At 39.6% G+C, this 72089-nt stretch overlaps 1 protein-coding gene across 1 annotated transcript; it reads right to left on the bottom strand.

Moving 5' to 3' along the window:
• Positions 1-22849: 22849 nt before the first annotated feature.
• ANXA5 (annexin A5) lies at positions 22850-56963 on the bottom strand. Its single transcript, XM_049885402.1, has 13 exons — positions 56829-56963; positions 56524-56567; positions 42833-42917; positions 41238-41332; positions 39262-39375; positions 37616-37706; positions 35502-35581; positions 35010-35066; positions 29060-29153; positions 28071-28166; positions 25554-25612; positions 25211-25333; positions 22850-23372 (listed from the first exon to the last, which is right to left on the bottom strand). Exons 2-13 carry the CDS (start codon positions 56530-56532, stop codon positions 23310-23312), a joined length of 966 nt encoding a protein of 321 aa, XP_049741359.1. The 5' UTR covers positions 56533-56567; positions 56829-56963; the 3' UTR covers positions 22850-23309.
• Positions 56964-72089: the final 15126 nt, after the last annotated feature.

Genomic DNA, 72089 nt, shown 5'->3' with positions numbered 1-72089 from the left:
GTTTAAATACAGAGTCAGGGTTTAGCAAGGTCTTGAAAACTAGAATGGATTATCTTAGAAGAGCTGAGGGGGAGGCATTCAGGCAACAGAACTGATGAGAACAAAGTACGGAAACATAGGCAGAGGTTCAGGGCTATGGAGTGAAATTTAACTGGAGTGGATGATCTATGTAGAGAGAAAAGTAGGACCTAGACTGGAAAGAGAGTTGGAGGCAAAATATGAAGAGCTTTAAACTACAGCCCAAGAAGTTTGGGCTCTATGAAGTTGACCATAAGGAGTTATGGAAGGTTTCTAAGCAATGGGAGACATTGCAAAAATGGTGCTTGGAAAGCAAAGTAGCAAGGATTATAGCAGTGTTTCCCAAGCTTTTTTTTATTATTGCTCTCCCTAAAGAGCCTGAATATACTTTTTTTTTCTAATTTCCACCCATTATGAAATTTTAAAACCACAGATATATTGTGTATATGTTTATGTGCTGTATGTATATCTATGCCTTATACATTAAAAAATAAGCTATTTTCTACTCCCTCCAAAAAAATCTTCACCCTCTTAGGACTGATATGGTCCCCATTGAGAATGCATAGATTGTAGGATATATAGAATTGAAGGGTGGTATGTCAAAAGATGGCAAAACTACATCTTACATACTTTGGGCATGTTATCAGGAGGGATCGGTCCCTGAAAAAGAGCATCATGCTTGGTAAAGTACAGGGTCAGTGAAGAAGAGGAGGACCCTCAACGAGATGGATTGACACAGTATCTGCAACAATGGGCTCAAGCATAACGACTATTGTGAGCATGGTGCAGGATTGGGCAGTGTTTCATTCTGTAGCACATAGGGTCACTATGAGTCAGAACAGACTCAACAGCACCTAACAACAACATGTCAAAAGATGGGGTACAAAGTATTTCTGTGTTCCTTGTAGCAGTATAAGCAAGCAAGGAAGTAGAAGAAGCTGGGGTCTAACAAAAGACAGTAACTTACTTCAGATTGGAGACAGAGTGAACTAACAGAAGGAAGGTCAACCAGGAAGATAAGTGTTCTAAAAACGTTCCACCTCAGGATAGACACAGGCAACAGTTGGCACCTGCATTTCCAGGAGAAGATGATGAGGTCTCAATCAGGTAGACAGCACACAGCAGCAAGGAATCTGAGATGGTGTTTCACAGGCAATGGGCATGCTAGCGGTCATTATCTTAGAGATGTGCTACATGGAGGCAGAACCACAAGACAGAATGACAGGCAAGGGAAAAGGCTGACACAAGTAAGACGGAGTTGCTAGAAATTGGAATGCAGCAGAAGTGAAATCCTGAGCATCTAGAGCACAAGGAGCAGGAGAAACTATAACTTGAAGACTAATCTGGGACTCAAAGATCAGCACTAAAATACCTGGCTGTCTCAGTTGTCTAGTGTTGCCAGACAAAATATACCACGAGTGGTTGACTTGAAAGAACAGTGTCATGGATTGAATTATGTCTGCCCAAAAATCTGTGTATCAACTTGGTTATGCCATGTGTGGTTGTCCTCCATTTTGTGATTATAATTTTATATTGAGAGTATTAAGGTGGGATTGTAACACACCCTTACCCAGGTCACCTCCCTGATCCAAGGTAAAGGGAGTTTCCCTGGGCTGTGGTCTGCACCACCTTTTATCTCTCAAGAGACAAAAGGAAAGGGAAGAAAACAGAGAGTTGGGGACCTCATATCACCAAGAAAGCAGCACCAGGAGCAGAGCGTGTCCTTTGGACACAGGGTCCCTGCACCTGAGGAGCTCCTTGATCAGGGGAAGATTGAAGACAAGGACTTTCCTCCAGAGCCAACAGAGAGAGAAAGCCTTCCCTGGAGCCAGCACCCTGAATTTGGACTTGTAACCTACTGAACTGTGAGAGAATAAATTTCTCTTTGTTAAAGCCATCCACTTGTGGTATTTCTGTTATAGCAGTGCTGGATGACTAAGACAAAGAAAAGTTTATTTTTTTTCACAATCCAGGAGGCTGGAAGTCTAAATTCAGTGTGTGTCTCTTGGGGAGGTCCTTTCTTGTCTATTTCAGCTTTCAGTAGCTGCCAACAACCCTTGGTGTTCCTGGGCTTGTAGATGCATCTGCCTCCATAGTCTGTCTCTCTCCTCCCTCTGTGTGTATGTGTCTGTGTTTATTCCACTCTTTTCATAACTTAGAAGTCATTGGGTTTAGGACCTATCTTACCTAGTTAACATAACAAAAGAAAACACCTATTTACAGGATCATATTTACCGGTACAGGGATTAGGATTTCCACACATATTTTGTGGGGGACACAATTCAATCTATAATAACACTGGCCCAGGAGGATGATTCAATCATTCTCTATGAGGGAGCTACAGAGGTGGTTTAAATACAACTACCTTGTATGTCATACTGTGGCGGCTTGCATGTTGCCATGATGCCAGAAGCTATGTTGCCAGTATTTCAAATACCAGCAGGGTCACCTATGGTGAATAGATTTTAGGAGAACTTTCAGACTAAAACACTAGAGAGAAAGGTCTGGTGTTCTACTTCCAGAAATTAGTCAATGAAAACCCTATGGATCACAACAGAGTGTTGTCTAATATAGTGCAGGAAGATGAGCCCACTAGAGTGGAAGGCACCATACAGTGGCTGCAACAAAGGACTCAAACATTCAAACATAACAGTAATCATAAGTATGGCCCAATGATTCATTCTGTTGTACATGGGATCACCTTGAGTTGAAGTCTACTTGACAGCTGGAACACCGCTTTGCTTATGTCAAGCTGAATTCAGACAGTAAGAGGAACAAGGCTGAGTCTTCAGGGGATTACGTGAGGCTGGTAGAGCAGGAAAAGAGTCTATAAGCAGAATGAGCACTAAGAAATCATTTCAGGACATCTAGCTAATGATGGCAGTCTAAGCACAAGAATTTATAAGCTCTGAACTCCACTAAAAATTAGAATAAAGGCATTAAAAAAAAAACCTCACAATAAAGAGAATACAAGGGAAGCACAGGAGAGAGGTCATCAAATTTCTGGGAAATGGGAAGCTAAAAAAGCTGTGGTTCTGGCTAAGGAAGCTCTAACCGAAAATCCACAGAAAGGAGGCTGCAGATAAGAGAAAGACAGTCTGTTCTGCGGCATACCAAAAAGGCTTGGGACTCACAGATACCAGAGAGCATGGAGAGTGAGAATGACACGCCAGGCCCAAAACAGAAAAATTGATTGAAAAATCTCTATATAAAACAGTGCATGTATACGTTCAATACTCTGGAGCTCAAACATCCCACCTCTAATACCAAGAGAAAAAATAAGAAGTTAAGAGACTTGAAAAAATAAAATAAATTGAATGCCCTGTCTGAGGAGAGCTAGGTTGTTAGTATGGGTGTGATGGCCCTGAGAGCAAAGCTACATGCAGGCATTTAGAGGCCTCCTTTGTGATGCCTGAGCAGCAGGCCCAGAGAGAACTGTCCAATCAAGGGATGGGGCCTCCAGGAAGGAAATCCCAAAAGAAAATGTTGGGGTGGGAAAGGTACCATAGACTTCACACAATACTGGGCTGCTACCATGACGTAAGAAAACAATGAAGGCAGTTATCATGAAGAAGGGCACTACACAAGAAAGGAAACGAAATCATAGAACGCAGCTAGGTTACATTGTTGTTTTTGTTGTTGTTAGGTGCCATAGAGTCTGTTCCGACTCACAGCGACGCTATGTACAACAGAACAAAACACTGCACAGTTCTGCGCCATCCTCACAATCATTGTTATGTTTGAGCCCATTGTTGCAGCTGCTGTCTCAATCCATCTCATTGAGGGCCTCCCTCTTTTTCACTGGCACTCTACTTTACCAAGCTTGATGTCCTTCTCCAGGTAATGGTCCCTCCTGATAACATGTCCAAAGTAAATGAGATGAAGTCTCACCTTCCTCACTTCTAAGGAGCATTCTGGCTGTACTTTTTCCAAGGCAGATTTGTTTATTCTACTAAAAAGTCCATGGCATATTCAACAGTCTTTGCCAACACCATAACTCAAAGGCATCAATTCTTCTTTGATCTTCCTTATTCATTGTCCAGCTTTTGCACGCATATGAGGTGACAGAAAATACCTTGGCTTGGGTCAGGCACACCTTAGTCCTCAAAATGACATCTTTGCTTTTTAACACTTTAAAGAGGTCTTTTGCAGCAGATTTTTCCAATACAATGTGTCATTTGATTTCTCAATTGCAGCTTCCATGGGTGTTGATTGTGGATCCAAGTGAAATGAAATCCTTGACAGCTTCAGTATTTTCTCCATTTATTATGATGTTGTTTATTTGTTCAGTTGTGAGGATTTTTGTTTTCTTTATCTTGAAGAGTAATCCATACTGAAGGCTGTGGTCTTTGATCTTCATCGGTAAGTGCTTCAAGTCCTCTTCACTTTCAGCAAGCAAAGTAGTGTCATCTGCATATAGTAGATTGTTAATGAGTCTTCCTCCAATCCTGATACCCCAACCTTCTTCATATAGTACAGTTTCTCGGATTATTTGCTCAGCATACAGATTGAATAAGTATGGTGAAAGGATACATCCCTGACACACTTTTCCTGATTTTAAGCCATGCAGTATCCTCTTGTTCTGTTTGAACGACTGCCTCTTTGTCTATGTACAGGTTCCTCATGAGCACAATTAAGTGCTCTGGAATTCCCATTCTTTACAATGTTTTCCATAATTTGTTATGATGCCCACAATCAAATGCCTTTGCACAGTCAATAAAATGCAGGTAAACATCTTTCTGCTATTCTCTACTTTCAGCCAAGATCTGACATCAACAATGATATATATCCCTTGTTCCAAGTCCTCTTCTGAATCTGGCTTGAATCTCTGGCAGTTCCTTCTCCATGTACTGCTGCAACTGCTTCTGAATTATCTTCAGCAAAATTGTACCTGTGTGTGATATTAATGACGTTATTCAATAATTTCTGCATTCTGTTGGATCACCTTTCTTTGGAATAGGCATATATATGGATCTCTTCCAGTTAGTTGGCCAGGTAGCCGTCTTCCAAATTTCTTGGCATAGACAAGTGACCACTTCCAGCATTGCATCTGTTTGTTGAAACATCATAATTGGTATTTCATCAATTTCTGGAGCCTTGTTTTTCGTCAATGAATTCAGTGCAACTTGGACCTCTTCAATACTTTAAGTTCTTGATCATGTGTTACCTCCTGAAATAGCTGAACATCAATCACTTCTTTTTGGTACAGTGACTCTGAGTATTCCTTCCATCTCCTTTTGATGCTTCCTGCATCATTCAATATTTTGCTCAGGAAATCCTTCAATACTGCAACTCGAAGCATGAGCATTTTCTTTACTTCTATTAGTTTGAGAAATGCTGAATGTGTTCTTCTCTTTGGGTTTTTTAACTCTGGGTCTTTGCACATTTCATTATAATATTTTACTTTGTCTTCTTGAGCTGCACTTTGATATGTTCTGTTCAGCTCTTCATCATTTTTTCCATTGTCTTTAGCTACTCAACATTCAAGAGCAAGTTTCAGAGTCTCTTCTCACATCCATTTTGGTCTTTTCTTTCTTTTCTGTCTTTTTAATGATCTTTTGGTTTCTTCATGTATGATGTCCCTCCACAACTTGTCTGGTCTTGGGTCATTGGTGTTCAATTTGTCAAAATCTATTCTTAAGATGGTCTCTAAATTCAGGTGGAATATAGTCAAGGTCAAACTTTGGCTCTCGTGGACTAGTTTTAATTTTCTTCAACTTCAACTTGCGTTATCAGCAATTGACGGTCAGTTCCACAGTTGGTGCCTGGCCTTGTTCTGACTGACAATATTGAGCTTCTCCATATTCTCTTTCCACAGATGATTTGATTCCTGTGTATTCCATCAGGTGAGATCTGCATGTATAGTCTCCATTTATGTTACTGAAAAAAGATATTTCCAAAGAATAAGTCATTTGTCTTGCAAAATTCTATCGTGCAATCTCTGGCATCATTTCTATCACCAAGGCCATCTTTTCCAACTACCAATCCTTCTTTGTTTCCAAATTTGCATTCCAATCTCAAGCAATTATACCACAACTCACCTGTCAGTTTGTTGTACTGTGGTGGCTTGTGTGTTGCTGTGATGCTGGAAGCTATGTCACCAGAATTTCAAATACCAGTAAGGTCACCCATGGTGGACAATTTTCAGAGAGCTTTCAGACTAAGACAGGCTAGTAGACCTGGTGGTCTACTTCTGAAAAAATTGACCAGTGAAAGCCTTATGAATGGCAACGGAACATTGATATAGTGCCAGTAGATTAGCCCCTCAGGTTGGAAGGCATCAAAATATCACTAGGGAAGAGCTACTCCTCAAAGTAGAGTTGACCTTAATGATGTAGAAGGAGTCAAGCTTTTGGGACCTTCATTTACTGATGTGGCACAACTCAAAATGAGAAAAAGCAGCTGCAAACATCCATTAATAATCAGAATGTGGACTGTACAAATTATAGAATCAAGGAAAATTGGAAGTCATCAAAAATGAAATGGAATATATAAAGATGGATATCCTAGGCATTAGTGAGCTGAAATGGACTGGTATTGGCCATTTTGAATTAGGCAGTCCAGGAATGATAATTGAAGAGGAATGGCATTGCATTCATCTTCAAAAAGAATGTTTCAAGATCTATCCTGACGTACAATGCTGTCAATGATAGGATAATATCCATATGCCTACAAGGAAGACAAGTTAATACAACTATTATTCAAATTTATGCACCATGCCAAAGATGAAGAAATTGAAGATTTTTACCAACTTCTGCAGTCTGAAATTGATCAAACATACAATCAAGATGGGTTGATAATTATCCTATACCATGGAATAGAACTGTCCCATAGGGTTTCCAAGGAGTGGCTGGTAGATTTGAACCGCTGGCCTTTTGGTTAGCAGCCAAGCTCTTAACAACTGCGCCACCAGAGCGCCATTACTGGTGATAGGTTAAATTATTGGTCAATAATCTAACCTTTCTCTTGCTTTACAAATTGTAGAATCAATATACAAGATGCAGAAGAATTAATTGGGTTCATAGAACAAATTGTAAATAGAATCACTCCTGACAACTTAAAAGAAAAATTATAGTGAACAAGAGTTGGAATATGAAAAGGGAAGAGGTAGATGAAGGGTCGCATCTCTAGTACCCTCATCTTTCAAAATGAGGAGTCCAGAGATTCTTTCCATAGTTGTTTGAATAAGAAATGATAATATAAATATATTATTTAAAGTTACATAGGTGACCATGAGAGTAAGAAGAGTAACATAAATATGTGACGAGGAGGTTGAAAGAGATGAAAGGTAAATGGAGTAAATGAGCGAAATCACCATGTATCATAGTAGAATTCAACTGAAAAAATTAAATTGATGAATAGGGAAATAACAGTTTAGGCATATCATTTAGAAATATAAATGTAACTACCTGAAAAGAAAAAAATTAAAATGGAAACTGATAAAAATATTAAAAGTTTTTTACCCCCTCCCCAATAGGGAATAGATAAGGATGGGGAAGTGAAAGGATAAGGACTTCTGCTTTTCCTGATAAGCTTTCTTTTGTACTATTTGACTTTTAAATGTTTATTTACTGTTTGATAAAAACAAAGATGATTTTCATTTAATAAAAATTTATGTATATAGTCCAAATAAAGTAATTGTTTCCAGAAAGAGGGTAGCAGCAGGAATGAAATGAGTTGGCAGACATCATAGACATGATGAAGGGAGAATTGTCTAGACTCGATAATTAACATGAATGACAAAAGAAAGGGAAGATATAAAAATATACCCCAAGTTTTGAGACTGAATGAGTGGAAGGAGTCCAGAGTCACTACCAAAAACAGGGCATTTGAGAGGGTAACCTTGTATTTTGTTTTTATCTATCAGCAGTCTTATTTCAATCTTAGGTTCCCCATTTTCTTTTGTACTGATTTTCTGCCCCTTCCTGCCTTCTCATCTTTGCTTTTGCACAAATATTGCCCTTTTGATCTCATGTAATTGATCTAAGGTGCACGTTTCTCTCAGGTGTTATTTTATCAGCCTGTCTGTGGTTTGCCTTAAATGTTTTTTTCTGTTGTTTGCCTTAAATGTAGTCTCCAGGGATAGCTTCAGTTCCAGTTCAGAAGGGTATCTATGACCATAGTCTCTGGGGTTCCTCCAGTCTCTGTCAGACCAGTAAGTCTGGTCTTTTGTGTGAGTTTGATTTTTTATTGTATAATTTTTCTCCTGCTCTGTCTAGGACCCTTTGTTTTGATCCCAGCCGGAGCAAACGGTAGTGGGCACCTAGTTCTTCTGGCACTGGGGTCATATAGGCTGTAGTTCATGTGGTCCATTAGTCCTTTGAACTAACTGCTCCCTTGAGTCTTTGGTTTTTGTCACTCTCCTTTGGTCCAGATGGTAAGGGAACAATAGTTGTATCTTAGATGGCTACTTCTGACCTTTAAGATCCCGGACACTATTCACCAAAGTAGGATACAGAACTTTGTCTTTATGAACTATGTTGTGCCAATTGATGTAAATGTCCCCTGAATCTACGGTCCTTTACCTTCACAAGCTTGTATTTTGAAGATATGATAAGTGTAGTTCTTGACATTTGTATATGAGGAGATAACAGGAGAAATAAGTAATTTAAAATTTTAAAAGCATTCCTTCATTTTAAATATCAAAACCTAGTAGGCAAATTCCATCTGCAAAAGGTGTTCCTTTTCCCTATGTGAGCCTCTGGGTATATATTTAATAGTTGACAAAGAATAAAATTGGAGAGAAATGTGTATCATCCATAGGAAGTACCCAAACATTCTACAAAAGAGGGAGACCTGCTCCATGCTCCAGTGAAAGGATGAGAGCTGGAGAGAGGTGGGACTCAGACTACTGAATATCATGGGTAAAAAGATAAACCTGTGCTATAGAAGACAAACTGAATGTCCTAAACCCAGGGATATAGGGTAAGTCTTACCTACTAAGCGACAAATGAGTAACCAAGTAGAAGATCAAAATTTAGATTTACTTTTTGTCTGAATGTTGGGGTGAAGAAGATTGTGTGATGATGAAAAATAAAAAAGTTCAGTGTTGATAGAAGTGTGGTTTGAATTTGGAAAGGTTATGGAAAGAAGTTTATATCAATAACACCACCAACTGGGCAAAAGATAGACTGCAGCAGACTTGTAAGAGGAGGTTCTTCAGAACTCAACAGAGAAAGAGAAAGCATTAGAGGAGAGGGAGAAGGAGAAGGAGAAAGAAAAAAAGTGCCAGGTATTTTTAATAATTAAAATTAGGTGTAAGTACAAAATCAAGTAATGAAATGTTTTTCCCCGTTTTTGTCAGCTAAACTAATTAACAAAACCATATTATTTGAAGGTTCCCCCCATCCTCCCCCAGAGCTCAGAATGCGGGATATAGAAAGCTGGAAAAACTGTCGCTCCTACACTAACAAGAGGAAATTCTGAATATGCTACAAAGTCACCATTTTTCTTGAAACCATCTGTGGTAGGCGGAACAATGGTCCCAAACAAATGTTTAGAGAACTGAAGAAAAAATTCAAGCCTTGAGTTGCAGTACTGAAGGATTCTATGGGGAAAACATTAAACAATGCAGGAAGCATCAAAAGAAGATGGAAGGAATACACAGAGTCATTATGCCAAAGAGAATTGGTCAACACTCAAGCATTTCAGGAGGTAACATATGATGAGGAGCCAATGGTACTGAAGGAAGGAGTCCAAGCTTCACTGAAGGCATTGGTGGAAAAAGGAGGACAGAATGCCAATTGAGATGTTTCAAAAAACAGATGCAGTGCTAGAAGTGCTCACTCATCTATGCCAAGAAATTTGGAAGAGAGCTACCTGGATGACCAACTGGAAGAGACTCATATTTATGCCTATTCCCAAGAAAGGTGATTCAACCGAATGTGGAAATTATTGAACAATATCATTAATATCATACACAAGCAAAATTTTGCTGAAGATCATTCAAAAGCTGATACATGGCTGCAGCAGTATATCGACAGAGAACTGCCAGAAATTCAAGCCAGACTTAGAAGAGGACGTGGAATGAGGGATATCATTTCTGATGTCAGATGAATCCTGGCTGAAAGCAGAGAATACCAGAAAGATGTTTACCTGTGTTTTATTGACTGTGCTAAGGCATTCAGCTGTGTGGATCATAGCAAATCATGGATAACATTGCAAAGAATGGGAATTCCAGAGCACTTAACTGTACTCATGAGGAACCTGTACAAGGATCAAGAGGCAGTAGTCCAAACAGATCAAAGGCTATTGCATGGCTTAAAGTCAGAAAAGGTGTGTGTCAGAGTTGTATTCTTTCACCATACCTATCAATCTGTATGCTGAGCAAATAATCCAAGAAGCTGGACTCTATGAAAAAGAACGGGGCATCAGGATTGGAGGTAGACTCACTAACAAACTGTGTTATGCAGATAACACAACCTTGCTCGCAGAAAGTGAAGAGGACTTGAAGCACTTACTGATGAAGACCAAAGACCACAGCCTTCAGTATGGATTGCACCTCAACATAAAGAAAACAAAAATCCTCACAACTGGACCTATAAGCAACATCATGAGAAACGGAGAAAAGATTGAGGTTATCAAGGATTTCATTTTACTTGGATCCACAATCAACACCTATGGAAGCAGCAGTCAAGAAATCAAAAGACGCATTGCATTGTACAAATTGGCCGCAAAAGACCTCTTTAAAGTGTTGAAAAGCAAAGATATCACCTTGAGGACTAAGGTGTGCCTGACCTAAGCCATGGTGTTTTCAATCACCTCATATGTATGCAAAAGCTGGACAATGAATAAGGAAGACCGAAGAAGAACTGATGCCTTTGAGTTGTGGTGTTGGCCAAGCATATTGAATATACTGTAGACGGCCAAAAGAACGAACAAATCTGTCTTGCAAGAATTACAGCCAGAATGCTCCCTTTAGAAGCAAGGACAGCTAGACTGCGTCTTACATACTTTGGACATGTTATCAGGAGGGATCAGTCCCTGGAGAAGGACATCATGCTTGTTAAAATAAAGAATCAGTGAAAAAGAGAAAGACTCTCAAGGAAATGGATTGACACAGCAGCTGCAACAACAGGCTTGTGAGGATGGCGCAGGACCGGGCAGTGTTTCATTCTGTTGTGCATAGGGTCCCTGTGAGTCAGAACCGATTCCATGTCAGCACCACCACCACCACCAACAACAACCACAAAACATTGATAATAGAAAATAAAGTCATAGAGACATACTTTGCGTTTGTCTTAGTTACCTAGTGCTGCCGTAACAAAAAATATCACAAGTATTTTTAGAACTCTAAAGAACAGAAATTGATTTTCTCACAGTTCAGGAGGCCAGAAGTCTGAATTCAGGGCATGGAGGTACAGGGGTGTCCTTCTTTGTCTATTGCAGCTTCTAGTAGCCAGCAATCATTGGCGTTCCCGAGCCTGTAGATGCATCCGCCATGGAAGTATCTCTCCTTATTGGCATCTTTCCCCTGTATGTCTCTACTTCTCTCTTTTCATAACTCAGACGTTATTAGGTTTAGGAATTCTCCCTACTCTGGTATGACCTCATTAACATGTACGATTCTATTTACATGACATTCTAAAAACTGGAAAACTATAAGAACAGAAGTCAAATTACTAGTTTCCTGGGATTTGGAATGAATAGAAAGAATTGACCACAAAGGAGTTCAAGAAAACTTTTTGGGATAATGGAAATGTCCTTTTTCTTAAGTGTGGTGATAGTTTCACAATTATATGCGTTTGTCAAAATTCAAAGAATTGAACACCTAAAAAGGGTGAATTTTACTGTGTGTAAACTTTATCTCAATACCTATGTCTCAATTTTTTTTTTTTAAGGCATACCAACAACAGTTTCAAGATATTTTGAGACCCCACATGTGCTGAGTAGAACAGCTCCATAAGGTTTTCAGGAGCCCTGACAGCACAGTATTTAAGAGCTTAGCTGCTAATCAAAAGGTCAGCAGTTCAAATCCACTAGCCGCTCCTTGGAAACCCTAGGGGGCAGTTCTACCTATCCTACAGGGTCAATTATGTGTTGGAATCAACTCAATGGCAACAGTTACAGGGTTTTCAAGGCCGTGACCTTTCAGAAGCAGATCGACAGATCTGTCTTCCAAGGCACCTCTGAGAGGGTTCAAACAGCCAAACTTTCAGCGAAAATAGTCACGTGCCTAACCATTTGCACTACCCAGGCCTGGCAATTTATTAATTTCAGAATTTCCCTGAATTGGCAATATCTGCAGATGTTTTTCTTTTAAATGTTTATTCTGGCTTTGGCCATCATACATTTTAAATTTATATTTCTTAAAGCTTAAGTTTTATTTAGTTCAATTTATCGGTCTTTTTCCTTTGTGACTTCACAGATTTTGTAGCTACTAGGAAGTCCTTCTCTAATGAAATATTAGAGATTCTTTTACTATTTGTTTGATTTTTTTTTTTTTTTTTTAACTTCAAGTTGCTGATCATGGTGAGATGGGAGCTATGGATCCAGTTTGTTTTTTCCATATGGCTACTCAGAAGTCCCAGGGCCATTTATTGAATGATTTATCTTTTCTCCACTAACTTGAAATGATGCTTTTATCTTATACTAAGTCCCCATATCTATTTGAGCCTACTTCTGTTATTCTTATTCTATTTAAATGATCTGCTAACAGTTAATGTGCTTAGCTGCTAACCGAAAGCTGGAGGTTCGAGTTCACCCAGAGATGTCTCAGGAGAAAATCCTGGTGATCCACTACTGAAAAGTCAGCCATTAAAACCCCTATGGACCACAGGTCTACGCTGACATACGTGGGGCCACCATGAGTCAGAATCAACTCATTGGCAACTGGTAGTGATAATTTTAAAATATGCTTTACTATCTAATAAGCCTAGTCCTTTAATGACCCATTTAAAAAATGATAATTTGCCTATTTGTTTTGGTTTGGTATTTTTCCCTTTTAACTGTCAAACTTTTTCTATGGGAATTTTTTGGGATCACGTGAAATGTATAGATGAATTTAGGTAGAACTGACAACTTTGTAATGTTGAAACATCTTATTCAATAATATGGTATGACTTTTCTTTGTTCAAGTACCTTTTTTCTGCCCCCTGAGCTTTTTCATATACTTACCACATATTTCTTGTGAATTTTACTCCTATGTGTAGTATTTGCTGATATTCTAAATACGATCTTTTCTTCCATTACATCTTCTGTGTATATATAAGGATACTGTTTTCTTCACATTAATTTTGTACCCACCAATCTTACCAAGTCTTGGTATTGTTTTTAAGAGTTTTTCAGGAGATATCTTAGGTTTTCCAGGCATATGATTATGTAACGATATTTTAACTGCTCCTTTCCAATTTTTTTTAAATATCTAATTTCATTATTTTTTGTTTGTTTGTTTGCATTGCTCGGTACCTCAAGAAAAAAATGTTAATAGTAGTCTTGTTCCCAACTTTAATAGAAATACTTTTAGGGTTTGCCCATTAAGCACGGTATTAGCTTTGAGTTTAAAATATGTATTTTTATTATGTAAATGAAAAATAAAAAGTTTTTTAAGAAAGGATGTTGAACTTTATCAAATAAATTTTTATAATCTATAGAGATCATTAGATGATTTTTTATCTACGAATGTAATTAATTGAAAGACTTCCTACTGAATTATCCTTGCATTACTGAAGAAAATCCCACTGGTAATGGGTACTAGTCTTTTAATGCCCAGCTATGTTCTGTTTGCTAATACTTATATAATAGGCTTTTGGCATCTATAATCATAAGTAAAACTGGTCTTCAGTTTTCTTCTTCAGGGTGTTCCTGAGTTTTCGTATCAATGTTTTGCTTGCTTGAGAAGAATTTAGCTTTCCTTTTTTTTCTGCCTATGCACTATAAGAGTTTAATAGCTTTTGAGTTATTTGCTTTTCCAAGGTCTGGTACAATATTCTCATCCTTTGGGATGATTCTTCAACAATTTTCTCTACTTTTTTCCATTGAAATTTATGTAGATTTTTTAGCGTATCTTTTGGGATCATATTTGATGATTTACATTTTTCTAGAAAAATAAACCCACTTCATCAAGTCCCCAAATTTGTTTGCATAGAATCGAGCATAGTATTTGCATTATTTAAGAATTTTTCTCTGCATCTCTAATTATCACTTGTTTTTGTTTTCTTCTGCTTTTTTTCTTGATTTTATAAAGTAAGGTTTATCTATTTTATTATTTTCTTCTTAAGAACCAGGTTTTTCTACAGTCTTCCTGTTTTCTAACTTACTTCTGTTTTAATCTATGACTTCCTTATTACTGCTAGCATTCATTTTTGTTCATTCTGCCAGCTCTTTATGCTTACTTCATTTATTGTCATTCTGCCTTGATTATTAATAGAAATATTTAAGACCATGCATTTTTCTCAGGAGACCATTTTAGAGTTACCCCTAAAGAATTTTAGTGTTTTCACAATTTCTATTTTTTAGATACTTGATAGTTTTATTTTTATTTCCTCTATTTCCTGTTTAACTTAAAGGACATTTAAAAAGTGTTATTTTTTATTTCAAAATATTAAGGATTTTTGTATATTCATTTTTGGTAAAGCTAATGAATTGTTTTTTGGCACTGTGATCAGGGAATATTGTCTCTATTGTTTCTCAATTTTGGAATTTTTGGAAACTGTCTCTACGGATACTTAATACTAATATGATTCTTTTTTCTCCTTGTGTCCATTGTAGTTTTTACTTAAAAAATTTTGAAGCCTTGTTTTATGGTAATCAGTCTTCACTATGAGTTGCACATTTTATCATTTAAAAATGACTTTGTCTTTTAATATATTTTTTCTCAATTCAACCATGTCTGAGTTCTTTTGCTGTATTTTTTTCACTAGTCCACTAGTTCACCTTCTACCACTTTCTTAAGGAAGGTCTTATGGAAACAATATTGAGTTACCGCATGTTCAAATGTTTTTTGCCTTCATACTTTAAAAGTCTGCCCGGTTATTAGTTTTTGGGGCCACAATTTTTCCTTAAGAATTTAGAAATGCTGCCTTACCATATTAGCTTTGGATGTTACCGTGGCCAAGTCTGAGGCTAACCTGAATCTTCCCCTTAGTTAATTTTCTGGGCCTCATTGCCTAAAAGAATCTTGCTTTATCTTTGCTGTTTGACAGTAACTCTCAATGCTGACTATTCTATGCCAGTGTTTCCTGGAACCTGATTTGTCCTATCAAATTACAGATTAAATTCTGTCATTTCTGAAAACTTTTATTGAATTATATAAAATTATTTATTTTATATATGTTAAATTGTTTTTATTTCCATGTTCTCCTTTTTTTCAATTATGCTTATGCTGGTTTTTATTTTTGTTTTAGCTATAATTCTTGAATCTTTTAACTTGTTTAAATTACCCATTTCTTTTCTCATGTTTTTTATACATGTCTTTTATATCTCTTATACATGTGTTTTCAACAGTGACTTTTCTCCCTTTCACCATCCTTGAACTCACCCTCATTTTTGTGATGGTTTTATTTCTATTTTTTTCACATTTCATTTGCCATTTTTTCATTTTCTCTTCCCTAAGCTTTTGTACCTCTTCTTTGTGCTGTTATTCTATATAGGTAAATGTTTATTTATGGCTAAATATTTGGTCACAATTTTCTCTGTGTTCCTGGCTAGCACAAACTTTCCTTATGACCCACATTTTTTTTGTTTTTAATTTTTATTGAGCTTCAAGTGAACGTTTACAAATCAAGTCAGTCTGTCACATACAAGTTTATATACACTTTACTCCATACTCTCACTTGCTCTCCCCCTAATGCGTCAGCCCTTCCAGTCTCTCCTTTCGTGACAATTTTGCCAGCTTCCAACCCTCTCTACCCTCCCATCCCCTCTCCAGACAGGAGATGCCAACACTCTCAAGTGTCCACCTGATACAAGTTAGCTCACTCTTCATCAGCATCTCTCTCCTACCCACTGTCCAGTCCCTTCCATGTCTGATGAGTTGTCTTCAGGAATGGTTCCTGTCCTGGGCCAACAGTAGGTTTGGGGACCATGACCGCCGGGATTCCTCTAGTCTCAGTCAGACCATTAAGTTTGGTCTTTTTATGAGAATTTGGGGTCTGCATCCCACTGATCTCCTGCTCCCTCAGGGGTTCTCTGTTGTGCTCCCTGTCAGGGTAGTCATTGGTTGTGGCCGGGCACCAACTAGTTCTTCTGGTCTCAGGATGATGTAAGTCTCTGGTTCATGTGGCCCTTTCTGTCTCTTGGGCTCATAGTTATCGTGTGACCTTGGTGTTCTTCATTCTCCTTTGATCCAGGTGGGTTGAGACCAATTGATGCATCTTAGATGGCTGCTTGTTAGCATTTACGACCCCAGACGCCACACATTTCAAAGTGGGATGCAGAATATTTTCATAATAGAATTATTTTGCCAATTGACCTAGAAGTCCCCTTAAACCATAGTCCCTAAACCCCCACCCTTGCTCCGCTACCTTTGAAGCATTCAGTTTATCCCGGAAACTTCTTTGCTTTTGGTCCAGTCCAGTTGAGCTGACCTTCCATGTATTGAGTATTGTCCTTCCCTTCACCTAAAAAGTAGTTCTTATCTACTAACTAATCAGTAAAAAACCCTCTCCCACCCTCCCTCCCTCCCCACCTCGTAACCACAAAAGTATGTGTTCTTCTCAGTTTATACTATTTTTCAAGATCTTATACTAGTGGTCTTATACAATATTTGTCCTTTTGCCTCTAATTTCACTCAGCATAATGGCTTCCAGGTTCCTCCATGTTATGAAATGTTTCACAGATTCGTCACTGTTCTTTATCGATGCGTAGTATTCCATTGTGTGAATATACCACAATTTATTTAACCATTCATCCATTGATGGACACCTTGGTTGCTTCCAGCTTTTTGCTATTGTAAACAGAGCTGCAATAAACATGGGTGTACACATATCTGTTCGTGTGAAGGCTCTTATTTCTCTAGGGTATGTTCCGAGGAGTGGGATTTCTGGGTTGTATGGTAGTTCTATTTCTAACTGTTTAAGATAACGCCAGATAGATTTCCAAAGTGGCTGTACCATTTTACATTCCCAACAGCAGTGTATAAGAGTTCTAATCTCTCTGCAGCCTCTCCAACATTTATTATTTTGTGTTTTTTGGATTAATGCCAGCCTTGTTGGAGGTTTTTTTTTGTTGGAGTGAGATGGAATCTCATCGTAGTTTTAATTTGCATTTCTCTAATGGCTAATGATCGAGAGCATTTTCTCATGTATCTGTTAGCTGCCTGAATATTTTCTTTAGTGAAGTGCGTGTTCATATCCTTTGCCCACTTCTTGACTGGGTTGTCTTTTTGTGGTTGAGTTTTGACAGAATCATATAGATTTTAGAGATCAGGTGCTGGTCGGAGATGTCATAGCTGAAAATTCTTTCCCAGTCTGTAGGTGGTCTTTTTACTCTTTTGGTGAAGTCTTTAGATGAGCATAGGTGTTTGATTTTCAGGAGCTCCCAGTTATCTGGTTTCTCTTCGTCATTTTTGGTAATGTTTTGTATTCTGTTTATGCCTTGTATTAGGGCTCCTAACGTTGTCCCTATTTTTCCTTCCATGATCTTTATCGTTTTAGTCTTTATGTTAGGTCTTTGATCCACTTGGAGTTAGTTTTTGTGCATGGTGTGAGGTATGATGACCCACATTTTTTAAATGAGTTATTTTGAGTATTACTTTTCCAAGTCAGTGAAGACAGGCTGCTTACAATGTAAGTTTCTCTCTAGCCAGCCACCACCATTACCACCAACTCAGTGGTCGCCACCACCATTCTGCAAATACAGCTTGTCTGTGTGATTCCTTGTCAACCTTTTCTTTGCTTCTCAGATCCAAACCACATCCAGTGAAGCAGAGGTACCCATCAAAGTCTCTGCCCTCTCTTCTCATAGCAGACAAAGGATTTGAGGCTGCCCCTTTTCTAAGTGAGACACTTACCTTAGAGACCTGCACGCTGCCATCTCTCTCTGAGACCTGCAATTACAGGCATATTCTCTGCTTTCTTCCAGTTTGGTGTTTGATACTTTCGGCAACTCTTTCCTATTAATTTATGATTCAGGGCTTCAGATCCATTGTTTCTCATTCTCTTTATTATTTTAGATAATTTACAAGTTGACTTTAACATACCAACTTTCAAACCAGAAGTTTTCCCTTTGCATTTAGATCTTATTCCTGCTGGGAATGTAAAACCAAGCCACGTATGCAATCATTGCCTACCTTTTGAGCCCCTGGCAGAAACGGCTTTTTTTTTTTTTTCTATTCCCCATTCCCCATTGAGATCAGACATGCCTCAGTATCCTACCCTATGCAACATTAGACAATGACTACCAGATAATTTAGTGTGAGCATGCAAACTGAAACTTATATTTGTCATCTTTGGGTGAAAAATTCTCTGTGGAGAGGCTTAGCTCAAGCCCCAGCTCTTCTTTCTACGCGTTGTATTAAATTGGAAAATCAAAACTTCTCTCTTTGGTTTTTTCATACGTAAATACATGAAATTTGGAGCAAATAATTTTGAAAGTCTATAAAATGGTGGGTAGTACATCAGAACCTTACTTCAAAGGGGATGATGCGAATCAAGATCAGCCTAAGGCTGATTCCCATGAGGTGAAGGTCAGACATACCTCCATTCTGCAACCTTTCCACCAATTCTGACACCAGCTGTCCCTCTCACGGCACTACTTCTCTACTGGGTTCAATAATCCGTTGCGATGGCCACACAGAATCCAGGTATCATACTGACAGTTAATGGTTTAATAAGCAAGCAACAGGGTTCAACTAGGGATCAGGATTAACAGGCAACACTTGGGATCAGGAACAGGAAGCATGTAAGCAAAGTCTGGAAGGCTCCCCTGAAGAGGTGAGCACATCCCTCCATTTTTAGTGCAGGACAGCTCTCTCAGCACCTCAGCTATGCAAGCAAGCAGGTCCTTCTGTCTGCTGTGCACACCCTCTCTCAGTCATGGCCCTGCCATCTGTCACCAGCAATCTTGCCGCAGGGCCCCTTCTGGGCCTGTCGCTGCTAGCCTTGCTGCTGGGCCCCTTCAGGCCCTGCTGCTGTCTTCAGAGTTATAGCCCTTGACTACTCTACATGTCCACTCGTCTACTCAGCATCTCTCCTTGGATATCTAATAGGCCTTTCAAACTTAGCATGTCATGATTTTCCCCTAGCCTCCAAACCTATTTCTCCCTCAGTCTCCACTCTAAATATATGGCTCTATTATTCACCCAACTGCACAGGACATAAACGTAGACATTATCTTTAAGCCTCTCTTTCCCTTAGGCTCTACCCAAATGTTTCATCATCAAGTTTTATTGATTTGATCACCAAAACATATTTTTAACCTATTCATTTCCCTTTACTTCCACAACTATCAACCTACTCCAAATCACCTTCGTCTTCCATTTACATTACGATAGGGCCAAAGATGAGCCCTGGTAGTGCAGTGGTTAAGAACCCAGCTGCTAATCAAAAAAGTCAGCAGTTGGAATTCACCAGCTGCTCCTTGGAAACCTTCTGGAGCATTTCTGCTCTGTCCAATTGGGTCACTATGAGTCAGAACTAACTCGACAGCAACAGCTTTGGTTTTGGTTTTTTTGAGGGCCAAACAGATCTCCTTCTACTTTTGCCCTAATAACCCATTCTCTACACACAAGTCAGGTTGCCCTTCCTAAAATACAAATCAGGTGGGGCTTCAAAAAATATGTTCTATACTGGAGAATGTTCCATATGCATTGAAGAATGCGTATCGTGTTGCTGTTGGGTGATGTTTTCTATACATGTCTGTTAGGTTGAGTTGGTTAATAGTGTTATTCAGGTCTTCTATATCTTTGTTGACTTTCTTTGCAGTTGTTCAATTATTGAAAATGACATATTAAAATCTACTATTACCATACTAAAAAGAACTGGTCAATGTTCAACTATTTCAGGAGGCAGCACATGATCAAGAACTATTGGTATTGAAGGAAGAAGTCCAAACTGCACTGAAGGCACTGGCATAAAACAGGGCTCCAGGAACTGACCCAATACTAGCTGAGATGTTTCAACAAACGGATGTAATGCTGGGAGCCAACCAACTGGAAAAGATCCATATCTGTGCCTACTCCAAAGAAAGGCAACCCAACGGAATATGGAAATTATCAAACAATATCATTAATATCACATGCAGGTAAAATTATGCTGAAGGTAATTAAAAAACAAAAACAAAAAAACAGTTGCAACAGTACATAGAGAGGGAACTGCCAGAGATTCAAGCCAGATTCAGAAGAGGATGTGGAATGAGAGATATCATTGCTGATGTCTGATGGGTCTTGGCTGAAAGCAGAGAATACCAGAAGGATGTTTACCCGTGTTTTATGGACTACACAGAGGCATTTGACTACATGGATAATGAAAAATTATGGATAACACTGCAAAGAATGAGAATTGCAGAACACTTAATTGTGATCATGCAGAACTTGTACACAGATCAAGGGGCGGTCTGTCTTAGTCACCTAGTGTTGCTCTAACAGAAATACCACAAGTGGATGGCTTTAACAAAGAGACACTTATTTCCTCACAGTAAAGAAGGCTAAAAGTCCAAATTCAGGGCCTTCTCATCACTCTTCCCCCAGACTAGAAGCTTCTCTGTGTAGGGACTCTGGCTCCAAAGGACGTGCTCTGCTCCCAGCACTGCTTTCTTGGTGGTATGAGGCCCCCCTGTCTCTCTGCTGGATTCTTTTATATCTCAAGAGGTTGCCTCAAGACACAATCCACTCTTGTTGATGGAGTCCTGCCTAACACAACTGCTGCCCATCCTCCCTCATTAACATCACAGATGCAGCATTTACAACATGTAGGAAAGTCACACAATACCGAGAATCATGGCCCAGCCAAATTGATACACATATTTTTGGGGGTGCCATAATTCAATCCATGACACTCATCAAACAGAACAAGGGTATACTGCACGGTTTAAAATCATGAAAGGTGTGCATCAGGATTGTATCCTTTCACCATACTTATTCAATCTGTATGCTAAGCAAATAATCCAAGAAGATGGACTATATGAAGAACATGGAATTGGGATTGGAGGAAGACTCATAAACAACCTATGATATGCAGAGGATATAACCTTGCTTCCTGAATGTGAAGAGAACTTGAAGCACCTACTGATGAAAATCAAAGGCCACAGCCTTCAGTATGGATTACACCTCAACATAAAGAAAACAAAACTCCTCACAACTGGACCATCAAGATAAATGAAGAAAATATTGAAGCTGTCAAGGATTTCATTTTACTTGGATCCACAATCAACACCCATGGAAGCAGCAGTCAAGAAATCAAACAAGGTATTGCACTGGACAAATTTGCTGCAAAAGGCCTTTTTAAAGTGTTAAAAAGCAAAGATGTCACTTTGAGAAGTAAGGTAAGCCTGACCCAAGCCATAGAACTTTCAGTCACCTAACATGCATGCAAAAGTGGGACAATTAATAAAGAAGATCCAAGAAAAACACGCAACTATGGTGCTGATGAGTATTGAATATACCAGGGACTACCAGAAGAACGAACACATCTGTCTTGGAAGAAGCACAACCAGAATGCTCCTTAGAAGCGAGGATGGTCAGACTTTCTGTCCCTTACTTTGGATATGTTATCAGGAGGGACCAGTCCCCAGAGAAGGACATCATGCTTGGTAAAAAAGAGGGTCAGAAAGGAAGACCCTCAACGAGATGGACTGACAACAATGGTCACAAAAATGGGCTCAAACATAGCAATAATTGTAAGGATGGCGCAGACTGGGCAGTGTTTCGTTCTGTTGTACATAGGGTTGCTATGAGTCGGAACAGACGCTATGGCACCTAACAACAACGTTCTTTTTCACATAAAATTTAGAATCAGCTTCTCCAGTTCCAAAAAGAAAGAAAAACTTACAGGTATCAAAATAAATTCTTATCAAGAGTTAAGCAAAGGGTCACAAACTGTTTAAATATGGCAGAGTTTAATGCTTACTAGTTCATTTCTTTTAAAGAGAGACAAATAAATAAGCCAGGGCTTATATATTTTTTTTTTTTTATATTTAAGCTGGTGAACTATTAAAAAAAAAGAGAGAAGGAAAACTTTTTGAAACATACTAAGATCTTTCCCACAAAAGGTAATTGATTCTCAACCTGGCTGTGCATCAGAATTTCCTACAGACCTTTTGAAAAAATCTGATGTCACAGGAACACAATTTTTAAGGTTTCCCTGGATATTCTGATGAGTGGCCCACTCTGTGAAAGAACATTATCATATTTTAAAGTTTTTAAAGGGAGAAGAGTACTTTTTATTAAAATGCTTTCTTGTCAAGGGCAATCACTGTACCACATTCATTTTAAAAAATGTGTCTATAAGGGTGTAAGTATTATTACACCAAATGAAGAGGCAATTTGAAAGCAGAAGGAAACGAAGATTAATATTAGAAGAGATAAAGAAATCGCTCCTTTCTAAAAGCTACTGCCTGCTTTTTTATCTCAAAGAAGGTAGCAGATGATGAGTAGGAAAAACAAGGGGAAGGTAGTGCTCCAAATTTCTCAGCTTTAAAATTAATGTTTCTATCAAGCAACTAGCACCACGAGCATCACCTTAACTGATGCCCGAGTAAAAGTGCTGCAGATAAATCCGACTTCCCCTTCAACCTCATTGCACTCTGCGGAGCAGAGAAAGGCATTTCAAGCCTATCACCCCAAAAGCTAACTGTAAATTCAGTTCTCAGCTAGCACCACTGTCAACTGCTGGGTTTGAAAAAAAGATAATATGATGATAAAAGTTAAATAAATACTCTAAACACACACACATAATTCAGGGGAGAGGAAATGTTTATTTTCATTAATCTTTTGAATGCAACTACCATAATTTTGCAGGCTTAATTTCGTAGCAAAGTTGATTAATAACACTTCCGAGAGTTTACAGTTTCAAGGCTAAGGTTCCGGTTAAGGTAATACAGTTATCGATTTCATATAAATGAAGTTTATATGAAAAGGCTAAAAGCAGTCTGATCTTTAAAAGTAAAATATAAACGACCCAGACTCTAGACTTAGTGACGTCACGCACACTTCAGTACTGTAACAGTCAAAGAGACAGATCTTACTTGAAGATCAAAAAGCAGCAGAGGTATGTACTCCTACAGCATGTACGTTTTGGTCATTAGCATCTTAGCATGAATAAGGCAATATGTCAAGCACTAGCATACAAAAGAAGTGCGGCTAGATGTGCTGGAGACGGTGGCAGGCACAGAGCAGGGTCTCACCAGGAGGCACGTTAGTCATCTTCTCCTCCACAGAGCAGCAGGAGGGCTTTCTTATAGTCCCCAGATGTATCGCTCTGAAATCCAAATGTACTCGGTTAACCTCCAGGAATCACAGAAAACAATAAACTAAGAAATCTACAGGAACAAATTTTATTCATATGATTTTTTTTCCTTCCAAGTGGGTAATCTCTGTGTGTGTGACTTTCACATCAGGAATGTCATCTAGGGAGTTTCCTATCAATGTGACTTAAGTCTAACTTTCTAACTCAAAGGCACAGCTCTCTCAAAGACAGTGAAGTATGTTCTTCCCTCTAGTAACAAAGAGGAAAGGGAAAAGGACCTTTGCCCTCGCTTTTAACAACTATATTAAATTCAAAATTTCTAAATAACCTCTAAATTTTGAATACACTGTAATAATCTGGCTAAGGGGGGAAGGAGGGGCAAATGAAGGCCAGGTGGTGCAGTGGTTAAGTGCTTGTCTGCCATTTCAAGCCTACCAGCCACTCTGAGGAAGATGTGCCAGTCTGCTTCTGTAAAGACTACAGCCTTGGAAACCCTTTGGGATAGTTCTACTCTGTCCTAGAGTGTTGCTGTGAGTTGGAACTGACTTGACAGTAGTGGGTTTTTTTTTTTTTTTTGGAAGGGGGACAATGCTGGGGCTGCCTGACTGTGATGGCTTTGCCTCAAAGAACGGGCCTCGACTTGCCTCACAGACAGATATGCGTGATAAATTACTGTTGGGAGCTACGAGTGAATGGGGAACTCTCTAGCATGTTTCAGCCCAGCCACACCACCACACTAAGTTAAAGGCTTGCTTAATTGAGATTCTGCTTTTGCATATGGACCACATTACCCTTTGAGAAAAAAAAGCTAAAAGACCTTAAGCCAAACTTAATTATAGGCCCTTGCTTCTAAAAGGACAAAAAAGACAGTGATATGTATGGTCTTTAATTACTGCAGGAATGACCTGCTGGGTTCTTTCCTGATCTAGGAACAAATGCCAGAGGTAAGGTGAGAATAGACAAAAAAAAATTAAAAACTGATATGCAGGAAAGGAGGAACTAACAAAGACAGCTGGAACTGACAAGAGAGAGAGAACAAACACGTCACCATCATAAGCAAGGGGCTGGGTCTGCTGAGTCACTCCCACCAAAACACCAAACCCATGGCCGTCCAGTCAATTCCAACTCATAGCAACCCCACAGGACAGAGCAGAACTGCCCCATGGGGTTTCCAAGGACTGGCTGGTGGATTCAAATTGCCAACCTTTTGGTTAGCTGCCTAGCTCTTAACCAGAATTCACAATTTCAAGGCTAAGGTTCTGATTTAGGTAATGTGGTTATCAATTTAATATAAATGAGGTTTTACAAAAAGGCTAAAAGCAGTCCGACCTCTTAAAGGAAATATAAATGCCCCAGACTCTAGACTTAGTAATGTAAATAAAATTCAAAATTATTTAACAGGAAAACAACTACCATCACATATTCTATTACATCACAGATCCTCTTCTTCTAAACCAAATACCACTACTAAATCATGCTTTTAAGATCACTGAGAGTCTAGGGAGCCATCATCCCGACTTCAGGAAACAGAATCCAAGCTTTATAACACGTAGCTCTAAAATTTTAAACTTAACACAAGAATTGGGTTCTTCCACCTATGTCTTGCTTTGTTATATACTGATCTGCTTCAGACAGGAGTCCCTGGGTAGTGCACACAGTTAATGTGCTTGGCTGCTAACTGAAAGGTTGGCAGTTGGAGTCTACCCCAAAGCACCTCAGAAAAAAGGCCTGGCAATCTCCTGAAAAATCAGCCACTGAAAACCCTGTGGAGCACAGTTCTACTACGACACACACGGAGTCACCAGGAGCTGGGATCAATTGGACAGCAACTGTTTTGTTTTTCCTATTACCTTAATCATGGAATAAAGGGAGGTGGCAAAATTCTTCCTAAACTCCTTTCTTATGTTAAACAGGTCAATCTCACTCCTGGAAACCACAACTCTGATGAGGGTATGGTCATCTGTCCCAGCTCCCTTTACACAAGAAAAAGAAAAAGACACATTGTTTAAAAACTTCAATTATAGCATCAAACTCCCCTGAGTTGGGGTAAATCAATAAAGTAAAACAATTCAGTAGAATTGAGCTACATGTTTTAAATTAAAAAAAAAAAAAAAATCCCAAAAGCTATCATCTGAAACATGATCAAATAATTAGATCAGAAAAGAATAATAACTACTCAAGGTATCCACTTACCTTCATAGCATAATAGAGGGTTTCTGCAAGGTAGGCAGGTATACTTCGAATAGATTTTACTAAGAAAATAAATAATACAATGGTCTGATGTTATTCTGACATGAAAAACCAAACCCAAAAGCCAAACCCACTGCCGCTGAGTCAACCCTGACTCACAGTGACCCCATAGGGCTTCCAAGACTATAAATCTCTACAGAAGCAGGCTGCCACATCTTTCTCCCACAGAGCCAATGGTGGTTTCAGACCTCACACCTTCAGATTAGCAGTCCATCGCTTTAACCACTGTGCCACCACGGATCAAGGATTAAGTAATTGAAAGTAAATAGCACCTAAAGCCTACAGCTCTACTTCTATAAAAGTAACAAAGGAAGGCACTGCTCATTTGCACGCTAATCTGATCTCACTCACCAAGTTATTATCATCTTAGATACTGGTTTGAGCTTTCCTTGGAGTTTTGAGTTACATAGAACGGTATGTAGGACAAAGGGTCCAAAATTTTTCTGTGCCTCTTTGTTCGATGGGTACTTCTTTTAAATAGCAGTTTGGGCATCCTGGGGTTGTTATCATGCCACATCTCATTGGTCCCCAATATATTATACAAACATCTTGGAGGTTTTCATTTCAAGAATCTCAAGCAAATGATACAAGATTACTACTCTATCTTTTCTTTTTTTTAATAATAGTTTAATGTGTTTTAGGTGAAAGTTTACACAGCAAATTTGATTCTCATTTAACAATTTTTATATAAGTTGTTCTGTGACATTGGTTACAGGTTTCACAATGTGCCAGCATTCTCATTGTTTTTATTGTTGGTTCTCTTTGCATTAATCTAGCTTTCCTGCCCCTCCTTACATTCTCACCTTTGCTTTAGGGTAAATGTTGACCATTTGGTTCATATACTTGATTATGTAAGGAAGCACAGTACTCACAGGTGATACTGTTTATTTTATAACCCAATCTATTATTTGGATGAAAAGAGACCTCCAGGAGCAGCTTCAGTTCCAAGTTCAAAGCGTATCATAGGGTAACAGCGTAGGGAGTTCCTCTCGTCTCCATCAGTCCAATAAGACTGGCCGTTTTCAGGAATCTGAGTTTTGTTCTACATTTTTCTCCCATTCTATCCGGGACCTTCTTGTGTCCCTGGTCAGAATGGTCAGTAGTGGTAGCTACACACCATCCAGTTCTTCTGGTCTCAGGCCAGATGAAGTTGTTCTGTCTAATCTTTGACAAATCTTGGACTATCTTCCTATAATCTTAATCTAGTTACTCTTTAATATCCACGATTCACAGAGCAGCATGAGATTTATTCATGTCAGTAGACAAACTAATACATGAAAAGCTTATCTTCTCTGAACATACATACGCCTAATACAGACTTAAAAAAAAAAAAAACCCCAAACCTGTTGCCATCGAGTCAATTCTGACTCACAGAGACCCTATAGGACAGAGTAGAACTGCCCCATAGAGTTTCCAAGGAGCGCCGGGGGTTTCAAACTGCCGACCTTTTGGTTAGCAGCCGTAGCACTTGACCACTATGTCACCAGAGTAGACTAGGGTTACTTAAACCTCAGTCGGCTTAGCTTCAGAAAACCTAACACATGAAAATTCTTTAATATACAAAAATAACAATCCTTGAATTGCAGGAATTTGATTTCCCATTTTCTGATGCTTAAGAAAAACATCCGCCAGTAACTAAAAATGTGATAATTTTGATGTGTATTCTAATTACAAAAAGGTGGTCCAAAAGTTTTCTAGTAAAAGTTCATTAACTGCAGACACAAGTGGAAAGGTCTTTCAGTGTTGATTCATGCCCATCTATGGACTTTCTCCAGAGACAGAAAACACAAAAACTTTAGCCTACCACCAATACTCTGAACAAACGTTTTCATACGACAGAGGTTCACTCCAGATCCATATGAAAACTAGGACCACTGGAAACTCGAACTAGATTCTCCCTGGATGTGGAGAGTATGTACTACTACAACCAACTGCACAAACTCCATTCTCCAATTTCTCCAGATTATTCTGAATACTCAGCTAAAATAAAATTCCAGATTATTTAATATGAAAACTACTATCTTCATATATTCAGTTACATCAAAGATGCTCTTTTTCTAAACCAAATACCAATTTCTTAGTCTCGAAGTTGAGAGGCTATTATTCAAAACAATTCTAAATTTCCACGGGTATCAGGAATAACATTTACAAGCCTCTAAGATAATGTCCGTAACTTTTCAGGTTATAATGAAATAATAATTTCGGTGCAGCTTTAAGATAAACTTAAAATAATTCTGTTAGTATTTCCATAGCATTAGATGAGCTAAACAGATTATTATGAACTTCTAGTATCAAAGCAGACATTCGGTTAGAAATTTAGGAGTTTGCTTCACCCAAATATCCTGTCAAGCTCTCCTTTTAATTAAGAAATAGGTGATTATTTTTAGATACAGCCTCAACTGAATAAAATACTTTAGCTCTTATCACCACAAATATTACATACATTGTAAAATTACCTACCAACGGCAAGAAGTAGTTGCTCCAAATTACCGCAAGTCTCCCGGTCAATGGTTTCTTCAATTTGAAATCCTGATATAGTCATGTATTTGTCAAACACTAAAAAAAATGAAGGTGATTTCTTAACCACATAAAGACCGCTCTTTCCTGAAAGAAGATATTTACTCTGACCAGGTGTTGTCCTACCCAACACAAATCTCTCCTTCTTCCTTGTTAACAGAACCCTCGCTGTGTTCTGAGCCTCAGCGTGTCATGCCCCAAGCAATAGATCATGAAAGTTCTACATTCACTGATTTTCCTGGCTAGTATAGCCACTGAGAGCCAGAGGGAAATCTGCTAGAGGAGATTCTGAGAACTACTTCTCTTTCTCGATAAAAAGCGATAGATGGACATGACTAGTTAACTGCTTCCTTTTCTCCTGCTGTGAAAATATCTGATGTGTTTGGGGCTACAGCAGCCATATTGTGATGACGACATAATGAGCATAAGGAAGAATCAAAATACTAAGGACAACGGAGCAGAAAAACAGAAAGAGCCCAGGACCTAACAAACCAGACATGAAATCCTAGGGAGAGAAATAAACCCTAATTTTTAAAGTCACTCTTAGTAGGACTTTCTGTCACTTGTCTCTGAATTCATTCCCAACTAACAGCACAAGTACTGTTGGAAATCCAGAGATGAGGTCTTGGATACCACTGTCTGGAAAAAAATACTTGCAGTGAGCTACTACCCAGTGGATTGTGACTATAAAAGAAACAATCTAGAGGTCTGACTGCCTTCACTACCCTCTGACAGTGAGAGGTAGACAGAGGACTTCTAGTTTCATAAAACCTACAAGAGCAGCAAAGAGAATTATAAGGAGATTTCTCAAGGTGGCTACAAGAAAGAAAGAAAGAAAAAAATCACTCATTCAGTAAGTACCTGCTATGTAACTATTCCGGCATAGTGGTTCATGTACCTTCATCTATTCTATACACCTTTTTTTCACTCACCCCTTCTCAAATGAGACACACTTCGTGTTCCAAAGATCGTGATAAATTTTTCTTCATCTGTCCCCCATTTGAGTTCTCCAGCTTGAAACAAAGCCTGTGAAAATTTCAGCCTCAATTAGTAAAAGGTTCCTCCACCTCATTCCCAAGTGCTTAGCCACACTTTTTTTATTTATTAAATATTAGTTCACTGATTCATCATCTTATACTTTGCCATTTCCAATATTTCATACTCTAAAACTCAGATCACTAAATCTGGAGCTACCTGGGAGCTTGCTTTGGGTCAAAGCAATAATGTAGAACAATAGTGCAAGGTTAAATGTTCCCAAAATATCTACCCTAAGTGACAATCTTTCAGGAGCAAGGACACAGGCTGGGGGAAACTTCTGATGGCCTCACTGTTGACAGCTCAGTTTGCAGACTGGGGAAGAAGTTACCTGGGAGCTAAGGCGTGTATTTTGTTTCGCCTGTACTGTGTCAAAAAGCACACATAAAAAGCAAACTCCCTATTTTCTCTTTACAACTGAGATCTGATCAAAGTTAGGTACAAAACATTTTTACATTTCTAAAAGATCACAACAAATTGTTAAAAGGTTGTGAATGCAGCACAGAGTCTGGCACATAGCAGGCACTTAACACTTGCTAAATAGTTTGAGCGCCCACATTTACTTGTGACGTATCTTCCAGTGTTCATGTAATTGCCAAAAAAATAAAATAAAATTATACACAAACATTGTCATTAAATCTCTAAGTTCACTTGCTGAGAGGTGATGAACTTACTAAAATTCAGAATCAATCTTTAAAATATTATACATACTACCCTTTTAATTTTTCATTTCAAGATAAATATACCTATTAACCAAGATAAATGCAATTTGCTACGGCTGCTATTCAGAGCTGTTCTTACACCCATAAGTAGTAAACCAAATAGAAAAGAAGATGATAATAGCCATGTGTTTGGACTTAGAAGTCCTGACTGCAGTACTAAGAAGAAAATATATGACAGTATAGATCTATTTTATATTGTATTTTCAGAGAATAAAGAAAAGGTAGGACTTACATCCTTACACTCAATTTTCAAATTAATGATAAAAATAGCACATGTTCATTGAGAACAGTTGTAAAACAGAGAAAAAAAAAGCAAATAATAAAAAGTAGCATTAATGGAAAAATCCTGAGGGTGCTGGTTACTGCTCCTAGTATGTTTTCTCCACACAGATAAGATATACACACACAGGAACACTTGGAAGGGGGAAGGCTTATCCTGCTCAACCTTGCACGCACTGCTGAAGCATTCATTTTTATTGACTATTCCATGTTTCTGGGAATTTTCTCTAGTAGTTATATCAGTAAAGGTTGTTTTATGGGCATAATAGATGAAGTGGCAGCTATTTTTTTACTATAATGTAATATTCTTGGGATATTATGTTTGGGGTCAATATCTATTCTAAAACAATTACTAAGTAAATCCTACATGATAGTAATAATGGCATCTTTGTATAATGGTATTTAAGAGTTTTGTTTTAACCTAACGATCCTTTCTTCTAAATGAGGATGTCCAATATATCCATGGAAATGTTCTAGATGAGGGACCCTCTGCACTTCCTCACCCTCCCCCGTTCCTACCAAAACCCACTGCCGCTGAGTCAATCCTGACTCATGATGACCCCATGTGTTTCGGAATAGAACTGAGCTTCATAGGGTTTTCAAGGCTGTGACCTTTCAGAAGATCACTAGGCCTTTCCTCTGAGGCACCTCTGGGTGGGTTCGAACTGCCAACCTTTAGGTTAGTAGCCCAGCACTTAACCTTTCATGTCACTCAGGGCACCCCCTTCCTCATCTTCCTACAGAGAGGGCTTATAGTTCAGTCCAAGTACAGTTTGATAACTGCTGGCTCAGTTAAGTACAGAGACAAGAAAATCTGGTCCTTTGTGACTAGCCAGTGAGATTTTGGATGAGTTACTTAATTTTTTACTTGAGCCTCAGCGTCCTCACTTTAAGTGGGAGTAATAGTACGTATTTCCATAGAGCTGTTGTTTGTTGTCAGGTGGCACAGAGTCACCCCTGACTCATCGCCAATCCACGCACAGCAGAACAAAATGCTGCTCAGTCCTGCACTAGCCCCAGAATCAACTGCAGGTCGGACGGTTGTGATCCCGAGCATTTTCACTGGCTGATTTTCAGATGGAGATCACCAGGCTTTCTTCCTAGTCTGTCTTAGTCCGGAAGCTCCACTGAAACCTGTTCGGCATCACAGTAACACACAAGCCTCCACGGACAAACAGGTGGTGGCTGGGCATGAGGTGCACTGGTCGGAAATCAAACCTGAGTTTTTGAATGGAAGGTGCGAATTCTACCATAGAATCACCACTGCCCTCAGTACATACAGCTGTTAACGGAGATCGTATAACGTATGTAATGCACTCAACGGCACTACGTAATCAACAGCTGGTGCTCAATAAACATTGATTCCTTTCTCTTTCCCCCTCTTGCCATAAGAATTCAACTTTCTTTCCAGAGAAGGCATAAAACAAGGATTTGGGGGGGGGGGGATAAAACCCATTTTAACACATTAAAAAAATGTTAAAATGTAATGTGGATTATCTACAAAATGTTCAATTCCCCAGTGAATGACTCACAGTAGCTTATCAAACCTCTGAAATGATAAGAATCCACCTAGTGCCAAGAATCAGCAGAGAGAACAATTCAAAAGCTTATGAAAGGGCTCTTCAGATGTCTCAGCTTACTCTCATTAAAAAAAATTTTAAAAATCTTCAATTCCTAATCATGGTAACAATCCAGCTGCCATTGCTACAATGTATAAATGGGTGTATTTCTTTTCATAATGAAAGAATATTTTCAACAGGTTGTTTGTATTAGTTAAAAACACTACATCTTAAAGAATCAAAGACTAACACGCAGCATAGCATGTTCTGTGTTGCTCCTGGTTGCTGGAAGGGCAGGGAAAGCCTGGGTCCTATCCAAGGGGTGCTTCAAAGTAACTCCATAAGGCAGTTTTCGGATGTACAAAGTTTCCCTTTCAGGGTTCTCAGTAGTCACGTCCTCTGCAGGACCCAGAAGTGACACCTATAGGGCATATGGAGCCCCTAAGTGGTACAGTCAAGTACTTGGCTACTAACGCAAGATTGGCTGTTTGAACCCACCCAGAGGCACCTCAGAAGAAAGATCTGCTCCTGAAAGGTCACGACCATGAACCTTTATAAATTGCAGTTCTACTCTGCAACCATGGAGTCTCCATGAGTGGAAAACGACTTGACAACAACTAGAATACAGCATTTGATTCTCAAAGTGTGGCCCCAGCATCTGCATCACCTGAGAGCCTATTATAATCTCAGGGCCCACCCCAGACCTACAGAATCAGAATCTACAGTCTAACAAGATCCCCAGGTGATTCAAAGGCACATTAAAGTTTGAGGAGCACCGCTCTATGGTGAGTGCTCTGTGGAGAAAAATCAATGAAAACTAAGTCATGCTGTACTGTTTTTCCACTCTTTGGCCTCACACTGCAGCAATGCTCTTGTTACATTACCGACGGTGCTGGGAAATCTGCCCACTGCTTTCTAATGCAGACCTCCCCGCAGTTACCTGAGACGACTAGAGTTGGTTTTGTTACTGTGACCGTGGAAAAGCATCCAGAGCTCCAACTCTGAAGAGAAGGGATGCAAGACTCAGCTCCATCTTGTACTGAAGCCCACAAACAATGTTTGGTAAGCAATAAAGTCAGCTGGGAGTGTAAGTTTGTAGGGCTGTTCTAGTCCTTTTCCCCTCAAAAAGGCAGAGTTAAGCTGGATCTGTGTTTCCAACGTAAATTTAATAAATCCTTTATGTGGCAGAGGAAACCAAAGGGAAGTACTACTGGCCAAGAACACTGGGACTATTGTTTAGTGAAAGAGAAGGCTTTGGAGTCAGTCAGGACCGGGTGAGAATCCCAGCTCCATCGCTTACTTGGAGAGTGAGTGAGGGGGCATGGGCTCATTTCTCAAATCCCTGACCCTCAGTTCCCTTAACTATAGAAGGGAAAGTTTCCCCCCACTTTAGAGTTATGCACGAATTCACTCATCAGCTATTTTCTGAAGGCCTTCTAGGTGCTAGGAGCTGAGGACACAAATTGAGCCAACAGAGCTCAAAGTGCCCTGGGCAAAGCAGTTTGTAGCAAGGGCTGTGACAGGAAGCTTGCAGTGCTAGAGTCCTTCCTGTAAAAGGCAGCCGGCTCAGGCTTGGAAGTCAGTCAGGGTTACCTGAAAAGCGTCTAAGCTGAGGACTGACCTGTGAAGAGGAAGCAGCCAGGTGAATGAGCGGAATGAAGGCGAAAGAGAGAGCATGTGAGAGAGAGGCTGGAGGTAGAAGCAAGCAAGGGGCAGATAATGAAGGGGTTTATAAGCCACACTTAGGGGCTTGGATTTTATCCTGAGGACAACGGGAGCAAGTAAAGAGTTTTAAAGTTTTAAACAGGGATGTGACATAATGGGTTTGCATTTTATAAAGTGGTAGTGAGGCAAAAAAAAAAAAAAAATTTTTTTTTTTTTTTTTAGTGAGGCAAAGGGGACATTGGTGGTTCAGTGGCAGAATTCTCGCCTACCACGTGGGAGAATTCTCTGCCAACACTTCTCATGCACAGCCATCATGCTATGATGCTGAAGAGGTTTCCGTGGATCTTCCAGACTAAGAAGGAAGGCCTAGCAATCTACTTCTGAAAATCAGCCAATGAAAACATTATGGATCACAAGTTCCATGGAGCATGGGGTCACCATGAATTGGGGACTGATAACCGCAGTGCGGCAAGAGTCAGAAAATGCACAGACAGCCCTCAGTAACGACCAATTCCTTTCTTTATTCACCTGGGCAAAAATACAACAGCATTCTGAAGCCATTATAAAGTCAAACTACCCAAAAGGAAAATAATGTGCTCCTTTTTCCCTATTAGAAAGTCAGATCACACATCTGTAGGTTGTATATCACAGAAATTAGGCTGGAGGCACAAATATGGCTCTTCCTTTTCAATGGTGCATGACTAAAAGCCAAGAATTGTGTTATTAAATGAAACATGTGGCCAGACAAACGGGGCTGTGATATGTGATTCTGGGAACCCAAGTAATTCCTTTTTTTATCAATTTCCAGTTTTCAAACAATTCTCACATTTCAAATTTCCTAACACTTGTTTCCTACGTTTCATTACTTTATAAACCACACTAAGCCCACACTGGGATTTAAAAGCCACTTAAGTGAAAAATTTCACTTGGGAGTTACTAAAAAGCCACTGACAAAAATGCAAACCTACTTAGAATTCTATTAAAGTAAATAACGAGAAAATTCCTAATACTAAAATAACTTGTCATCTGAAAAAAAAAAACCAAACCCACTGCCATCAAGTCAATTCCAACTCGTTGCTACCCTACAGGACAGAGTAAAGCTGCCCCACAGGGTTTCCAAGGAGCAGCTGGTGGATTCAAACTGCTGACTTTTTTGGCTTAGCAGCCAAACTCTTAACCACTGAGCCACCAGGGCTCCAACTTGTCATCTACTAAGTAATAAAACACCCTTTACCACTGAAATGTTTTATTCTTTCTTCTCAATCCTTTCCTGCGTCATTGGCAGTGGAATCAATGACTCCTGTTTGTAAAATTCTCTATTTTGTGAATGTTTTGTAATCACATAAATTTATCATATATAGGAAGAATTCGTATGCACGTCATTTTGTTTTATTCCAGCTTTAGGCTAAAGTAAATACTTTGATGGCCAGTTCAAAATGAGAGAAATTTATTTCTGTTGATTTTATACTTTGTACAGGACCTATAAGCTTAACCAGTGCACTACCAGGACTCCTATAAATAAGATTATTTTTAGAGGTTATTATAATATACATTGATTTTTTATAACCATTCTTTTTTCATTTCTACATCATAATAAATTTATCATGTTAGGCCTCACTCACCTGAGCATCCAGTTCTACTTGAGCTTCATCAATTCGAGCATCAGGGTCTCGGTTAGCCTGTAAGAGGTAATATGTCACAGTATCGAATTATATAATCAGTTTCATTCTAAAGGACAAATGGTTCCACCTGATTGTTATGCACATGAAGGCTTCTCTCTTAGGAATAATATGCAATATTTGCTTTTTCCAAGGTGGTCTCAATCTTGCAATATTTCACACTATCACACAGCACTGTCGAAAACCAACTTGATCTGCTTGATTTTAAATTCTATAGATAAAAAACGATACTGCTATCTAAAACACTCTATGAGTTAGCCATTAAAAAGTTTAGGTCAGACATTCTGAAACACAGACACAGGCCTCATACAGCCAGAAACATCACTGGTTGCAGTAAGAATCAGCACGCACCAAAAATTATTAAAAGATTCAGGCCAGTCCAGCTGCAGATTTTTTAACCAATCAATCAATCTATAAATAGTCCCCACCCAATACCTGAAGGAGAACCACCAACATCCTCTGGTAGTACCCTGAAGTGTCTCCCACCACGTCATCTTCCAGGCTTGAGCCGTATTCTGCAACAGAATAATTTCATACTTATTTTCAGCTTCTTTCAGCTAGATTAGGCAGATAATCCAATGGAAGATACATGAAGAAATATTATATTTGATTAAGAAATTCTTCGTCTCTGAGCACTCTAAAGACTAAAGGCAAATGCTTGAAGTGGGAAGCTGGATGAAAATAAATCATGGACTCAGCCATTTGAAAACACTCTCAACCAAAGTAGTTATTAATTTGTAGACACACCATGGTACTGGAAAGCCTCTTAAATACAATCAATCATAATTTTAAACTCTTGTTTTGTTTTTTTCAATTGTTTTTCATGATTAGTTTCCAAACGTTTTCCACTCTCTAGTATTCTGACTTTTCTGTGTTCATGACCCTTCCTACCCCCTGAAAGATATTTTTCCTCTTCAGCAAATTAACTCTAAGACACAGCAGTGATATTTCAAAGTATGCCCCTGCCCCATCTCTATTTCCAGCTATTCAACATATAGTAGCAGTACTGGTTGTCTTCGATTCTGACTCACAGCGACCGCATGTGTTTCAGCATAGAACTGCCCTCCATAAGGTTCTCATGGCTGTGACCTTTCAGAAACAGACCACCAGGGTTTTCTTCCGAGGCACCTCTGGGCGGGTTCAAACCACCAGCCTTTTGGTTAGTAGCCCAGTTCTTAACTGTTTGCACCACCTGAAGACTTTCCTGTTCAACATACAGACCATAGAAAGGGAGAGAACTGGGATCTCCAAAAGGCAATGAGCCATTTTCACTAACTCACAAACAGCTGGCATTAAAGGAAAGGAAGTATTGCACCAAGGCACTTAAATATTTAATCATTATTTGAAAGCAGGCAAGCTTTAAGAGCCTGAAATTTCTATTTTAAAAGGCCCAAGGAGTTCCACGTTTATTTCAACCAGTTACCCAAATATAAAACTTTGAATGACTCTGATTCCTTCCTCTACTCCAACACCTATATATAATCAAACATCAATTTCTACCAAATTATTTCTCCTCTCTCCAATTTAGCCTCTTCACATCTTTCAACACCCTAAATTGCGCCATAATTACTAAATGCCTAGCTTATCTCCCCACACAGTAGCTGCCCAGCCAGCCTGTTGATTCAAATCTCCTTCCTCCCTCTACTGTTTCTTCAGCATTTCATCACTGCCCATTCAGGAACTTGCACTGCCTTTGAAACAAGTTCAAACTCCTAATCCAGTCACGCAAAGCCATATGTAACCTAGCCTAACCTCACTTTTTCAAATTCTCTCCCACAGTGAAAATATACATATCTTCCTCTGCAACCAAGTTCTGTCCCTAACCAACAAACCAACCCATTGCCAGTGAGTCGATTTTGAATCATAGGGACCCTAAAGGACAGAGTAGAACTGCTCCATAGGGTTTCCTAGGAGTGCCTGGCAGACTCAAATGGCCAACCTTTTGGTTAGCAGCTGTACCTCTTAACCACTGCACCACCAGGGTTTCCAAAACTGCTGCCATGGAATCCTATAGTGACCTTATAGGACAGACCAGAACTGCCCTATAGGGTTTCCAAGAAGCGCCTGGTGAATCTGAACTGCCAACCTTTTGGTTAGCAGCAGAACTCTTAACCACAATGCCACATGGGTTTCCTCTCTGTCCCTGGGTGGCACAAATGGTTGAGCGCTTGACTACTAGCCAAAAGGTTGGTGATCTGAACACACTCAGAGGTCCCTTGGAAGACAGGCCTGGTGATCTACTTCTGAAAGGTCATAGGCTTGAAAACCCTATGGAGCAGTTCTACATTGCACACATGGGTTGACCATGAGTCTGAATCGAGTCCACAGCAACTAACAACAACTGTTCCTTCTGGCAAACCACTAAAATCAGTGAAAAAAAAAAAAAAGCAGTCTTTACTGAAGAAGAAAAATGGCTTAAATTGTAGCTCCTTCATTCATTCATTCAACAATCATATACTGCATGCCTCCTGTATCATCCTATGAGTCCCTTAGAGAAATGAAAGGAGTGATCATGGTAATGAAGCAGAAATACCATTTTAAACATTTACCTTCTTCATAAACTTGTTTTACGGCTCTCAGTTCTTCAGGTGTCCTTGAAGCAATAATTTCTGTCAGTACTTTTTCATTTGTCCCAGCTCCCTATTTGAGATTTAATGTCAACAGAGAAAACATATGACAGTAAGATCAAGAAGAAACTTATTTCTTAGAATAGATTTTATCCAAATAACTACACAAATATTACCCAGCATGGGCTTCTTTTGTATACGAGCTCTATTAGTTAAAGAAATAAGAAATTTTTAATTAATTTGCACTCCAAAGACTATTTTATTTTTTTAATTAATAATAAGCAATGTTCACTGCATCTATGTGTATAAACATACGATATATGATAAATTATATAAATTTATTATTTCATCAGTTTAATTTTAAATAATATAAAAGTAAAGCATTTTAATGAGACATAAAATAGTTTTTTAAAAAGGCTTAAATAGTAAAAACGAAAGCTCTACATAATTTACCTGAAGTAGCCCCGGTACTTAAACCATCTGTGACTCACAAACCAACCAGTGGCCCCCTGTTAAATTCTCAGTAGAGCCACTGAGAAATCCAGCACCAAAAGTTACAACAAGTACAGCTCTGCTCTGTTATATTCCAGGATCAGTAACAAGGAATTGGGACTTACCTTCTAGATTTCTGAAAAATAATCTTAGTTGGTTTTCCTTTTTCTGATTATAACATCTACACTGCTAAACTAGAAGCTACCAACAACTATACAGCTGAAGGCAGTGAAAAAGATATGGTAGTTCAGCCTTATTTTATTGGTACTTCTGTTTCTTTACCAAATATCAAGCACTGAAAAACCGAGGTCCAGGCTCTGACCAAATTTTAGAGCTACATATCAGGTGCTGCTAACATTTCAGAAGCACTCTGCAAAAATGCCCCTTTTTCAATAACACAAACTTTTATTCATTCCAAAAGAATCATTTTAGAAAAATGAAGAGATTAAGTATACAAAGGCTCCTAAATTTTGATACGCCCTTTCCTCCATCCACTCCATAAACAAGAATCCGTGAGTTACGCTATCTCTCTTTTATAAAATCTCAACTTGTCTATTCAAAATCTAACTGTTAAAAATTGAACTACTTCCTGTCAAGGGAACACACATTTAGTTATCTGTCACAACCGAAAGTATGGCAAGTTTGCCAGCTACGTCATTTTAAATGAATACATGGTATCTAGCATTCAGAAATACAGGAAAGAAGAAAAGGACATTAGAAAATCTTATTTTGAAAATTCTCTCTCAAGCTTCTTTTTACCTAAAATAATGAATGCTATTGTTCCCTAATCATCCAAGTTTCTATTTAAAAAGATAAAACACTTAATTTTGTAACACTTTTATAACACATCTCAAAATCTGAAAACAAGTATGAAAATAAAATATAAAAAGCTACAAAAAACACCAGATTCTTAAAGAAGCCAACATAATTGAGTTAATGATACAAAAAAATTAAATAACATGCTTGTCATTTTTCTCCGTCCTTTTCTTCTTATTGCCTCCCATATATTTTTGTCTTCTAAGAAACCCTCACTGAAATAATTCAAATAAATTTTTTTTAAACATAAGATAAAGCAATTACATAACAAAATTATATATTTCTCACGGCAGAAATTTTCCTTTCATTTATCCTTTCACCTTAAGAGCGTGCTTCAGTTCATAGGCGTCATAAAGCTGAGAGGGTTTCATCAGAGCCACAATTAATTTTTCAAATTTTCCAGTCAGTTCCGATTTCAGGTCATCCAGAAGATCCTAACACACACACACACACACACACACACACATTTGTTAACAAGGCAGAAATTTAAAGTAGATTCTTCCTGAATATAAATGACTGCCCTTTGCTATAATGAATTCTTCTTTATATTTTAAAATAGGAGTTAGGAAGGCATGAAAAATGATTTTAGAGGATTCCTAACTTGCTCACTTTTACAACAAACTATTGCCGTCTCCAACTAGTACCTGGAAGGCACATCAGCTCAACGAAAACCCTGTAGTCCTGAATAATGTGCTTCTGATATCTGACCTAAAGCTAAAGCAAAGCTATGTGTATATGCATTAAAGTATTAACTTTTAAAAAGATGCTTTTCTTTACCTTAAGAGTTAAAATAATAATAATAATGAATACCTTAAAAAGTAAGTCAAAAATATTTTACTTCTATAAATCTATTTTAAGAAACGTGTACCATAAGAAAAATTTTTCCCAAAAGACATATAAAGGTATTCTACAGATAACAAAGTCTGGCATATATTTCTAAACACACCAATTTTCTGTTTTTTCTCAATATTTATTAATATTGTGATCCATAACAGATTATGCTCATTATTATGCTCCTGATTACTGGACAGCTGCTACTATGTGGAAACTTAGTAAATAATAATGAAAAGAAATGCAGCATTACCTGTTTCCGCATGTCAGGCAACTAGAAATGATGGTTACAATACTCCATTTTTTGTTTTTGTTTCTCAATGGAATGACTAACACAAATTTCAGAAAAACAAGAATATATTTGTAATTTTCATAAATGTGCTAATTTGTTTAATACCAAACCCCTATAAAATACTGTATATACCTATGACAAAGTTTAATTTATAAATTGGGCACCTACCAACTACCGGTTGCAGTCGAGCCATTTCTGACTTATACAAACGCTATAGGACAGAGTAGAACTGCCACACAGGTTTTCCAAGGAGTGGCTGGTGGATTCGAACTGCTGACTTTTTGGTTAGCAGCCAAGCTGATAACCACTGTGCCACCAGGGCTCAAGAGGTTAATAACAATAACTAAAAAACAGAACAATTATAACAATATGCTGCAGTAAAAGTTATGTGACTGTGGTCTCTGTTTCTCTCTCTGAAAATACCTTATTGTACTAAGTGACTAATGGGAGGGTAGCATACAATGTGTATTCACTGGACAAAGGGACGATTCACATTCCAGGCAGGACGGAGTGGGATGGTGCAAGACTTTATCATGCTGTTCAGAATGGCATGCAACTTAAAACTCATGAATTGTTTATTTCTAGAATTTTCCATTGAATATTTTCGGACCGTAGTTGACCATGCGTAACTGGAACCGTGGAAAGAGAAACAACAGATAAGGAAGGACTACTGCTGTAGTTTAATTCTTTCCTTGAATTGGTAGTCAAATAAGGACATTTTAATGAAGTGGAAAGTCATTTATGAAAACCACTGCAAAAGGAATCAAGACTGTGATTACAGTATGTGTCATTGTACAACATACTGTACAATGTGTTACTGTGTTACAGTATGTGTCATTGTACAACATACTGTAACACAGGTTTACACCTACAAAACAGATAATAAAATAATCCTGGGTGGGAGGCACAGAAGAGAAGCGATGGGCAGTTATCACCATGAGATCGCTGGGACTCTACAGCATCAAGCAAGGAACACAATTAAGTGAGGGTAAGTTGGGTGAACATTGTATACTAATAGCTAATAATTAAGAGGAAAGTGAAAAATAAACAAAGTGTAGAGAAGTCAGAATCACAAAATCAACGACGTTTACAAAAAAGTATTATTACATTTCAAACGACCCTTAAATTTATAGCTGCTCTCACATTCTACCCGGGGATGAAGTGGACTCTTACCCTGCCAAACAGAGTTTTAAAAGCAGCAATGATTTCCTGGCGCTGAGCATTGCTTCGGGATGTCAACAGAGTCAGGATGGTCTCCTCGTCGGTACCTGCAATTTATGTTTAAACAGTTACATCTAGTCTCTGACGTGCCACTCTCCCAATAACCTTCACAACCAGCTCCCCAGTTGCTTTATTTTCTTATCTACATGAAAATATAAAACATTCATAAATACATACATTTCTAGGATATATAAATTTATAATATATAAAATGCTCTATCTATTTCTAACACATACCATTTGACATACTGTGAAATAGGTGGAAAAATATTCCTGACTTTTTAAAATCTGAGTGCCCAGAGCTTTCCATACAACAAATAGTTACTCAAATAACCACTATTCACGAGGCACAACCTGCTGGGTGTTACAGAGGATTCAGAGAGAAGGAATATATAGACCTTGGCTTCAAGTTACAGTTTAGCATGAAAAATATAAAAACACACAAATAAGTGTGACTTTTTTTTTTTAAGGGAGAATGTGACAAGTGCCTCAGGAGAGGTCCACGTATTAAATGGGGTTCAAAGATGTTTCTTATAACTGATAGGGAGATGGAAGGCAGTTTTGGGAAAGGTTTCAAACCAAAACGATCTTAAAGGATGATACACATTCGACAGGAAGTGATGTAAGGAATAAAGTCAGGCTTTTAAAATGAGGGAAAAGTGCAGCTGCAAGAAAATACCGGGCTTTTGTGAATGGCAGACAATCCAGAGAGCTTGGATCAGGGAACACAGCAAACGGTAATAAGAAACGAGCCTGACAATGTGGGGCGGAGCTACTAAGGAATGTCTGGCCCAGCCAGAAATCCTGCCTCTAATCCTGCTACGACGGGAAATCTTACAAGCTGCTTAGCATGGAGAGTGAGGGATCAGAGCTGAGATTGAGGAGAGTGGATCCTTACACGTGGGCGCTAGTAAGCGAGGGGCCTGAGGACAGACAGATCAGTTACGTGTGGAAATCCTCTAGATGGGGGTTTTTACATGGCTGGAAAGGAGAAGGTATTCCTGTGTGGTGCAAACAGTTAAGCACTCTGCTAACTGAAAAGCTGGTGGCTTAAGTTCACCCAGGGGTGCCTCAGAACAAACTCCTAGCAACCTACTGCTGAAAAATCAGCCACTGAACACCCCACGGAGCACAGCTCTACTCTGACACCCATGGGGTTGCCATGTGTCAGAACTGACTGAGGGCAACAGGGTTGGCTTTTTTTTTTTTCCTAGAAATTGGATATCTGATTGGGTATAGGGAGCAAAGAACTAAACAGCTAATCTCTCACAGAGCAGTCTGCTTATCTACTCAATCAACTTCATGTAGGTAAAGCTGAAACACTAAGAAACCAAGAGACTGAATTTCACTTCCTGTTCATCTCTAAAAAAAAAACAAAAATGTTTCAGACTGAATATTAGGAATGGTCAGTATTATCTTAATGTACCTTTTCTCTTTCTAGAAATTTCATGTCAAAATATTCTAAAATTAATTATATATAATCAAGAACATTTTGTTTGAAAAAACAGATGCCACATTTTCTGAGAACACAAAAGTGGCTGGATTTACCCAGGCCTTTCATGGCCTTGCGAAGAGTTTCTGCATCAGCCCGCTCATCAAATCCAGGGAAGTCAGTCACAGTGCCTCTGAGAACCTGCGAAAAGGAAACATAATGGTATTACTCATACCATAGCTAATCACAACAGCAAGCTGCCTGCTGTATATCACATTCCGTCTTTAAATAAATTTACCATTTGATAAGATTTGTGACCACACTGGAAATGAGAAAAGGACCATTTGTCCATTTGAAACGTGGATGAGCAGGACCAGCTACCCTGTCTGCCTGCGATACTAGTAGTGGAAAGTCTCACTCCAAAGGCTCCTGTGAGCAAGCCCCACCAACACCTGGGGGTTCACAGAGGGCATGTCCTTGCAGGCTTTCTCCCATTCTTTCCCCACTCTGATCTAAGAGCATGTTGAGCCGGCATTACAGAGGATTCGGAGAGGAGAAATATATAGACCTTGGCTCCCGAGTTACAGACAGTTTAGCATGAAAACACACAAATGATTGTGAATTAAGGTAGAATATGACAAGTGACTCATGGAATTCAAAGAAGGTTCTTGTAGCTGATAGGGAGGTGGAAGGGATACCACCTTGGAATCCCCTCGTTCACATGGCTGCTAATCAAAAGATCAGCAGTGCAAATCCACTAGCCACTCTTTGATATCCTACCCTGCGCACTCAATTCCAAGCAATGCTCTTGACTTTTAATCTAAGCCTTTCTATATACTTACTCAGGTATTTTAAGATAACCCAGCAAAGCCTGAGAAGATATTTGATGGTTCACATGGCAGAAGAACCCAAATCTTTGAATTTAGAACTTCATAAAAGTTTATTAGATGACATTCTTGCTTGTAAGTTTTCCTGTTACATATTATTTTATCATATATAGTATCTTCAATCATCAAAATATTTTAATATTTCCATGAAAGTATGTAACATCATTAGATCTTTAGGATCAGAATGCTTTAATAATACTGAGCTATAACTGTATCTTTGTAAAAATCCCAGTGCTTCTAAATTATGCACTATTCAAAGTAATGCTCACATATTTACCTTTTATGTGAATTAGATTATCCATATGTACTCAGTGAAAACAGTGATATGATGTTGTGATTCTGGCAATCTCTCAACATTTATTTTTACCAATATATCTTTGTAAAGTCCCTGACAACTATTAAGCTACCATTTGAAACTCAGAAGCAAACAGCTGTGGGGGAGTGCAGGAGCAGAAGGGGGTGAATAAATACCTAGCCTGGTTTACAATCACATGTGTTTTATTATGAATGTACGGAAGCACAGTCACCTACAAGGGAAAACAAAATTATTTTTCACCTCAGCTTCCAATTACAGAATTCACCAACAATAACATTAAGTGGTTGAGCGTTTGGCTGCTAGCCAATAGGTCAGCAGTTCGAATCTACCAGCCACTCCCTGGAAACCCTATGGGGCAGTTCTACTGTGTCCTACAGGGTCTCTGTGGGTTGGAATCAACTCCATGGCAATGAATTTAATCTAATTAAAAAAAAAGATGACAACAAAGGGAGATAGCCATGAAGAAGAACTTCCACAGAACACCACCAAAGGGAAATAAGCACCCGTGAGATTCCATATCATCTCAAGGACTGTCTCTCTTTAGTGGCTCTGAATTACACCACCTGAAAAAAATGTCATTCATGGAACCAGCGGACAGAATCAGCTGTGTGGTTTCCTACAGGAAAACCTGAGCTTATAAGGTCCTTAGAACCAAGTGTATGATTACGAGCCCAGAAGAACGCGCATTTCAAGAGAAGAGGGGTGTTTCCCAGTTTGATCTCCCAGGCCCACACTGTTGAGTGGTAGCAGCTTTCATTACCTCTGTCTCTTAAGCTAAACAAAGGATTGTGGCCAACTAGTACAAGGAGAGGGGGAAAGACTCTTTCCCCCTTGTCTTAGGACATAGTCATGAAACTAAGCCAGAGCTTCATTTCCCCAAGTGGGAAATCCACCCACAGCCAGTCTAGTCTCCATTTCCATCCCATTTAAAGAGCACAGATACATGAAGACCAATAAATTCCCTTCCATTCGTTCTACAGAATGAGCCATATGACACTGTAGGGAAAGAACAATTGAATATTGGCAATTTCATGTGTTTTAATATAATTAAGGCACTGGGTGTTTTTTTTTTTTAATATAATTAAAAGGAGTAAAATAAAAGAAGAAAAATATTGAAAAAGAAGTTGGCAAGATTTACTTGAGAGGGTACTCCTTAAAATTAGTGTAGGTCGAGATTAAGTTATTTCCTTCAAAACAAATTGCCAGTTTTTCTCTGTTTAGTGGTAGCATCTCAAAACAATTAGGAAGATAATATCAGTGCCATCTGAAAAATGAACAGATGCCACAAGTTACTTAATGTGAGAATTTAGGACTAACTGTATAATAAGGCATATGAAAGTTCACCTGTCTGTTTACTCACTCACTCAACAACCATTTTTTAATGTCTTCCATGTGCTAAATACTGTAATAATCAACTAGAAAACAACTCTACAGTTGAGTAGAAAAAGGAAGGCACATAAATGCTCAAGTGTGGCGGCCCATGCACACACAGATGTTCGATCAGGGTAATGCTGGCACATAAAGGAGGGAGTGGTCAACGGTCTGGGCAAGGGCAGGGTGGAAGGAAAAGATGCAGAAAAACTTCCAGAGAAGTCTATGCATTTGCCAAGCATGTTCAAGAAAGTTGAGATGTGCAGGAGGGCGTTCCAATACACGTAAAGGCATAGAAGAAGGAAACAAACTGGTACTTTGGACAACATGGCAGTATTTCAACAGAGTGGAACAAAAGGTGAGGTTGGATAGGAAAACAAACAAGGTACAGTCGTGGTGTGGAGAGGAGCACTGGAAAGCCATGCTAAGGAGTGCAGACTTCACCCTGTAGGGCTGGTGGATGTTTAAACAAAGAAGAATGATGTCAACATTGCACAGTAACATTACTGTGGCATCAGGGGAGACAATAGACTGCACTACCTAAGAGCGGAAACAGGAAGACTGTTTAAAAACAATTGCTGTTGTTGTTAGCTGCCATCCAGTCGGCTTTTGCCTCGTGGCTACCCCATGCACAAAGGAACTAAGCGCTGCCCGGTCCTGTGCCATCCCCATGATCAGTTGTGGATCAGACTGTTGTGATCCATAGGGTTTTCACTGGATGATTTTCTGAAGTAAACCACTGAGCCTTTCCTCCTAGTCTAACTTAGTCTTGAAGCTACATTGAATCCTATTTAGCATCATGGCAACATATAAACCACCGCTGACAGACAGGTCGTGGCTGTGCTGAGATGCATTGGCTGGGATTCAACCCAGGTCTCCCGCATGGAAGGTAGACTCCTACCACTGGACCACCAATGTCCCCTCCTTAAAAACTATTAACAGAGGAAAAAGGTAAGGAGAACCTGATCTAAAGCAGAAACAGTAGAAATGAAAAGGAAAAGGCAGGAACGGGCTAAAGGGAGAATAGAACTGCTTAGGACGATTCATTTTTTGGATGGGGAGTAGAAGGGTTGGTTTTATACTTTACCACAGCAAAATGCAAGAGTAGAAGAGAAGCAGGCTTGTGAGTTGTCAGCACACACAGGCAATAACTGAAGCTGCATGAGAGGAGGCTAACACACCAGACAATATTAATGGGCAGAAAGAAAACCCAGACAAGAATGAGAAGGGAAGGTCACCTACCATCAGAATGGCAGCTAACAGTGCTGCGGGAGGTGGTGAGCCAGGCACTGAGCTGAGCTTCATATGGCTCATCTCAGTGAAACCCCATTTTACAGATGAAGAAACACACTGGCTTAGAAAGGTCTAGCAACTCACCTAAGTGACTAGCAAACAAGTAGCCAGGCTGGGGACCTGAACACAGGCCACGGGACTGTAATTCCAGGGCTATACTGTCTCCTACAAGGCAAGGAGAAAATCAGCAGAGGGTGATGACATGGAAGTCAAGGGAGAAAAAAGTTGCAAGAGGAAAGGAAGCAGCAGTGTCCAATACAACAGGGAAGTCAAGTAAGAAGACGGACAAGGACCGACTGAACTTGGAAATTAGGAGGTCTTTGGTAATCAGGATGGAAACCCTGGTGGCATAGTGGTTAAGTGCTACGGCTGCTAACCAAGGGGTCGGCAGTTCCAATCCGCCAGGTACTCCTTGGAAACTCTATGGGGTAGTTCTACTCTGTCCTATGGGGTTGCTATGAGTCGGAATCAACGCGACGGCACTGGGTTTGGTTTCTTTTGGTTTTTGGTAATCAGGTACTTACTTACCTGATTAGGTAATTAGGAGGTTTTTGTCAAAGGAAGAGTGGTGAGGGTAAAAGCCTGCTTGTAGAAGACTGAAGAGTGAATTGAAAGATAGATCATCTCAGTGAAATCCTATTTTACAGACAATAAAAGCACATTAATGGAGAAAACTAATGAAAAAAAGCAGAAAAAGGAATAGTAGAGAGGAAGAAAGGATTAAAGGAGGCCCTCTTTAGGAAAAAAAATGACCTAGTTTATAGGCTGTGAAGAAGTTAATATCTCCAATAAAGGGATATGCTGAAAGCAGGGCAGAAGGCAGCTCCTAGAGGAAATGGGAGGGATTTGCCATAAAGAGAAGAGACATCTGAGCCCTGAGACTAGAAAAAATGAGGTGAAAGAAGAAGGGAAGTGTCCTCAGAAACTAGCTACTAACTACAAAGAAGAAATAGCTGCTGGTCATATTTTAGAGAGCTTTCTAAAAATTGGGAAACACTTTTGCTATATTCCATATGATCAGAGTCATCTGACAAAGCTAGCAAAGCCACGTAGCGGTACTAAAGGACCAAATGTGAATCACAGACATGAGTCACAAGGGCAGAACACTTGTTTGGTCATCCTGCCCAAACCTCCCCTGCCGCCCACACAAAATAGTCTGCCCTATGAAAACCTCACTTTAAGTGGCTCATAGAAGAGGGTTTCCCCTGCTTCCTGTAGGGAACTCACCCACTAGCCTCAAGTCAAACATGCTTCCTCAGAAATCTAAGATAGGGTTAACTCCAGCTATAGCTAGGTACTGTTCCCTTCACCCACTGTCAATTCATCCTCCATGCCTTTATCCTTGCCACCAATGCCCTACCAAGATAATGATTATACATTCTTAGACAGTACTTGGCCAAAGTACATAATTTACTCTTTTAACTCTCACCTTCAAAAATATCAATTCCTCTAGCTCTATAATTTTGTTGCTTTTCTTTTTCTCTAAATGAAAAAATCTTCTACCTATAAAGATTAGGTGTGCAAAAATAAGACTAATAGAATTGTACAAAAAGACAAGTGAAGGGTTGCTTTTCTAGACGCAGAACGTAAAGACACAGGAAAGTAATATAGAGAGAACCTTCAAGATTCTAGAACAGAAGACATTCACCTGTCTGGTACATTTTAAATAAAGTCTTCCTGAAGGCACAGAGGAAGACTAAACCCTCTTTAAATCTGTCTTCCAGTTTTATGTAATCAATATTTAATCAAATACTCACGCAACATCCCACATAATACCAGTCGGGAATCAGAAATCATGAAGCAAACCAGTACAGCTGAGCAACTGCTAAGCAGCTGAACGGCCATGTGTGTGAGCAAGTACACAAGCGTGAACACAGGAGTACAGTTCTTCTGGGGCTCAGGTTTCAGCAGAAAGGCCTCAGGGGTCAAATGGAAAGGTGAGGAGGACGGGAAGCCAGCTGAGCACAGTCCTGCCTCCTCTCCCCAGTCAGAGTAGTTCAGGTCTTACCCAATGTACATATTAAAAATAGCTCCTTGGAAACCATATGGGCAGTTCTACTCCGTCCTATAGGGTTGGAATTGACTCGACAGCACCGGGTTTGGTTTTTTTGGTTTAAGTAAAACGTTGCCCTCAAGTCCCTTCTAGTACTGAGCTCCGTAAGGTTTTCAATGGCTATGACCTTTTAGAAGTAGATCATCAGTTTCACCAAAAACACAATAAAATATTTTTTAAAAAGATCTCCAGGCCTTTCTTTGGAGGCACCTCTGGGTGGATTCAGACGGCCAACCTTTAAGCTAGTAGCTGAGCACTTAATCATTTGTGCCATTCAGGGACTACTATGTACACATTAGAGGTCCACATAAGATTTTCTGTGAATAACTGGATCCCACTGATGAGCAAAAATAATAATAATCACTGTACTAAGAAAGGTGCCCTGGTGGCACAGTGGTGAAGACCTCAGGCTGCTAACCAAAAGGCCGACAGTTGGAACCCACAGCTGCTCCTCGGAAACCCTATGGGGCAGTTCTGCTCTGTCCTATAGGGTCGCTACGACGGCATCGAGTACGGGTACTAAGAAAGAATTAAGATTAGCAAGAAAAGAGGGCCAAGCTAGGATGGCATAATTACATTTTGGACCGAAAAGTAAAATAAACATCAGAAAAAGAGCCAGAATCTCCAAAAAGACTGAGGGGTACAAATACATACACCATGTATCAGTGATCCAGTCTCCACCCCTAATCCTTACTCTTCTCCAGTCCCATCAGAAAAGGTGACTGTTCAGCTCAAAGCCTTAAACTCCTTTTGACCTGTAACTATTGCTTACTCTCACAAAACTTCCTTTCTCTTTCATGATCTTTCTCACTTGTTTTTGCTTCTTTACATTTCTTCTAATTATCCTACCTTGGACCTTTTTCTTAAAAAGACCAGAAAAAGAAAAGTATCACCGAAAAAATTTTATTTGCCCAGTAGTAGGCAAGAAATTGTCGGTAACTTAGCAAAACCCAGATTTCGTAAATATAATTTAAAACTTCGTGTGTTTCTTTAATGTTGTTATGTCCATCTCCCTGTCAGTATAAGAATGTCATCCCTTGACAAATATCAATAAAATGTAAAGATAAACTGTGCACTCTTAGAAGTTACCCATGAATAATAGTGATGACTTGAGACCGTTAAAGTTGGCAAATGGCATTAGCTCCCAGTGAGTACACGCTTGTGAGGAGGAGAGGCTGTGTGCTGGCTTACCTAACTGCTCAAACGGGCTTTCTGTAACAGTCGAAAAGCTGTATCACTGACCAATTCATTCACAACAATGCTTCAGAAAACAATCAAGTGTATAGATCACTCATATTAGAAAAGTGTGTACAGATTCCAACCTTATTTCTTTTTGTATGTAAACAAGGGGCGGAAATCTAAGGATTATGGCTGACCCAAATGAGCTTCAAATCTTTTAGTTGAAGAAAGAGATGAATAATGCATAAACAAAGGGATGATCTGTAGAGATGAAAGAAGATTTAGAGATCATATATGCCCTGCTGTTTACAAGATAGCACTACCTGAATGTTTTATAAGGAACTCAATTTCAACAAGTCCATTACTAACTCACTGTCTCTTCCTTGCCTCGAAACAACTAATTCTCAATGAATTCTCAAACCATGCCTCAAACCTGTATTTCAATGATTCTTATAGAAAAACACAAACTACTACTCCCTCAACTAAGCCAGTTATCTTGACCCTGACCTGACCATATACCATCAACCAACGCTCCATTCACCCACTAAATTTGTCCACCCTCTCCCAGTCCCCTCTCTTAAAGTTCCAGCTACCGCCTAGTTTAGGCCCTTGAGATCTCACTGGGATTACTGCAACAGATACCGAAATGGTCTTCCATCATCTAGTTCACCTCCTCTTCCCTCCCTCAACTGCCACCCACCACCCCACCTCTGCAGCACCCAGAAACGTAACCACCACATTGACACCGAAGCAATCTTTGTTAAATACAAACCTGACCATGGCACACCCCAACTTACAAAATGGTTCGTATTCTTTAGCTCTCGCTCCTGTTTGCCTTCAGGCAACCCTTTCCCAGTCAGGGCTCCATGTCCCACCTGATCCCAGCTTCGCTGGGGCAATATCACACTACCTGTAGTTCTGATCATGCCAAACTCATTCACACTCTTGACTTTTTGCATGTGCTGTTGTTGCCTCTACATATCACGCTTTACTTTCCCTCCTTTGTCCCATACAGTTTAATGTCAGCTACGTAACCTCAACTTCCTCTTTGGTGAACTAGAAACAGTAACACTTATTTCCAAAAATGCACTACAAGTATTAAATAATGCTTACAAAGAACTTAGTAGTGTATCTGCTATATCAATAAATCTCAGTTTCATTTCCCTTTTTACGTTCCATGTCTGATAATGCCTGGCATATAGTGGGGACTCAAAAGCTTCATACATTCATGAATGCATGCACGAAATGAAGAGTAAAGAGAACAGTGAGGAACTGGCATACAAAGAAATGAAGGCAACTAGAATATACATCCCTTCCAATTAATCAGCTAGTTATATGTTTATGGAGCACTGGTGGCACAGTGGTTAAAAGCCACTAATCAAAAGGTAGGCAGCTCGAATTCACCAGCTGCTTCTTGGAAACCCTATGAGACGGTTCTACTCTGTCTTATAGGGTTGCTATGTGTCGGAATCAACTCGCAGGTAGCAGATATATGTTTACATATTATGTAAACTACTAGATTGAAAGTCTGGTCCAAAAACCAGTTAAAGCAAATGTTTTAGGAGCACTGATTAAAAAAAAAAAAAAATCAACTGATACGTTTGTGAAATTCTGGAGTAGTACACCGGTGACATGTGGTCGCCATTAGTGAGAACAGACTTGATGGCAACTGGTTTGGTTTTAGGATATGAGTAAAATTTATTTCAGAAATGAATCTATAATGTAAAAATATTGTTATGTTTCTACCATTTTAAATGCCTAAGTCAATAAAAGAAGAAAAAAGAAACTATAGGCTGCCCACCTATAAGTAGCTTGACCAACTGTATACATCTTCCAAGCAGATGCTAGACATAAGAATTAAGATCTGATGAATGCCAATGAAATGTCAGTGACTTCAAAAGCAGCCAAGCAGTTTCAGATCTAGTTCTTCTCCAGCATCCAAAAATGAAGACAAGAATCAAAGGACTCAGGAACTAGGGATTACCCAAGCAGCATGGTCCATGGGTAAAGAGGTAACCCTGATCCCAGATCCAAAGAGAGAACCATGTGCCACAGAGAGATTTGACCGTAAAAGTGAGTTGCACAAGATGCAATAAATCTCCAGCCAGATCCTCTGGGATGAGCCTCACCAAAAATTTACTCATTTACATTGATCCTGCTTTTCTGCATTGGATCTTTGTAAATCAGGGCACAGCAATTTCAAAGTACTATAGCAATTTCTAATCAAATCTTGTTCAATTTAAATATATATCAGGGACATAATTCTGATATTCCTGAAGTCTGTAGAATTTAAATATATATCAAGGACTGAACTCTGATGTTCACGAAGTTTCTAGTACTCTAATTTTGCCTTCATGACATTCCTGCTGCCCTGAATACATTAACTCTTTATAAACATTATAAACAAAATTAAATTCAGCCGCCCAAACTCAATTTTTTTGACGTTTCATTACCTTAACGAAAATGAAAGACACAAAGGCCTTAAAGTGAATTAAGATTTATAAAATGGATCGTTCTTCATCTCTGAAATACAGTCAACTCTTGATGTTTACAAATGAAGGAACACAGGCCCATTTACTTTTAAGTTCTTAACTAAAACAAATTATTATATCTGTGAAATAATTTGGCTCTAGCTAAACAGTGGGATGAAAAATTGACATGATCAAGTTAAACAATAAGAGAAATATAGCTCAGGACCTAATTTTAAAAATCCAACTCAAAATACAATAAGATTGAGGAAATGACCCCAAGGCTTAATGAAAAATTGACATTCATGTAATCAGAAGTTGACTACAGAAAGATGAAAGGATTAAAAAATATTTACTATATGTAAATAACGCAAACAATCCTTAACAGCTCTGTGGACACTCTTAAAAAATAACTTGAACTAGTTTCCAAGGATAACTAACAATGTAGCTAGAGCATGAAAACATAGTAGAAAATATTACGGTTCCAAAAATCATATTTTATTATTCATTTAACAAAGTTTATGCTAAAATTACATGGGTGTTTCAATGAATGGTTTCAAACATATAAAAAGTAAACATTGTCCAGGAATTGTTTTTATAGGCATGACTTAACTAAGTTACATTTGGGATTTTTATTTTCCTTGTACATAATAGAAGAGATAAAGCTAACCAGTGTATTCTCTTGGACAAAGACTGGGAACCCTCACAGAAGTCTACTTTTCTCCATCATCACAGTCAGTTGGTAAAATCCACGTATTTCAATGCTAATAGACTAAAATTAGGACCAGAAAAGAAGGGTGGGGCTCTAGTGGTGGCTATCCCGCAAAAGCCTCCTGCTCTGATTGCATCTGTCCAACGTGACAACATAAATTGTCTTTTATCAAGTTCCAGTACCATCTCTCTTTTGCCACAGTTTCATCCCCCTACCTTGACATGATTACAGTAAAATTTAACTGGAGAAAATTTTATCAGCATAAATGTGCATTTTAAATGCAACTAAATATTAATACAAATTATGCACAAGAATAAAAAATATCCTCAATAATACCTGTTTAAAAAAGAAACACCAATGTATCTACCAGATACCATCTGATCAATGTTTTCTGGTTAAATTTTTGACAAGAAGGTCATACCTATGATCTGCGTACATGACAACTGGTTCCTGGATTTTGCAGACTATCATAGACAGGGAAACCCTGTTGGTATAGTGGTTAAGTGCTACAACTACCAACCAAAAGGTCAGCAGTTCGAATCCACCAGGCGCTCCTTGGAAACTCTCTGGGGCAGTTCTACTCTGCCCTATAGGGTCACTGTGAGTTGGAATCGACTCAAGGGTAACAAGTTTAGTTTTTGTTTTTGTTTTTTTCATTGTTATTACAGGCAGAGTGATGCCAACATAAGTAAAAAAAAGAAACTATTAATGTAGAATATATAGTTCATACGCATGAAGAGTTATTGTCAGGGGACGCTACATTGTAATTTTTCAATAAATGAGAGACATTAATATTTAATCCATATGTCTTAAATTGTTGAAATACGCACCTCTAAGACACGCCCGACTCCATTTTGCTCCAGAGGGCCATAGTAAGGAGGTCTCTGGTTCCCATATCCACAGGCCAACAAACAGAAATGGTTTGAAACAGAACACTGATGCTAACCCTGCTTTCCCACAATTACACTGAGGTTGGAAGCAAATTCTAGGCAGTAATAGTGCAATTCCATTATCTGGTCTTTTGCACACCATCAAAAACTCCCCCTCAATAAATTAACAATTTATTAAACTAACATTTAACAAAATGTTTTTCTTCCTTGGTTTCCAAGGACAACAAACGACAAAGCTAAAGCAAAATGCAGCACTCTGTATCTTTTCTCATATTACCCGTAACTTTAATGACAAGGCACAGTGGTTAAGCACTCAGTCACTAACTGAAACGTCAGCAGTTCAAACCCAAGAAATAAGATGTGGCAATCTGCTTCTGTGAAGATTCACCTTGAAAATCCTATGGGACAGTTCTACTGTGTCCTGTAGGGCCACTATGAGCCTGAATCAACCTGACAGCAGTGGGTTTGGTTTGGTTTTTTGGTAAAAATTGTGCTTTTGATTAAAAAAAAAAAAAAAAACAGCCCTAGTATTATATTGTGATAGACATCATGTACGCAGCTTTATACTGAATCCCAACAATTTTCCAGGTTTGGCATATTTAAGGGTCTATTAACATGCTCTAAAATTATTAAAATTAACATCCAAAATTGGAAAATATGTTAATTTAAAATACTGAAATCTTCTCAAATGTTAACTTTGGTAAATAGTCTACATAATTAAAAGGAACTAAAAACCTCAGACTAGGTTAACTTATAAGAGATTAGAGAAACAGCCAAATGAGCAAGGACAAATGGCACTGCTCTCTGATGTTTGCTAAATCGCCATGTACGTCACCATACCAGCTTATCAAGACAGGAAAAATATTTCTCAGGAAAGGAAAGCTCATTCCATATAAAAGTATCCTTTATGTGGGGGGTGGGGGACCTAAACCCAAGTTTCCAGTTAAAGTAATATGAGAATTGGGTTACCATTAAGATTTCTTAAGTGTGAATGAAGAAGAATGGAAATACTGTATAAATTTAATAAGGTTACCAACTCAACTTAATCCTTCCATCTTCTCTTGGAAATGACTCTGAAACCTCACCCAGTTTCGGTAAGTCAATCTAATAAAAAGTGAACTACAAATGAGAGAGAGCATTGTTTGAGCGGTAAAAACGCTTGTTTAAAAAAAAATTATCTAGGCTCTGACAAGCCAGTTAGACTGACAAGATCTGTCAAATTAGTTTGAAGTGGAGTTTTTTTTAAATACTGGAGTCTCTAAGTGGCACAAACAGTAAAGTGCTGGACTATTAACGAAAAGGTTGGTGGTCCAAACCCACCCAGAGGCACCTTGGAAGACAGACCTGGCAATCTACTTCCTTGAAAACTCTATGAAGCAGTCTGACTCTGCACACATGGGGTCGCAATGAGTCAGAATCAGCTTGATGGCAACTAACAACAACGTATTTTATTGAAAGAATATTCTATAATGTGATCAATTTTTTAAAGACTGCTACATAAATTAGGAGCCCTGGTGGTGCAATGGTTAATCACTCAGCTGCTAGCTAAAGGAAAGGCAGTGGTTCAAACCCACCAGCTGCTTGGGAGAAGGATGTGGCAGTCTGCTTCCACAAAGATTACAGCCTTGGACACCCTATGGAGCAGTTCTACTCCGTCCTATAGGGTAGCTATGAGTCGGAATCGACTCACAGCAACAGGTTTGGTGTTTTCTTCAACATAAATTAAAGGAGTTTCTGGGTGGTACAAAAAGTTAACTTGCTCAGCTGCTAACCAAGAGGTTGAAGGTTGGAGTCTACCCCAGAGGAGCCTCAGAACAAAGACCTAGTGATCTACTTCTGAAAAATCATTCAATGGAAAATTCTGTGGAACACAGTTACACTCTGAGTTGAAGTGGCAAACTGCACGCGTGCGCGCACACACACACACCACGTACATGTACATATATGCATACATATAATTTTCTTTTCTATATCTTTAATAAAAAAGCAAGAAAAGCCAATATTAGGTCATCAACTTTTGAAATAGTCCCAAGACAAATTCAGAACTCGTTCCACGAGTTTATTACTTAAGAAAAGCTGCTCTTCTTTTTAATCAGTTGCAAGAAAAAGAAAAAACAAAATCAGCGCGGAATAAGGAACGGTTCCTTTCAGCAAAATCGGGCGGAGTGACTGGAAAAAGCCAATGTCCACCCACAGTATTAAAACACAGGAAACTTGGCTAAAAACTAAAGGAAGCCTAGAAGAAAATACGTGCTCGCCTCACATGACGACAACCAGCTGTTCCTGCTGTTTCTAATTTTAGAGATTCTCTGGATTTTGGGGAGCGCACACTTTACACACTCAAGAAAAAGCAGTGCACAAAAATCTGGCCACGTCACCGACTCCTGCGCCAGATCCGCGCTTCTCAGGGCGGGGCAGGTTCCGGAGACTCCGCGCGGGAAGCAGCAGGGACACTGGGGAAAGGGGACCAGGGCGGGGGAAAGCAGAATGGAAACAAGAAAGGTGCAGGAAACTTTCCGACGGCAGATTCCTTTTACCCCTAAACTTTCTGGTTGTTCAAACAAATTCTAGAACTCCTTTGACACGACTTACGAAGTTGTTGGTAAATCTGAGCGCTGCTCCGGGCGCACGGCCTTACCTGTGCCATGGCGACTGCTCAGGTCAGGAGAAGGTGATGCAGGACTGCAAGAGAGGAGAGAGACCGCTGGTTCAGCGAGCCAGTCCCGCGCGCCTCTGCCCCGCCCCAGAGCGCAGGTCTGCGCAGGAGCCGCGGGGCTGCGGGGCTCGCAGCGCACGAGCCGCGGCGCTCGCAGCGCACGGGGCACACCCGCCCTCTCCGCAGGTACCGGAGAAACCTCGGCCGCGCCTTTGCGCAAGGCGGCCGCCCGGCGACCCTGCTCCCCACTCCAAAGGAAGCCCCCTCCCGAGCTAGGCAACACTCACCCAGACAGCGGGACCAAGCGCTCCGAACCTTCCGGGCAGCAGCTGAGCGCGGGGCGGCGGCGGCGGCGCACAGGACGGAGCAGTGATGTGGTCAGAGAAGACTCCGGGCAACTGCTCTCGTACAGCTCCGAGCAACGGAAACACCACCGGCCCCGCCCCGGCCCGCCCTGCTGGAGCCTGGCCCGGCCTGGGCGAGCCCGCCCCGCCCACCGCCCTGGCAAGTCCCGCCCACCTCCAGTCTCGCCACGCCCACCGCCCAGGTCCGCCCCGCCCGGGCCTGCTACACAGAACGACGGCGGAGCCGTTTAGTGCGCTTGCGTAGGGCGAGGTCTGCCCGCGTCTCGGAGCAAAGTTGTGGGCTCGGCTGGTCCCAAAGGCGTCTGTTGCGACGGGAGGGGGTGCTACTCTTCCAAAGACCCGGAGGCCGCCTGTACTCACTCTGCGAAGAGGGCGTGGGAAGTTGTCCTGGGTTCTGGGTCCCCGGGCTCTGAGGCCTTTGACCTGTCCGTGACCTCATCCTCATGCTCCGACATAGTGGTGCAGGGGTGCCTTTTTGGAAGTCACAGTTATTGCATCCAAGGACAGGGAGTCTTTGAACATGGAATAGAAGAAGCGTGCAGCTTTGAGGGCCATTTCCAAGGTGTTTGAAGTTTGTTTTTGTTTTTTTAAAGGGGAGGGGGCAATCACTGCCTTCTAGATGATCCTGTCAGCTTTCTAACTCTTTGGTAGCAAATGTGGGATATTTCACAGCTTCTGCCAGGCAGCAGTTTCTAATTTCAAAACTAGCCTTGAACTTTAAAACTGGTCTAAGCCCTGTATTGGTACAACATATAGTATATGAATCTATGAGAGACACAGAGATGAGAGAGAGAGAGACTTACTACGGCACAGTGAACTAAGCCCATGCAGGAAAGCAAAGACAGACACAGTGCATTTCTCAGCCTTGAGGCTCCAGGACGGGACAACAAGATAAAGCCAGAGAACAAAAGCTTGCAACACTAGACACAGTGAGATATTCTCAGATGGGAAATGCAAAGTGCTGTGGCATTTCGGCAAGGAGAGAGAAGGTCGTAGTCGGCTTTGAGGGATCAGGTCAGGAAGTGCTTTTGCCGTAAATTAAATGAGAACTAATATAGTTCTTTGTGTAAAACGTCTCATTTGCTGTCACATGTGAGTCATATGCTTAATCATACCCTGACCAAGACTGCCGAATGGTTGGTTATTCTCTGGAAAGGGAGGCAAAACTGCCAACTATGTGGAGCGAGTCACCCTCCCAACCCCTTTCAGCTTACCTTTCCTCTTCCTGGGAACCTCCTCTCCCACTTGAGCACCTCTCCAGGGGCATTGTTTACAGGCAGCCTTTTCCTTGGCATCTTTCCCTCCTTTCCGGGCTGGTATGCACCTCAGGCTTTTCTGCTGGTGATCCACTTTCTAACCTTTACCAAAAAAAAAGCAGCCCATTTAATCTGTCCCAGAGCCTTCTTTTTGCGATATGCTTCACTTAATTCCATTTCTGCACTGCTTCTCACACTTTTTACTCCAAGAGTAATGGAATATGAAAGGACTTCAGAAACCCTGTATTCAACAATCTTATTGATTTTATAGGAAACTGATGCCTATCATGGGTTAATGACTTGCTTTTTGTCCCACAGCTAAATAGCAACAAAACAGATGAATTATTAGGCTCAGTGTATTGATATACCCAGTTTGGTACTTCTTTTTTTTACATTGATTTATTCAACTCCTATGCTGGATCAGGCACAGTTCTAGGCACTGGGGATGATCAGTAAATGAAACAAAGTCCCTGCTCTCATAGGTCACACATTCCCATGAAAGAGACAGACCATAAACCAGCGTCTGATGTTTGCTATAAATAACAATAAAACAGGGATAAAGAATGACAGTGGGGGAACACTGTTTTGCAAAGTGGTCAGGGAAGGCCTTTCTGAGAAGATAACAGCAGAAACCTGAATGAGTAATACAATTATTTGACAACTCTTCACTTAACACCTTTGGAAAATTCGTACATAAGAGTTTTCACTTTAATAATACAGGTAAAATATGTATATATATAAAAAAAAAAAAAAACCAGTGCCATGGAGTCGATTTCGACTCATAGCGACCCTATAGGACAAAGTAGAACTGCCCCATAGAGTTTCCAAGGAGCGCCTGGCGGATTTGAACTGCTGACCCTTTGGTTAGCAGCTGTAGCACTTAACCACTACGCCACCAGGGTTTCCCAAAGTATGTATACAAATATTAAAATGAGAGACAGACTGCAAATCATGAAAGGAATATATAAAATACAATCCAAATGCAATTGGTTTCAAAGGAGGAACAGCTAATATTCAGTGAAGGGTTAGAAACTGGTTGAAGTGGCTATTGAATTAGGTTAGAGAGGGAAGGTGTTTTATCAGGCAATGGAGAGGTGAAAGGATGGTCTGGTTAAGTGAATAAAAAAAAAAAAAAAAAATAGCAAGACCAAAATAGGGAAAGTGCATTCATGTGTATGTATGTGTGTGTGTGAGAGAGAAAGAGAACTGAACTTTCTAAAATGGCTGGAGTGGAAGGTACACAAAGGGAGACTGCCATGTAAAGGTTCTGCTTTGAATGGTATATTTAATGTATGGATTTTGAAGGACTGATGGTTTTTAAATTGCTGGGTGATATAAATAATGGGCACTTGGGAAATCTCCTTCACTGCTTCCTAAAAATAAATGTCTGTCATCCATCTGCAAAAGTCCGTAATGAATATCCAGAGGTCATGCTCAGAATCTCCACCAGATTCTTCTAATTAAACTTTCTCTTCCTATGTGTTTAAACTGAAGTCCTTCTTCGGTGTAAATGTCTTTATGCTGTATTAATTACAAGTATTGTATAATAATTTTGTTTTGTTGTTTTACTATTCATGGGTACAAATAATGGATTTCAGCCATTTTCTGATGAGATAATCAGGTCTTATCCCCATCTAAAATTTTCTTTTCATATGAAAATATTCCAGTATTAGATACGTGATTTAGAGGCACACTTTTGACACTCAAATTATTGTAAACTCAGAATTTTCATTATTTCACTCTTTCCCTCAATTATATGGATCATTCCAGAACTAGCCAATGTATTTTAAACAAATCACTGAGCTTCTTCGTTTTGCAGTTTCTACATCTCTCAACTCTAATATTCTGATCATTTATTCATTGCCCTATAGCACAAATGATAACCTGTTTCCCTTGATTATACTGATTCATAAAGAGAGGAAAAATGAGTAAAAGTCTTTGTATGAGTAAATACAAAATATTTGCCTAATTTTAAGAGGGCTAGAGTCTTGTTTTATAGAGGAATATGATATTTTCAACTACTCTACTTTTAAATCGATTTTATTTAACAATTTGTTGCAAATTATAGTTAGTGAAATAAGGAAAAAAAGACAGGAAAATGAATTGCAAGAGGCAGAGGAAGCAAGAGAGAATGCCTGAGGGGAGGGCAGGGGACAGACACAAAGGAAAGGAAGGAATGTCCTGTCTCCCAGGACCTTGGGAGCTGGAAAGAGCAAATCCCTCAAAGTCAGAGCAAGCTGGGTTTAAATCCCGACTCTGCCTGCATGCCAGGTGTGTAACTTGGACAAATTATTTTGTTTCTCTGATCCGATCCTTTTTTTTTTTTTTTCTGATCCTTAATTTCCTTATCTACAGTGGTGGTTAGGATTAAATGAGCTAACTTTTATGTAAATGACTAATAAGCTGTCTTAGTCATCTAGTGCTACTATAACGGAAATACCTCAAGTGGATGGCTTTAAGAAACAGAAATTTATTCTTTCACAGTCTACTAGGCTAGAAGTTCAAATTCAGAGTGCCAGCTCCAGGGGAAGGCTTTCTCTCTGTTTGCTCTGGAGGAAGATCCTTGTCATCAATCTTCCCTGGGACTAGGAGCTTCTCTGTGCAGGAACCTCGGGTCCAAAGGGTGTGCTCTGCTCCTGGCATTGTTTTCTTGGTGGTATGAGGTAACACAGCCTCTCTGTACACTTCTCTGTTTTATATCTCAAAAGAGATTGGCTCAAGACACACTCCAATCTCGGAGATTGAGTCCTGCCTGATTAACATAACTGCCACCTATCCCACCTCATTAACATCATAAAGGTAAGATTTATGACACATAGGAAAATCACATCAGATGACAAAATGGTGGACAATCACATAATACTGCTGAAAATCATGGCATAGCCAAATTGATGCACATATTTTGGGAGGACACAATTCAATCTATGACATATGTCTAATAAATTCTGTAACCTTTTTTAACCTGTAATTATATACATATTCTTGTCATGGTCCTTGCCCCGCTTCTGTAGTCCCACCTATGACAGTGATGAATTAGCCTGCTACCAATCAAGACCTTGTGATGATTTTCTGTGTCCTCTATAGTATGTAATGGGCTCCATGACTGTGATTCAGTGGATTCCTTCAGCCTCTGTACTGGGTACATGCTGATGGTCTCCCTTATTTGAATGACTGTCTCTGTCTTGGCTTAATAAAAATCTGTTTCAATTAAATTTGATTCTGGAGTCTTTTTCCCCTATGACAGTCTTTACTCATCTGGAACAAAAGAGAAGGAAACCAAAGAGCCAGGGAAGAAAGTAGTCTACAGGACTTCTGATAACATGTCCAATGTATGTGAGATGAAAACTCGCCACCCTTGCTTCTAAGGAGTATTCCCAAATGGTCAATAGTACTGTGGTTGAAAAGCCCAAATTTAGAAGAGTAAGTCCTTTCTTCTAGGAAATGCTCCCCCAGCTGCTGTGAACCACATAAACCACAGCCTCGCCTATCCTGAGACCAGAAGAACTAGATGGTACTCAATTACCACTACCAATGGTTCTGCTCAGGGCCACAATAGATGGATCCTGACTGAACAGGAGACAAATGTGGAACAGAACTCAAATTCTTAAAAAGTGCAGACTTACTGGACTGGTTGAGAGTAGAAGTCTCCCCAAGACTATTGCCCTGAGATAATCTTTAAACCTTAAACCAAAATTATCCCATGAAGTCACCTTTTAGCTAAGTAACGGACTGGTTCATAAAATAAAGAATATCACCCATGAGTAATGAGTGTCTTTAAAAAATAATCTATACGAGACTAAATGGTCAAAAATTGTTCTAAAGCAAAGATAAGAAGGTAAGGGGGCAAGGAAACTAGACTACTAGAAATGGTACAACCAGAATGGAATGAATGAGAATGATGACAAGTTGTGGAAAATGTAACCAGTATCACTGAATAGTTTGCGTAGAAATTATTAAATAGGAACAAAATATGCTGTATAAACTTTCACCTTAAACACAAACATTATTAAAATAAAAATAAAAAAAAAGCCAGGAGACATGGGCAAGGGGAAATCTTAAGAGTAGATGTGCACAATGAATCTTGAAGGAGGAGTAGGAGTTCCCCGGGGAATGAGGGAGATGTAGAGGAGGTTGTTTGGAGAACACAGGTAACAAATTCAGAACAGGATATTTTAAGTAGTTTGTTAGCAAGAAAGCAGAGGGTGAGATTAAGTTTGAAGAGATGTGCATGGGAAAGTTTATGAAGGGTGGTGTACACCTTGCTAAAGAATTTAACTGTTTTCCTTAAGCAATTGGGATCTGCTAAATATCTATAAATTTGTAAGCAAAGGAGTAAAATCATCAGACTTACATTCAGAAAAAAAGTAAATCTTAAAGCAAATCGGAGGAACAATTATAGAGAGGAGAAATTAAGAGGACAGCAGAAGGCTATTGTAATAGATAATTGGAGTTTGAAGCAAGCAGATGGGTAAGAGGGAGTTAATACAATATGAGCAAAGGAGTTACTAAAATCTATTTCCTTAGATATGGTAAGGGGGCGGGGTGATGAGAGAAAGTGAAAAATCCAGAATCACTTGCCAGGTTTCTGGAATGAGTAACTGATTAACAGTGATGCTCTTAATCAAAAATCTGGTCTTGGAGGAAAGATGATCAGTTAGGTTTGGACATTTTGGTTTTGAGGTTGTTGTGTGATGTCCTGGTAGAGATAGGAGTAGCAGGTAGGTGGATAGTGAGCATAAAGCTCAGGAGAGCGGTCCAAGCTGGAGGTGGGGATATGCAAGTGTGATTTGCTAACACCAGGCCTGCTGCAGGCTAGGTAAGACAGTAATGAATGATTGCAGAGCAGTGGCTCAGCAAGGAATCCCTTATACAGATCAGTGGTTCTCAACCAGGAATGATTTTGTTTCCCCCGCCCTGCCCTCCCCCCCACACACCCAGGGGACATTTGGTAATGCCTGGAGACATTTTTAGTTGTCATAACTTATTGGGTTGGGGCAGTTGCTATTGATACCTAATGAGTTGCTGCTGTTGTTATTGTTGTTAGTTGCCATTGAACCAATTCACAGCAATCCCCATGCGTGTAGAGTAGAACTGCTCCATAGGATTTTCAAGGCTGTGACCTTTCTGAAGCAGATCACTAGGCCTGTCTTCCAAGCACCTTTGCAGGGGGGTTGAACCATCAATCTTCTGGCTAGTAGTTGAGCGTTTAACCTTTTGAGCCACTCAGGGACTGGAGATGCTGCTAAACAGCCCGGATCCAATGCACAAGACAGCCTCACCCCAAAACAAATAATTGTTCTGTTAGGTACCATCGAGTCAGTTTAGTGGCACTTAGCAGCCTGCACATAAGGGCTGGTGATGGTGGGGTATCTGGGTGTGTAAAGACAGTCCACTGAGGGGAGAAAGGTGAAGATAATGACAAGATGGTGGATAAAATGATTTGCTATATAGGCCATAGGTTGGATAGAGAAGAAATTGGAAACAAGAGAAAGGGTGGAAGGCTGGGTGAAAAGAGAGGAGTTGTCAGATTGGATGCTGTCAAAGCAATTATAGCAGATGTGGTTGGGATGGCAAGAGAACATTGTGGGCAGGAAGAAATGATCAGGGAGGGTGAATTCGACTTTAAGATTTTAGGGAATGAATGTGTCTAGGATGTGAGAGAATGATTATTACACATTTTCCTTTACTGCTTTTTAGAAAGTGAGTCCTTGTCATTCCCTTTCTCAGGCAAAATTTCTCCTGTTTTCTTCTTCCCTGAACCCTCATTCTCACCTCATCCAAATGACAAGACTGCACAAAGGGAAAAAATTAACATCGTAGTTAATGGGAGGGGAGTGTATATGAGTGGTGGTGCTAGGTTATCCCAGAATCTTTGGCATTTTAGAATTGAAAGAATCCTTGAGATCATAGTTTAACATCTTTAGTTATTAAAGAGAAAACAGAGATCAGGAGAGATTAAAGTGTCATGTCCAAGATCACTATGCAAGTTCTTGGCAGTTTCGAGACTCTAGGATGCAGAAATCCTGACTCCCAGGATTTCTTTCCATATATGTTGATTTCTGTTAGGTTGACTTCTGGGACGCTAACACACACCCACAAATACACACATGCCCTTGGAAAGCTCTCCTTGTATGCCTGTATTTGCGGCTTCTACACACCTGCCTCAGGAACTCCCTGCACCTCCTTCCTCCTCTCACTTGCCTCGGACCCTAACTTTAACAGAAGGCTGCTGTATCACCTCATTCAGCCTGTTAGGCCGAGACCTCTAACTGGAGACCTCTAAACCACACAGTTTCTGTGTATTTTTTATTTTTTAATCCCTGTATCCTTGGTGCTCATTACAGGGTCTGACACACAATAAATTTGTTGAATGAATGAAGAAAAACCCCAGATAAGAAAAAGCATGCTGAGATGACCATCAAACCGACCCCAAGGAATAGGAATGAGGCTGAGGAGGTGTTGTTTAGAAGATGGCTGGTGATAAGTAGGTTCTGCAACAGCAGAACAGTGGATTCAGAAGGACTTTTTTTTTTTTTCTTTTTGAGTGAGAGAGATGGGGACTGAATCATCAGAATGGAAGCTGAGGGTTGGGTTTAGTGGTGAGAGTTTTTGGAAGGAGAAAGAAGGGTGAGAAATTTAAGCTGAACTTCCTATCATTTTTCAGCATTAAACAAATCCTAACCACCAGCCCAAATAAGGAAAAAGCCAATAATTGTCCAAGGTCACACACTTCGTAAGAGCATAGAATAAAATTTTACCCACTCAAGGATATGTCTCCTCCAGAATTCACAATATCTATTCAAAATACATCTATTCTTCTGGCAAAAATTCTCTCCTCCAAGGATTTCACTTAACTGTCTTTCTTATCTCCTGACAATTCTGAGCATCAGTGGTTTGCAGTTAATAGCAACCTCTGTGAAACAAAACAAAACACACCCAAATACAGTCATCTATACATTCATTCATCCATTCACTCATTCATTCAAAATATATTTAATAAGAAGCTACCCTGTGTTCCTGGGTAGTACAAATGGTTAAGAACTCAGCTACTAACAGAAAGGTTGGCAGTTTGAATCCCCCCAGAGGCACCTTGGAAGAAAGTCCCAGCCATCCACTGCTAAAAGACCACAGCCATTAAAAACCCTATGGAGTGCAGTTCTACTCTGACACACATGGGGCCACCATGAGTTGGAGTCAACTCCATGGCAACTGGTTTTGGTTTACACCCTGCTGAGGACTGTGCCAGGTTCTGAGGATTCAGGGAAAACAAGAGACAAGATCTTTGCCTTTATTGTAAGTTGGCTTAGTGTTTTTATTGTTTCTTTTACTAATAGCTGTGAAAATCTTAATTAAGCACAAAACCTTAAGCCTGAAATATTCCTGTGAGATCTCATTATTAACCTAAAGAGCTACATTCAGGTTTTCTGCTAGGGAAGTTGATTTACCTTTTAATGCAGCTACAAATATTGTTTTGACTAAAAACAATGGAAGGACATCTAAAGCTGAAAATCTCGTGTGGAGTTTCTGCTAGTGAGCCCTGGTGGCACAGTAGTTAAGTGCTCACCTGCTAACTGAAAAGTCGGCAGTTCTAACCACCAGCCGCTCCATGGGAGAAAGATGTGGCAGTCTGCTTCTGTAAAGATTTGCGGCCTTGGAAACCCTATGAGGAAGTTCTACTCTGTCCTATAGGGTTGATATGTGTCGGAATCCATTCCACGGCAATGTATTTTTTGGGGCAGGAAGGGGGGTTTCTTCTATTAATTTCTGGCTAGCAAAAGGATCAATAAGGACACTTTTAGCATTGCTGGCTCAGGAGGAGGTTCTAAAGGTAAATCCGGACCTGTTTTTCCCAAGGATGCTACAACCACTTTAAATTTAAAGGGCAAGGATGGGGAGCCACTAGGCTGGGCTCCATTCTAGCATCTCCCACTGTGATGTAGAGGTGATGATGGAAACAGAGCCCGTTGGGGATACAGCCTCAACTCCACTTCTCATCCTAGGACATTCAGGGATGGACGAGGTGAGGTCAGGTAGGCGATTGAATTAAATTCCAGGTGGTGCTTCTAAGAAGGATTCTGGCTATACTTCTTCCGAGACAGATTTGTTTGTTCTTCTGGAAGTCCATGCTATATTCAGCGTTCTTCTCCAACACCATAGTTGAAAGTCTTCAATTCTTCCTCAGTCTTCCTTATTCATTGTCCAACTTTCACATGCATAGAAGGTAACTGAAAACACCATGGCTTGGGTCAGGCACACCTTAGTCCTTAGAGTGACATCTTTGATATTTGTGTAACCATATATATTTTTTTGGTTTTTGGTGTTGTTGCAAAATTATACTTGTTGTATCCTTTACCAAAAACGTACTTTTTTCTCATGCACTTCTTAGTGACATTATTTACCTTGGCCAACTTGTGTGCACTTCACCCACATTCGATGCTACCTTTCCCATCGCCAAAAGTGTCAAGTCCTTCCCCTCACCCATCCCTGGTAACCACAAATGAGTGTTGGTCTTTCTCTCTAAGTATATCTATTCTTGTCTTCTTATAAGAAGTGTGATCATAAAATATTTGCTCTTTTGTGACTGACTTATTTCACTCAGCATAATGTCCTCCATACTCATCCATGTTATGTTTTGGGAACACATCACTATTATTTATGGCTACATAGTATTCCATCGTATTATGTATCACATTTTGTTTACCCATTCATCTGATGATGGGCACTTGGGTGGTTTCCATGTCTTTGCTATTGTGAATAATTCTGCAATGAACATGGGTATGCATATATCTGTCCATGTCTCTTTCATTAGATCTCAAGGGTATATGCCTAGGAAAGGGATTGCTAGGTCATAAAGTATTTCTATTTCTAGCTTTCTGAGGAAGTGCCATACCGTGTTCCATAATGGTTGTACCATTTTACAATCTCACCAGCTGTGGATAAGGGTTCTAATCTCCCCACATCTTCACTAGCTTTGCTGCTTCCTATTTTCTTATCAGTGCCACGTTAGCAGGGGTGAGGTTTTAACAGAAGCAAATCATTGTAGTTTTGATTTGCATCTCTCTAATGGCTAATGGGAAACCCTAGTGGCATAGTGGTTAAGTGCTGTGGCTGCTAACCAAAGGGTCGGCAGTTCAAATCCTCCAGGCGCTCCCTGGAAACTCTTTGGGGCAGTTCTACTCGGTCCTATAGGGTTGCTATGAGTCGGAATCGACTCGATGGCACTAGGTTTGGTTTTGATTTGTAATGGCTAATGATCAAGAGCATCTTTTCATGTGTTTGTTGGCTGCTTGAATGTCCTTCTGATGAAGTATCTGCTCATGTTCTTTGCCATTTTTTAATTGGATTTTTTGTCTTTTTGTTGTTGAGTTGTTAAAGTTTTCCGTATATTTTAGAGATTAGACCCTTATCAGATTTATCATCCCCAAAGACTTTTTCTCAGCCTGTAGGTTGTGTTTTTACTCTTTTGACAAAGTCTGTTAATGAGCACATGTATTTCATTTTTAGGAAAAAAAAAAAAACGTTTTTGAAAGTCCCAGTTATCTAGTTTGTCCACTGTTGTTCATGCATTTGTAGTTGTGTTTCATAATTTATTTCTGAAAAAAAAAATAGATCCTACAGTTTTGTCCCTATGTTACCTTCCAGCAACTTTATAGTTTTAGCTTTAACATTTAAGTCTTTGATCCATTTGGAGTTAGCTTTTGTGTATGGTATGAGGTATGGATCCTGTTTCGTTTTTCCCCAAATGGATATCCAGTTGTGCCAGCACCATTCGTTAAAGAGACGGTGTCTTCATCATTGAATGGACTTGGACCCCTTGTGGAAAATCACAGATGAAAACCCATAGATGAATGGGTTTATTTCTGGGTTCTCAATTCTATTCCCCTGGTCTATGAGTCTTTCATTGAACTAGTACCAAGCCATTTTGATTACTGTGGCTGTATATATTGTGTGTTTTGACATCAGGAAGTGTGAGGCCTCCTACCTTGTTCTTCTCCTTCAACATTGCTTTGGCTATTCAGGACCTCTTTCCTTTCCATGAAAATTGTTGATGAGTTTTTCCATTTCTGTAAAGAATGTTGTTGGAATATGGATTGGGATTGCATTGTATCTATAGATCTTTTTGGGTAGTATTGACATTATCACAATATTAAGTCTTCCAACCCATAAGCATTGAATGTTCTTCCATTTATTTAGGTCTCTTTTAGTTTCTTGTGGTAGTACTTTATAGTTTTCATTGTATAGGTCTTTTACATCCCTGATTAGGTTTATTACGAGGTATTTTATTACTTGGGGGCCGTTGTAAATGATATTGTTTTGTTGCTTTCCATTTGAGAGTTCTCCTTGTTAGTGTAAAGGCATCTGTCTTAGGCTGGGATCTCTAGAGAAGCAAAACCAGTAAAGCATATAAATTTATACACAGAGAGATTTATATTAAGGAAGTGGTTCACACAGTTGTAGAGGATGGAACATCCCAAGTCTGTGGGTCAGAATAGAGGCTTCTTCTGAGTCACATAGCCACAGAGGCTGGCTAACCCAAGATCAGCAGGTCAGAGAAAAGCGCTCTTGATCACAGGCTGCAAAGATGGGCGAATCCCAAAATTGGCAGGCAAGACTGCAGGTAAGTTGCTAGCTCAAGTGCTAGGAACTGGAGGTCAGATGAACAGGAGCCAGTTGCAGGATCCAGAGCAAGCAAAAGCCCACCAGCCTTGCCAGAAAGTCCACTTATATTTGTTGCAGGCCACATGCACAAGGAAATTTCCTTTCAACTGATTGGCTACTCACAGCAGATCGCATTGTGAAGGTGATCACACTATATCAAATCTCATCATGGAAGTGTTCATAACTCAATACGACTGCCAGACTACATCATAACTGTCAAATCACTGAGAATCATGACCCAGCCAAGTTGACACACCACCTTAACCATCACAGAACCCAACTGATTTTTGTGTGTTGACTTTTTATCCTATCACTTTGCTGAATTCTTCTATTAGATTCGGTAGCTTTCTCATGGAATCTCTGGGATTTTTCTATGTATAGGATCATGTCATCTGCTAACAGAGGTAGTTTTCTTTCTTCCTTTGCAATTTGGATACGCTTTATTTCCCATTCTTCCCTTGTTTCTATGGCTAGAACTTCCAGTATATTATTGAATAAGAGTGATGATAGTGGGCAACGTACTCATTCTCAAGGGGAAGGTCCTTGGCTGGCCATTGGTTTTGAGAATAATGTTGGCTATTGGTTTTGCATGTTGTTATTGTTGTTGTTAGGTGCCATCGAGTTGGTTCTGACTCACAGCGACCCCATGTACAACAGAGAGAAACACTGCCTGGTCCTGCGCCATCCTCACAATAGTTGCTATGCTTCGGTCCATTGTTGAGTCATTGTATCAATCCGCCTCATCGATGGTTTTTCTCTCCTTTGCTGACCCTTTACTTTACCAATCATGATGTCCTTCTCCAGGGACTGATCCCTCCTGATAACATGTCCAAAATATGTGAGACGTAGTCTTGCCATCCTTACTTCTAAGGGGCATTCTGGTTGTACTTCCTCCAAGACAGATTTGTTCATTCTTTTAGCAGACCATGGTATATTCAATATTCTTCGCCAACACCACAATTCAAAGGCATCAATTCTTCTTTGATCTTCCTTATTCATTGTCCAGATTTTGCATGCATATGAGGCAATTGAAAGCACCATGGCTGAAGTCAGGCGCACCTTAGTCGTCAAGGTGACATCTTTGCTTTTCAACACTTCAAAGAGGACTTTTGCAGCAGATTTGCCCAATGCAATGCATCTTTTGATTTCTTGACTGCTGCTTCCATGGGTGTTGATTGCAGATTCAAGTAAAATGAAATCCTTGACAACTTCAATATTTTCTTGCTTACAGGTCCAGTTGTGAGGATTTTTGTTTTCTTTATGTTGAGGTACAATCCATACTGAAAGCTGTGGTCTTCGATCTTCATCAGTAAGTGCTTCAAGTTGTCTTCACTTTCAGCAAGCAAGGTTGTGCCATCAACATAACACAGGTTGTTAATGAGTCTTCCTCCAATCTTGATGCCCCATTCTTCTTCACAGAGGCCAGCTTCTCAGATTGCCTGGTCAACATACATATTGAATAAGTACGGTCAAAGGATACAACCCTTCTTGACTTTAAATCACGTAGTATCCCTTTGTTTTGTTCGAACGACTGCCTCTTGATCTATGTATAGGTCCCTCATGAACACAATTAAGTGTTCTGGAATTCCCATTCTTTACAATGTTATCCACAATTTGTTATGATCCACATAGTCAAATGCCTTCGCATAGTCAATAAAATACAGGTAAACATCTTTCTGGCTTTCTCTGCTTTTCAGCCAGGATCCATCTGACATCAGCTATGATATCCCTGGTTCCACGTCCTCTTCTGAATCCAGCTTGCATTTCTGGCAGTTCCTTCAATATACTGCTGCAGCCACTTCTAAATTATCTTCAGCAAAATTTTACTTTCGTGTGATATTGATGATAATGTTCAATAATTTCCACATTTGATTGAATCACCTTTCCTGGGAATAGGCATAAATATGGATCTCTTCCAGTCAGTTGGCCACAGAGCTGTCTTCCAATTATTTTTGGTATAGTGACTCTGTGTATTCCTTCCATCTTCTTTTGATGCTTCCTGCATCATTTAATATTTTACCCGTAGAATCCTTCAATATTGCAACTCCAGGCTTGAATTTTTTCTTCAGTTCTTTCAGCTTGAGAAATGCCAAGCATATTCTTCCCTCTTGGTTTTCTATCTCCAGATCTTTGCATATGTCATTATAATACTTTACATTGTCTTCTCAAGGTGCCCTTTGAAATCTTCTCTTCAGCTCTTTTACTTCATCATCTTTTCCTTTTGCTTTAGCTACTTGAAGTTCAACAGCAAGTTTCAGAGTCTTTTCTGACATCCGTTTTGGTCTTTTCTTTCTTTCCTGTCTTTTTAATGACCTTTTTGTTTCTTCCTGTATGATATCCTTGATGTCATTCCACAACTTGTCTGGTCTTCGGTCATTAATGTTCAACATGTCAAATCTATTCTTGAGATGGTCCCTAAATTCAAGTGGGATATACTCAAGGTCATACTTCGGCTCTTGGGGACTTGTTCTAATTTTCTTCCGTTTCAACTTGAACTTGCATATGAGCAATTGGTGGTCTGTTCTGCAGTCGCCCCGGCCTTGTTCTGGCTGAAAATGTTGAGCTTTTCCATAGTCTCTTTCCTCGGATGTAGTTGATTTGATTACTCTGTATCCCATCTGGTGAGGTCCAAGTGTATAGTCGCTGCTTATGTTGTTGAAAAAACACGTATGCAATGAAGAAGTCATTGTTATTGCAAAATTCAATCATGCCATCTCTGGCAATTTCTATCACCAAGGCCACATTCTCCAATTACCAGTCCTTCATTTCCAACTTTCGCGTCCCAATTGCTAGTAATTATCAGTGCGTCGTTATTGCATGTTCAATCAATTTTAGATTGCGGAAGTCAGTAAAAACCTTCAATTTCTTCATCTTTGGCCTTAGTGGTTGGTGTGTAGATTTGAATAATATTTTATTAACTGGTCTTCCTTGTAGGAGTATGGATATTATCCTATCACTGACAGCATCCTGCACCAGGATAGATCTTGAAATGTTCTTTTTGACGATGAATGCAACACCATTCCTCTTCAATTTGTCATTCCTGGCATAGTAGACCATATGATTGTTCAACTCAAAATGGCCAATACCAGTACTTTTCAGCTCACTAATGCCTAACATATCAATTTTTATGCATTCCATTTCATTTTAGATGATTTCCAATTTTTAGATTCACACTTTGTACATCCCACTTTCCAATTATTAGTGGATGTTTCTTCTCATTTTGAGTAGTGCCACATATAAGTATATATTTTTTTCCTTCTGTTGATTT

Source organism: Elephas maximus, chromosome 5, assembly GCF_024166365.1.
Source record: "Elephas maximus indicus isolate mEleMax1 chromosome 5, mEleMax1 primary haplotype, whole genome shotgun sequence".
Taxonomy (NCBI): domain Eukaryota; kingdom Metazoa; phylum Chordata; class Mammalia; order Proboscidea; family Elephantidae; genus Elephas; species Elephas maximus.
The sequence above is the reverse complement of the archived record's forward strand: the minus strand, read 5'-3'. Positions and strand labels throughout refer to the sequence as shown.

What these genes read in the sequence shown, in the direction of transcription:
- ANXA5 (XM_049885402.1), bottom strand. An exon ending in TGTTGGTGGTTCTCCTTCAG is followed by an intron (nt 35,067 to 35,501) that starts GTATTGGGTGGG and finishes TACCTCTTACAG; the next exon opens with GCTAACCGAGACCCTGATGC. An exon ending in CCCTTTATTCCATGATTAAG is followed by an intron (nt 23,373 to 25,210) that starts GTAATAGGAAAA and finishes TTTGGATTTCAG; the next exon opens with AGCGATACATCTGGGGACTA.